The following is a 72089-nucleotide window of genomic DNA, read 5'->3' on the forward strand; positions in this document are numbered from 1 at the left end:
TTATATATAGGCATAAGACCAGAGGTGAGGAGGAAGCTCCTTAAAAGTAACACCAGAATGAAGTGGATTCACATCCTTCTTCACAGTCTGCTGCTGTGAATTGCCAGTTTAGTCCTACCAGTCCAGTGATCAGAGATAAATCTGCTGTTGGGATTAGGAGATGGAAATCGACAGAGGTTATTGGGGTGAAATATCCCTTGTACTGACACATATAACATAGTGGATAAGTTCCCCAAATATAATTTCCTTTGCATTCTCCTGTGTGAATTAGAGATGCACAGTGGTAGCAGAAGGAGGTAAGACATAGCAGGACGAAAAGGAAAAACAACATCCTCCTTGCACATACACACACAGAGGAGGAAGTTGAAGAGGAAAGTGGGCTGAGTGTAATGTGTTCATTGGGAAGCAACTTTCTCGAACAAAGAGAAAATAGGAGGACAAAACCAGAGATGAATGAAAACCAGTCAAATATGAAGTATTTTGGGAAGAGATAAAGGTGTCCCTCTTGCTGAGGCAGTTCCATTTTGCTCTGGGAGGGAGAGAGGGAAAACCAAACTTTTGGGTACCAGAGACCCCTGCTCCCCTTGCAGCCATCGCTCTGCCCATCTTGTTACCTGTCATGGATTTGTTTACAGCCTTTTCCCCAGCAGATGCCTGCGAGTGGGGAACATGGTTATAAATCCAGCAAATGCTTCAATGTTTTTTACTCAACATTCAGTGGAGCAGGAGATGAAACCAAGATCTCTCTTCATTTCCTTAAATGAAAATGTTCCTTAAACACTAGCATGCGGAGTCCTTTGTGCATGCCCTTCCTTTTCCTTCTTGCCATCTTCTTTTCAAGCAAAATGAGAGTAATGGTTTCACTCTCCCAAACCCTTAATGGATTTCTCATGTCCCGTTTAAGAACTATGATACAGAAAAAAAAAAAAAAAAAAAAAAAAAAAAAAAAAAAAAAAGATAGAAAGCTTAGTTTTCTAGTTTTGTTTTTGATCAGGCTTGCAGGCAAGGTAGAAAGGAAAGCTTGTTAGTGAATTGGGGTCGAGTTCTGCTGGATAATAAACTCAGTGCCGAACTCCTCAGCTCTAGCAAGAGCTTCCTGCTTGTGCCCTGAAAACTTATGAACACTTTAATAACATTTTTTACCATGGTTGAATTTTCCTTCTTTCTTATAATTTCTGTTTTCTTCCCTTGTAATTGCTAAAATTTTCCAAAGAAATTTTGCAAAACTATAATCAACTCGTGGGCTACAGTTCTAATTCTGGCACATGTCCATGAAACTGAGGAGCAGGTACTGAAAACTTTAAAAATACATCTGCCCAAGGAAGTATTCAGTGAGATATGTTATGGTTAGCACTTCTTCTCCAGGAAAAAGAAAATAATTAAAACAGTTCTTAAATTACTATCCTTTGTAATTTTATGTTTCTTTACTATTTGGACAATGTCACTTTTTATTTATTTTTTATTTTTATTCTTTCCCAGTTAGCATTGAAAAGCAGCTTCAGACAGAGGCAGGGCATAAGCAGAAAGAACCAGCACTTCTAGAGATATTTATTATAAGACTTGGATGCTCAGCTGGCATTTGATACTCCCACTAACAGAGGTAGCAATATGGCACCGGAATTGTGGAATTAATGCAGAACCAGAAAAAAAGTACAGTTTTGAGTCAAAACTTCCAAATCTTTCATAAATAAGGAACAAGATTAAATATGGTGGGAATTCAGGCATGAAAAGTAATGAATTGAGACAATGTGACTTGTATGATTCTGATTACTGATGATGGGTCTTCACAGCTTGAAGCTTAGGTCTGCAACATGCACCACAGCATTTATCTAACTGCCCCTGCAAACACAGCCACAATCCAAAGCATCACAGATAGCAAAATTATTTCCATATGTCTTGAGGTGATCTTCTAAAGGAAGGATATATTCTGTAGAAGCAGAAAATGTGATTGAAATATGTATAATTTTTAATCTACTTTAACATTAGAGTTATGCAAATTTGATTAAAACAGAGATTTCCACAAAAACTGATCTGCACACTGAGCAACGGCTGTGTATAGTCGGCAGGTGGCTTTCTGCAGGAACACGTTCTTCCACGCTCCTTTTGCTCCCTCTGCTGGCTAGTTCATCCCCCCATTTTTCATAATTGTTACGAGCTTTTACTCATTTTTTTAAAACCTCTGTTTAGATGAGAAAAAATGATGCAGATTAAAATTGCACCTAAAGCAATGAAATGATTGCTGAATTGATAAACAGAATGCAAAAAGTTTCTTATAATTACTGTCCCTCATTTTCTTGGGGAATGACAAGAAGCCCATCAGATTCTTCTGATTGCTTTCCGGCAACTCGGTGTAACTGTAATCTATCTGCTGCTTAAACTGACATATCCCGGTTATGCAATTTTATATCATACTGATCATTTATTTAAATAATTATGCCTTCATATAGCTAAGTGTACTCTTTATTACCAGTGTCTCTTTCAGGCATTTCTGGAATACTTTCTTCCCCAGATTTTTATGGTGTTCATCTATCAAAAATGCTAAAGAAAATAAGCTGCAGTTTGTATTCTTGTATTCCCGTCTTTATTGCTGTTTTTTCATTTCTAGACAGACTTGACAGAGCTTGTGCCAGATAGCTTATACCAGATTTACAGATAACTGTAAATATTCAACCAGCGTGTTGGACAAAAAGCAATATAAATACAAAACACTCAAACACACACACACATTCAGTGAAGTAGACCTTTGCTTAATAAGGTATAATGAAGGGAAGGCATGATCTGGCAGAATATACGTTAGAAGTATTATGAAAAACTCAGTATCATACTGACTAAAATGGGGATCTGAAAAACAGTAAAGGTTAGGGGAATATTAACATACAAGATTATGCTGTTCCAAGGCATCTCTGATCTGCAGGGGATTTTAGAAAACCCAGAAGGTCTAGCTCGATTATATCAAAGATGGGAAGCTTAGAATTCAATGTGCAATTTTCTCCATAGGTATGTAGGGCATTATACCCTTTTTTTTTTCTGTTTGGATATTCAGCTGTGTGATTATGTCAGTCACTGATGGAATTACCTTGAGAAAATAAGATTATTAAATCTCCATGTGAAATTCTGCAAAACTATTGAAAATACAGGTTTGGGGAATCTTGGGCAAGACTTTACTTTCTCCAGGACAACTAGGATGACTTTCTGAGGGATATGCATTAATGCTTAGGCCTAGAAGCAATGCTACCTGTGGGTGTGTATTATGCTACGCCTGGGAATAGGTGTAATCCACACATAATTCACCACAAACAGAACAACTCAGGCAACTCAGGCTCGATCAAATCTCCCAGGCACTGTTTGGTGTGTTGCTTTGTCCTTTGTGAGGGCAGTGCTTACATATAAATTTTTCCACAGTGTTTTATTGCTGTTCAGGAAATGGTGGCAAATCACTGGCCCTGCTTAGGGGGCAGGGGAAGTGGCTGACTTTGCCATCATTTTCTTCATGCTGCTTGTTCTTGAGTGACAGATGAGGAGAGGGCCCACTAGGCTCGAGACTAATTACATGACTGAATCCTTTTTAGTAAGGAATTACATAATTACGTTCAGATCCAAAGGTCTTGTGCCCCACAACAGCCAGATCTAGCAGTTATGTATGCCTGAAAAAGTTTCATACTCTGACAATAGCCACAGCAGTGAAAGAGAAAACATGCCAATGAGTTTCAGCCCTGCAACAAGAAGGAACATCATTTAACAAGGAATTCTCTGGCTGTTCTGTGATTACCGACTGCAGTTCCTTCTAGGTCTGCCTTTCCCACTACCGTGCTCTTCCAGTGGTTACTCCTTGCCCAGGAAGCCTAACTCTTAGCTAAAACCCCAGCGTGCAGGGTAGCTCTTACTGCAGAGGCATAATTACCTGCTTCAGGGCCAATACCAGAGCTCATTTATGAGGGACAAACTCACCCAGCCTTGCCAGTCACAGCTCAGTTCAGCACTGGTTATATCACACAGGCATCTCGATTTAGAGCAGCGATAGCAGCCAGGAAACATAAAGCTGTGCACTGGTGAATGAACAGCATGAAATAGCGTCCAGCTGCTCGTCTGCTTAAATCAAGGCAAGCAACAACTCTATTATGTGCATTTAATTAGGTCCTTATATATTATATCACACTGCTTATCCTACTGTTTATGGTTGCCTCTCAAGCACTTCTGCTCTGCTCCCACACTAAGCATGCATGCAGATGCCAGCCATTAGCAGCACTGTTTGTTCTGCTCCTGCTACATATTGTTGTATCTGAACATCTTCCCCAGTTTAGTGTCATGGGTGCCTGGTGAAGACTCTAGCTGGTCTTTTAGTAGATTATAGGCAGTCTTGTTCCTGGTCCAGCATCTATCTATATCCCTTTCCACACTCCGTTCAGCATCTCATTCTCTCAGTAGAACAGCTACTGTAACTACAATACCTCTTTTTTAAAGCCTTTTAAGCCTTTTTAAGCCTTCAGCCTCCATACTGTAGATTAAAGAAATAAAGTCATCCCTATCAAATAAATCGAGGAAAAAATTCTTTCTGATCCCAGATTTGGTGACTACTTTAACCTTGACCATGTGAGTAAAATATGCTCAAGTGGCAATACAAGGATTTAAGATCTCGAACTCATCAGCTTGTCCTAACTCACATTCTTGTTAATATGAGTAATGAGTATTACTGCAGCCTCCCTGGTGCTGCAGGGGAGGACAATGAAGAACAGGAAACCAAAATTATATATTTTGCAGTGTTGAGAGTAAAAAAAGGTCAAAGGGTAGTTGTTTCCTTTACAAATTTTGCCAATGACAAACAGAAGTACTAAAATATAGGATTGGTGCATCAGAAATAAGATACAAATAAATGTGAAAACACAACAATCCAGTTTTACTTCAGCCTTTTTTGAATATTCAAGGACTTAGTGTTTCTCATTCTGGGCTCAACCGTTTCCCTAAATTTTCCATCCTTAGTATAAATAATGCATGTTCCTTGTCCTTTATCCTATTGAGAAACCTTTAATCTCCAGCTTCTAATTTCCTAATTAAATTTACACTGTCCATTTCATAACAATTTGACCTTCTACCATGACTTAAATTCCCTGCCCCAGTACATTTACGGAGTCATCACTTCCACTCTCATACAGTTTTTCTTGCTTTCTTTCCAGATCTTTTTGGGAGAGAAAACAAAATGCACGGGGCCAAGGAAATCATGAGTAGAGCCACAAAATTGTGACTCCCTGGTGGAGACATTCTCCTGGGAGTGGGTGAGTGAGAAACTGGGTTGTGGGACCAGGTCTCCCAGGGCTGCTTTTACATCTTACATTAAACAGAAAACAAACAAAATGTCTGTATGTGTGCAGTTATTCTTTCAAGCAATGAAGGCTGAGCTCTGGGCTCAAGTTGCAAATTTGCATGGTGACCTTAATGTTGTCTGAGCACATCTGGAAAGCAGGTGGCATTCTACCACTATTTCCATATAGTTTTATCTCAACAAGCAGTGGGACAAAGAGTTGCTTTTCTTTTGCTTTGTTTTGTTTTGCCTGACTGAATTCAGTGTGAACAAAATATGATTGGCAAATTCTTGTGCTCAGGGCCCAAGTTCCAGGTACTTTATCTATCACTATACATGGAGAGGTAAATTAAACATGCCTTGAATGATTTTCTGACAGTTAAGGCAATTCACATTGATATTTTACAACTTTTTAAATCTTCAGGGGGCACGCACACAAACTATCTATCAAAAATGTTCCCCAATCTGTGTTGTCTCTTTAACCATGTCTGGGACTTATATGCAGAAGTGACTGCATTGCCTGTCATCAAAGGAATGCCTTAGTCTCCAAGACCATGGGTTAATTTCACACACTGAATGCCAGTCTAATCTCTACATCTTGGCTGGATTTCAGATCCATCCCTTTCTGGTATATTTTGTAGGCTAATGTAGACCCCTCTTTCATGTACAGTTGATAGAACCATAGAATCATAGAATGGTTTGGGTTGGAAGGCACCTTAAGGAGCACCCAGTTCCAAACCCCCTGCCATAGGCAGGGATGCCACCCACTAGATCAGGTTGCCCAAAGCCCCGTCCAGCCTGGCCTTCAACACCTCCAGGGATGGGGCATCCACTGCTTCTCTGGGCAGCCTGTTCCAGTGCCTCACCACCTTCTGAGCAAAGAATATCCTCCTAACATCTAATCTAAATATCTCCTCTTTTATTTTACAACTGTTCCCCCTTGTTCTATCACTATCTGCTGTGTGAAACATTTCTCACCATTTTTTATAAACCCCATTTAAGTACCGAAAAGATGCAGAGTCAAACCCTAGAGTCTTTGCTCTAGGCTGAACATCCCCAGCTCCCTCAATCTTTCTTCACAGGAGAGGTCCTTCAGCCTCTGACCATCTTTGTGGCCCTCCTCCAGACCCACTCTAACAGGTCCAATTGGTACGGAATATCCCTTTGGTTGGTTTAGCTCAGCTGCCCTAGCGATGTCCCCTCCCTGCCTCTTGCCCACCCCAAGCCTGCTGGCTCTTGGCAGGGGGTTTGAAAGAGTCTTGATACTGTGCCAGCACAGCTCAGCAACACAAAACACTGGTGTGATAGCAGTGCTGTTCTAGCTACAGGTGCAGAGCACAGCACTGTATGGGCTGCTGCAGGGAAAGTTAACTTCATCCCAGGCAGACCCAGCACACAAGGAGAGATTGAGAGCCAGGACTGTTCAGTCTGGAGAAGAGAAAGTTCAGGCAGACTTTATCAACATGCATAAATATCTGATGGGGCAGGGGTGGAAGCAAAGACTGAGCCAGAGTCTTCTCACAGGTGCCTAAGGAAAGGACAAGAGGAAATGGGCACAAATACCAGAAATTCCATCTATTTCCATATACATAATTCCATATGTATCTGCATGTGTGATCAAATGCTGAACCAGATACTGAGAGGTTGTAGAATCTTCAATCTTGCAGACACTCAAACTCAACTAGACTTGCTCCTGCAAAACCTGCTCTAGTTGACCCTATTCTGTGCAATGGGGTTGAAAGAAACAGTCTCCAGAGGTCCCTTCCAACCTCAGCAAATTCTGCACAGAACTGATACAACCAGTAACAAAAAGTCCTCTCAGACCTTGAGATCCCATTAAGTTTGTTTGGCAATCAGTACGAAACAATAAAAATCAGAGGACTATTTGCTCCTTTGTGGATCTAGGTTTGCCATTTGAGTCTTAATCCAGTAACTGTTACAGTTATAGCTGCAAACCCTTTGACTGTGGAGCCACAGGTCCATTATGTCAGTGAACTGTACCTGTGGTAGAATCATACCTTCAACTTCAAGAAAGAGGAAAATGTGGCTTTCTTGTATCCAAGACAATCATTATAATACTTTGTATTTGGGAATAACAGTTTCTCTAAGATTTATTATGGAGTTGGCAACTTTTCCCTTCCCTCAGAGGAAGAGATGAACTTCCAGTCTTTTTCCTATACCGTCAAGCAGGTAAGTTCCATACACTATTCATGCAAAACTCAGTCTGGTGGATAGACTCTGACAATGCTTATCCAGCCTGTAGGTTTGATCCTGTAAGCAGGAGAATTGTTGGTCAAGTTTCTAATAAGCAAAAGGGCTTTATGTACCTGTACAGTTAACATTAGATGAGGTGGAATTCAGAAGTGCTCAAAAACTGACTTCAGAGACAAATGGGGCAGTTCACTACATTTGGGAATTAGCCCCGGTTGTTAAATACAGGTCCAGGAGCTTTTTAAATGGACTGAAGAAGATAATCAAATTTATGACTATGTATCAAAGATGGTGGAAATTTAAAGATTTTATGAAAAGATTTGTTCAATAACAACAAAAATTTTAGAAACCAATTCCTACTCAAACCAAACAGAATTAAATGTGCATTGAAATGTGCAGATCATTATCTATTACATCATTTGGTGTACTAAACGAGCTTGTTGGAATAACAGGTAAAGAAATACAGTTTTTAGTCAAGTTCATTTACTTCATTTACCTTGATGTAAATTGGCTCCTTGAAAAAGTTTACAAAATTAATTGATGCACTTGAAAGAATTGCCCCTTTCCACCAGCATTGCAAGTGTAGATTGCAACTCCATATACTATAGAACAACCAGCTATTAACATAGTTTTTCACATTTTTTTCCTTTACAAATTAGCATTGTAGCGATCTCTGTTCAGAAAGTCTTTATAAGCACGTTTTGCATCTGTTTTATTGTGCGGGATTCTTCCAAATGGTTCCAGATCATTGAAGCAGGCATCAAACACTTCATCCACAGCTTTTTCCGCAGTCTCTCTGCTAACTTTTCGAACAGCCAGAATGGAACGAATTGCTCTGTCTCGTACACAAGTCTAAAGTGGGAATTAGAAAAAGAAAATGTAATTATTTAAAAAAAAAAAAAAAAAAAAAAAAGAATAAACCCATTTTTTTCCCTTTTTACAAAAAGATTTTGTCAAGTATCAACTCCTACTATATGTGCAATAATTTGGTGTCACAGAAGAGTAAAATAACGTCTGCAATAAGCATTAAAAGACATTTCTGTTCAAATTTGTTTTAAGTATGTGTTTTAGTTTTCCATACCATTTCCATAAACTTCCAGATAAGAAAAGGATATTCCTCTCAACAGGAAAAAAAATAAAACTTGAGATTTGTTGTGGGTACCAAATATTTGTACAACTCAACTTGCACACAAGAGAAAATATGTCAAAAAGAAACATACATAAATCCCAGTTAGTACTTCTAACCCCCTTTATGTTGTAAAACATAAAGGAATGACTCCTCTAATAGTCTTTATTTTGATACCTCTCTTTATGACTACTTTTGCTTACACAGTTTGTCTACTAAAAGATAAAAACAATGTAAGCATCTCCAGCTATAAGCTGACCACTGCTCTAGAATAAACAAAAACAATTATTTGGGATTCAACCTGTACTCTTCTCTACAAGTAGAAAGAAGCAGCTCCTCCAAGACATGCATGGTGTGACTGGTACCCTCTGTTCCTGACACATGGTAATATGGTTAGTATAACCAACGGTAAGGCACGCGTGCACAATATGCAACTGGGCTGGTCACAGATCACTCTTCCCTCCCTTTCTCCCTACCTCTCTGGTGCCAAGGTATGGGGGCACCCACTCACAGGGTTATTAAGGCCATTAGCATTATTAAGGCTCAGGTGCTGGGTCGTCAGGATGTGGTTACACCCATCACATAACTGTACAAGCACATGGAGCTTGGAACTGGGACACACAGAACTGGAAACTGTCTACAAGATCATGCAACAGCAAGCACTGAAAGCTAGACCAGCACTGCTGCTGGACAGCAAAACCCGTGAATCCTCTGGTGCCTCCACTGTCATCTTCCTGGAGGACTGAGTGAGTGGCTCATGTTCTTTTAGGTAAAGTCTGAGTCTGGCTTATGATTAATACACTGCTGACTAATCAGAATTTGACCTGATCTGCTGAGGGTCCAGGTGACTGAAAAGTCCGTGGAACTAAGAATTCTAGAAATTCTATGTAACTGTCAGCTACACTAAGTGGCAGAAATTGTAGATAACAACCTATGCTGATTGCTAACATATTATGCAACAATAAAGTGTAAAAATAATATATAATTATAACAAAAACCCCATGTCATTCTTTCAAGGATCTCTAAAACAACCTGCCTGTCCCTGTAGTGCTGGGTGACAAATGGTTATTTAGACCCCTTGTAATCCAGTTTTCAAACACTTAAGAGTTTTATGGCCTTAGAGTATTGCTGCTACATTTCCTGCAAACCCCATTTTTGTTGGGTTCTTATTGACCATCCATTGTCAGTGGTAATGCTATAGGACATAACTAAGTACTCTGGCATTTCACTTCAACAAAAATAATAAAGGTCTTCAGAAAAAATAATAAAAAATCCACCATGAACCGTTAAAGGTTAATTAAGCAAAGGTTGATTGAGTAGCAGGTCCACAGCTTATTCACAAGCACTGGTCCTGTCACACTACTGCTCTGCAAAAACGAAATTGCTGGGGAACACGGAAGAGATGAACAGTAACAAACTGACACTAATATCAAAACCTATGAAGAAGGAATGCTATTACAGACACACTTTGCAGATATAACTGATTATGCAAATTATGAAATTAAATTACAGACTAAAGTTACAGGAGGGTCCTGTACCCTGAATCTGTAAAACAGCAGAAGGAGCTAACAGTGTAAAGGAAACAGTAGGAGTAAGGAGGAGGAATAGGAAAAAATAATGCAGAAAACTGAATATTAGGAGGGTTCTACTTTTCATTGAAGTATTCAGTCAGCTGCTACAACTGCAAGACACAACAGGAAACAATACAGTTTCCTGGCCAGACCAGACAAGATCAGGCTCCCTATGCATACCCCCTCTTTCTGTCCCCCCACCGCCTGTTAAGAATATACTCCTGTCAGAGCAATGTGAGGAAGATGCAGATTACTCTGCAGCAATCAATGTTTCATGCAGCTGCAGTTCTGTTCTCGTTAGTAGAGAGATTTAAGAAAGAATCCAGCAATGGGAAATACATACAGAAAAACTGAGTGACAGGAGCCAAGAATGAGGCAGTAGGGAAAAAGGAAAAACAGCAAAGAAACAAAATGCGCAAACCGGACCTAGTACACGTCCAAAGGAAAACATGAGAAAGGAAAGGTGAGGGGCCTTGAGGAAGCTGAGACATAAAACAAACAAGAACTAAGTAGGGCTCAGTAACATGAGAACAAAATAAAGTGGGAGAAATGCAGGGCAGATAAAAGCTGTACAACAGTATTATGGATTCTCAGACATCTACTTCTTTCTGCAATGGAAGTATCGCAGAAAGTGTAAAAGGCAGTGATTGACTATGTAAAGAAGGCTCATAACAAATCAGTAGACGTTAATATCCATGGTCTTTACCTGATGGTGTGCTTTTAATCCGAATTTAAACCTGGCTATTTCATTCATCAGTGTACAGTCTCCACTGAGATTAGCAGCTCGAATCTAATGAGGAAAAAAATACAGTGAAATAGAAGATCAGAGAAAGACGTGGAAATACAAAGTTAAAAAAAAAAATAAAGATAACTTTTTTTCTCGATATCTTTCTGTTGGCTGCTGATAGAGAATATTCCCTTCCCACTTGTACTTATTAATACCTTTTTTAACCACCCACTCAACCCCAGTGAACGCAAAGTGTTACTGCTCAACATGTAGGCTTCTACAGGGCCAAAAGCTCGCATATTCTCAATGCTTAAATGATTGAGCAGAAAAGATGATACTTACATATACGGACTACTAAAAGAATATAGAAATTAAGATTCTCCTAAAACCATCTAGATTAAAAACTCATACAAGAGTCTGGAAGAAACACAGGAACTTTTCAAAGAGTACCACCTGCGATACCCAGAGGAGCAGGAATCCAGCAATTATACAGAATGGCTTTACTGATACCATAAGAATTTAAAAAGTGAGGTAATTTTTTATCTACAAAAAATATAAAGACAATACATGATGACGTGAATCTTTTCCAGAGCAAATATGAATAAAATTAATGTTTATGAAATCTGATCACATCAATTCACATCAATTCTCTTAAATCCTATTTATACATGAAACCAGGGCATATCTTAAGTCTGGAATCAAATATGTTCTCAAAAAAATACATACCAACTCTGTAAAATACTGTTGTATCATTTTATTTTTAAAAAGTATAGTTAAGCCATCTAATTCACTCAGTGACAGAAATGTCGTTTCATAATATTAATCATAAGGCAAAGCTTTTCAGTGGTCAAACAACAGGAATTACATCAGATATCAGATACAGGCACAATACGCAAGTTGTGTATATAAGAGAAATCCTTACTAGCCTGTGTTCACTGTTTAATTTCACCTACTAATGCATCAAATTTCTGAGGCCTTTCAAGCCCCACGTCCCCACGTCCGCTGAAATGGACATGGAGTCAAAACTAAAAGCATTATTAGCAACATCACAATCAAAAAAAGTGAGAAGGCGAGATTACTGTTAACCAGAAAATATAAACCAACAAAAAATATACCCAACAAACAGATTTGCAGGAGAGAAAAGGAACACTATAAATATTCAATTAAGATGTGAATGTGTGCTAATCTCCAACTATTCTTACTTAGTAATAACCACTTCTTGTTATGCTTGCACGCACAGGGACCACATTTTACTTAGTATGACACTGACATATTAATATTTGTGAAAACAAGATACTTGTTCTCTGATTGAAGCTGTTTAAGTTGATCAGACAGAAAGGACAAAACGTATTAAGAGAATCAATCAAATGAAGTTTGTATAACAGGATACCTAATTAAACATGAAGCATCCCTAATAACCAGCAGCAATGAATTCAATGGCAATGTTAGAAGCATTTTAACTTACCTCTGAACAGGCTAAGTGTTTGACGTTTTTAAACCAGTCAACATGTGCACGGCAGTGATCAAAAGCGTGTATCAATTCATGCGCAACCACACGGTTCATATGGGATTGCTGGCGAATGTTGTTCTGACACAGAACAATCTGTAGAAGGGATATAGGTAGTCTTTTCACCACGTTTCTTAGAGACCCATGCAGAACACCTACAGCAATTAGACTCTTTAGATTAATGTTTTTTTATCATCAGCAGGCCCACCATTCTTCAGTGTCCCAGCAGTGCCCAGTTCAATACAGCAGAACACCTTTCACATATCTATTTTCAGGACTTTAACTCAGGTATCAGCATGAATCAATCCAGTTTTCTTTTTTTCATCTGGGAACGGGACACTAAGAAAAACTGTAGCCTCCTGTAAGATGACAGTGTCTGATTCGGTGCCTACCTGAGATGTGGCAGAATCAAAACCTCCACTGACACAGCCATCACAGTTTTCGCAAGAAAAGTGCCGGTCATTGAAGACAGTGCTGAAAGGTCCAAATGAACAAAGTCTGGGACAAAGTCGAGGAACTCTGCTAAGTCTGCGTAATACGGACGGTACTACACAAAAGGGGACGAATTAGTTTACGTACCAACCAGATTGCTTCATAGCCGCAAGAAGCAGTTGAGCGTATGGATCTAGAAAAACATTGCTGCAATCAATTTCTCTAGAGAAAAGTTTTGGAAGTCGTCTATAATCAAAATACAGAGGCAGGGAAGGAAGGAAGCGCTGTGTACGCAAACTCATGCTTGCGAGCGTTCAACCTGAACGTGACACAAATGGCCCGGCCACCCCCCCACCACCCCGGTCACCCACTGAGCCGCGTCCCTAAGCACCGCGCCCACCCTTTCCTCGAACACCCCCGGGGACGGTGACCCCCCCGCCCCCCGGGCAGCCCGTCCCAGTGCCCGCTGCCCCCTCTGAGCAGAGATTTCTCCTCGCGGCCACCCCGCCCCTCCCCTGGCGCAACCTGCGGCCGCTCCCGGCCGAGCCAGGGGTGCGCTCAGGACCCTTACTCGTCTCCAGGCTCATCCGCAGCATCAGCTGGCAGCGGTTGTGGAAGGTGAAGAGGCTGCGCACCAGGAAGCCCTGCGGCTTCTTCTTGCGGTCGGGGAACAGCCGGTACCCGAGGTCATCCTCCTCCTCCTCCCCACCGCCCGCCGGCGGCGCGCCCCCCTCTGCCGCCATGGCCGCCCCCCCCCGCTCCCTTCCCGGCCACCCTCCCGGCCACCGTCCCCGGCGGCAGGGCGATGGCGCATGCGCCGCATTCCCCTCCTCTTCCTCCTCCCCTCCCGCCGCGGGAGGCTGCATCGTGGGAGGAGGCCGGGCCGCGCGGCGGCGACGGCGGCCGGCAGCGGCCGCAAGAGGCCGCAAGAGGCGGGGTGTGGCGCAGGTGGGACGCGGCCGGGGTTGGGGCCGGGGGGTGTCGGTGAGGGGCCCTGGGCGCCGGGTGGGGCGCAGGAGGCTCCCGCTGAGCCCCGGGCAGCCCCGCGGTGCCGGGCGGGGGCCGGAGCGTGGCGCAGGCTGCCCGGAGGGGCTGTGGGGTCTCCTCCTTGGGGAGCCTCCGGAGCCGCCTGGGCGCGGCCCTGGGCAGCCTGCTCTGGGTGTCCCTGCTGGGGCTGGGGCTCCTGGTGGGCTCCTGGGGGCCCTTCAGCCTCAGCCGCTCCGGCCTTGCATTATCTGTTACTCTGAGATGCTTCGGAGCCCCAGAAAATGGCAAGGTTTAACGTGCCGCTAGGTTTTTAGTTGTGGAGGAGTGTTATTTTAGTTATTGGTAATGAAGGAAAAGCATCTTCGCCTAGGTGCCGCTGCCCGCAGTGTGTGGCGTGCCCGTGCCAGGTCACGTAGGGTTCCCCAGAACTGCCTGAGAGCTGTGGAGACGGCTCAGGACACAGCAACAGCAGGTGGAAAAACTAAAACACCCGTTATACTTGCAAATATGTTCAAAAATGCAGATTTTTGGCTTCATCTGAAGTTTCTTTCCACGTAGTTTAAAATAGACCAAGTAGAAGAGATTAGGACAAGTGTATTGCTAAGGCTAAGAAGCGTGTTGCCATCTGTGCACGTATCAGTGAGCAGCACAGCTGATGCATCAGGGTATGTGCTCAACTGCTTGCTCCCGAGGGTGGAGAAACCTTTCTGTTTGGGTAGCATTAAATCATTGCTAACCATGCGGTATGTCTTATGCATCTTTTATGAGACTGCTACCTATAATTATGGGCAGTGCATTGTATTGCAGAAGTCATTACCTTGGGCCCATATATTTTTATATTTCCATGCTATTATGTTGTTATCTTGCACACACGCTCTATCTGTGTGTGAGTATATATGAATATATAAAAATAAATGAACAGAACTTAGTCCTTTTTCTGCCACAACAACTTTGCGTGCAGTATCTCCATAAATAGCTTCTACTTACACGTGAGGATTGCAAAGGGTCCTGAAGCTCTTTCAGTTGAGAAGTTACTATCAACTATTCATAGTGTTTTTGATAAAGTTTGTATTTAGTTTCATCTTGAGCTAATTAATCATAGTTGTTTTCAATGTATGTTTGCTTCATCCTTTCACTTTTTTTTTTTTTTTTTTTTGCTATGTATTGTTGCTTCATTTTTTTAATTGCAACCAAGGATGTTTTTAAGGCTGCTTATTACTTATGATTTGTCATACCTGTGATAATAAAATGTCTTTCACTTAAAAAGAAAATTTAGACAACAAAACTCATGAAGACGTATAAGCATTAAAAACTATTAAACAGTATTTTCAGGACTTGAAGGGCTGTGGGTGTGTAGAAAGAGCACATTCAAATAATATACTGAGTTGCCCTTCATCTATATAATGTATTGCCGCCTCATGCATTTACTCTTTCCTGTCCTAAAAATGCATGCATATCTAAACATACGCAGTTTCTAAGGGCAGAAAATGCTTTTGGGGTTGGTTTGTCAGAAGCCTTGTACGTCTTAATCTGTAGTTGAGACTTAACGTGGAGTATTCTTTATTCTGTCTTCTGGGAAATACTACAGAAATTGCTTTGAACTATCATAGTTTGTTATTATCCATTATCACCTTCAAGTCTTATAACTTACACTAAATTGGAGCATGACTTATATATATTTATATAATCTAAATTATATCAGAACAAATAATGTCTTCTCTTTGTTCCCTCCTCTCTCCCCCCCCCCCCCCCCCCCCCCAAGACATTTAAGTTGTGTTTCTTTATGGTTTCTTCCTATCTAATGTTTTTACTGGGTTATTTGGGAAGCCTGTCATGGGAAGCATGCAAGTCAGATTTCTTCATTTTGAAGGAGCTAGCTTCCTTCAATACTTACTTTGAAATTCTCTTTAGGAAGTTTTCTCCTTGAAATTTGGCAGGTTACAATGACTGCACCAAGTAAAGCACTGGAGCTACAGCTGCAGATAAAGCAAAATGCTGAAGAGCTGCAGGATTTTATGAGAGAACTGGAGAGTTGGGAAAAAGATATTAAAGAAGTAGATTCTGAATTAAGGAAACAAAGTGGTGTTCCAGAAGAGGTAAAAATCGATGGACTTACAATTTTTATTAACTCAACTATTCGTTACATGACAGTGTTTTTAGTAACTTCTTGTTCCGTTCTTTTTCTTCCCTCCCATGAAGAGTCAAGCTACAGAAAGATAATCCTTTTGCAGATTTTTTATTTCAGAGAATCCAGTTAACTTCGGCAAAATTACACATGTTGGCTTATAATATTTGAGTAGATGGTATGAGCTAACCCAGCTGACTTGTTCCTCGTCTGAAGTAGGTCGAGGATTCCTCTGCAAACTGTTCCACCAACAGAGCTGTGGGGTTGTAGCTTCTGGAGTTCATGAATGCTTTGTGACAATAAGTGTTTAATCAATTCCAGGTAGACCTAGGAGAATATTTCTATCTGTAGCATCACTGTTATTTATTTATTGTAGTCTCTTAATATATTAATGCTAGTTTTTCAGTGATACTCTGCAGAAAGTTGTTGTAAAACTTAACCTTGTATGACAAACCACAGAACTGTAGGGGTTGGAAGGGACCTCGAAAGATCATTGGGTCCAACCCCCCCTGCCAAAACAGGTTCCTCAGATCAGGCTGCCCAGGTAGGCGTCCAGACAGGCCTTGAATATCTCCAGAGAGGGAGACTCCACAACCTCCCTAGGCAGCCTGTTCCAATGCTCTGTCACCCTCACCATGAAGTTCTTTCGCATGTCACTGCAGAACTTCCTGTGCTCTAACTTGCAGCCATTGTTTGCATAAAATACTTGTTAATTACCGTATACTGAAAGATTTATGCTTGTCTTTAGTGGTTTTGCAGAAATTCCTGAGAACAGCTTGCTTAATGGATTTCTAAAGTCAAACTAGCCAGCAGATACAGATATTATAGAAGTAGAAATATCTCTATATATTTCTATTTCTATTTAGAAATAGAAGTCTATCTATTTCTAATAATATTTCTATAATATCTATACTGTAGACTATTCAGTACAAGTAAATAATAGTTATTCTGTTTCGTAATAAATTACTTATTTCAATCTAGAATTTACCACCAATTCGAAACAAGGCTTTTAAGAAAAAGAAGAAAAGCAAAAGTAAAGTCCCGTCAAAGACAACCACTGAGGAAAACAAGAAAAACAAAATCAAGTCTTATGATTATGAAGCATGGGGAAAACTTGATGTGGTGAGTCAGGATATTTTCTTGTTAATTTAGTTTTCTCCCTAGGCACTTCTGTTTTGAAATCAGATTTACTCACTGTGCTGAATACTGTATGAATGTAGAAAGTAGCTTTTTCCCCAAAAGGGGTTAACTTTAACATGCAGAATAATGAGAAATACTGCAGCTTCCTATTGATTCTGTTTTCATCCAGCAGATTTCTCTTCACTTAAAGTCAAATACAATCTTTTATCAATAGGCCTGTTAAAAGGTTATAATTCTTGTAGAATATAAGACTAAACATGGCTGTCAGTATTAGAAGATAAGTCTTGTGAAATGTAGAATGCAGAATGAAGAGGACTTAAGGAGTAGAGATTTTTAATCAGACATTTTCTTAGTCTTACTTGATTTATTTTGTATTGATAAGTTAAAATAATAATAAATTTTGTCCCTTTTCAGGATAAAATACTGGAAGAACTTGATAAAGATGACAGTACTCATGATTCTGTGTCTCCAGAATCAGACTCTGAAGAAGACGGAATTCGTATAGATGCAGAAAAGGCTCTTGCAGAGAAGGAAAAGGTAATAGTATTATAAATGTTTATTATCTACAAAATAGTAACTTGGACGTAGGTACATTTGTAATCTGTTTTAAAAGATTGTCTGCTGAGATGAGAGTTCTGCTGGAATGTGCCTGCTCTTCAGATTTTTTTTTTAATGTCTATGTTCCTGCCCATTATTCCAACATACAGGATTCTGACTACATTTCTGTTTCTCCTCATCACTGATTGCAGCAAAGGCTGTCACTCTACTTAATGTACGCTTATAGTGATCATTGTATTCGTGGATTTTTTTTTTCCATTAAAAAGTTGGACTGCTTTGTAGAATTGCTGTATAGACACACATGCTTACTGGAGCCTAAGGTATAAGTGCCCCAAGTGAAATCCCCAAGAATTTAAGATTGCTCCCTTTGTGAGGCCTCTGTGTCTCCGAATGATGGAGAAACTCATATGTCTCCACTGGCTTGGTAATGGCAAGTTGGTACCAGTTAAGTTTTTTACCCTGTTTTGCAAATAAAATACAATGAGACCTATCTTATGCTTCACCTTCTTAATGGGCATAGCAAGGATTTCTTTGGATAAAAAGTACAAAATCTTTGGTTGCTTTCAACAAGATGTTGATCAAACTTTGCCTTTGGGCAAGATAATAGGTATACAAAACAGCTCTTCTCATTGTGATCAAATCTGGGAGGAAGAAATAATAAATGCTAGTCGTCTGAACAACATTTAAGATGTGTGCCAAACAGTTTTCCACCTTGGGGCAAAAAATGCTTTTGCATTTGTGGAAGGAAAACCAAATAAATGCTGGTCTTTAGCTTTTCTCGGTATACAGGATCCTTATTAGGCATGTCATGCTCACCATCAGGGGCCTCTTGGATCTTGCTACAGACACATAGTAGATCTTGGACTCAGCAATGTTTCTTTGCAAGAAAAATGAACAAATTCTCTAAGGTTCTCACGTCATGATTTTGTCCTACATGACAGATTCAAGCACCAGAGACATGTAGTCAAGCCAGGATAGTAACTTTAGCCCTAATAATTTCCTCTTCAGAGTGAAAGTAGTAATTTATTGCATTCTGCCTTTTAGGTGCTTTCTTGTATATATCTCTTTATCTAAGACAGGAATACCCCCAAAATCAAACAGGAACACTTTTCAGCAGTACCAACAGTATCAACTGACCAAGTAGCACTCTTGGCATAGGAAAATAACAAAAAACATACTTTGCTTTTGTGTGACTAGTGAAAGCTTTACCTGTTTGTTCTGTGTTAATACTTCTTTGTTTTTTAGTGTTGTGAAGAGTTTCATTTGTATGAGAGTTCCTTCCTCCCAGTCTTGGGCTTGCTAGGAGCCCAATATAATATTAGAAGTTTCTGTTAATCGTGTTGCATGCTGAATGCTTAATATCTGTGACCTGATACCATTGTGAAAGTCTTTTCAGGACTTTCCCCAAATAGTAACTAGGAGAAATCTGAATGTTAATAATACTGGGTGGAATGAATAAAGAGCATTAGATAAAGAGCACCTGAACTACATCAACTTGTAAGGTGGCTAGTCTAAGATAGTTATGTAGAAATTTATGAGGTTCTGAGAAAGTGTATTTAAAAACAACCATCTGATACCATCTGCCAGTCCATACTCTTCAGTAGAATTTCTTAGTGGCTTTGTTTTGTTTTTAAATTGTCTGCATGCATGACATCTGCCTACTCTCCCTACTGCTGTGAAATTCCCAGATGTATAATCTGCATTCTACACAGAGGAGAAATTGAGATATCTGTGACTGTTATCATTTTGGCAGCAGATAAAAGCCATGTCCCAAAAGAGATGTAAATTAGAATATTTACCTAGGAAAGGGAGGATGCCAAATCTAATCTCTAAAACCTGAAAAAAAAACCCCACAAAACAACAACAACAAAAAACAAACAAACAAACTTCAGTAAACTTATATGGCAGTTCAAACAGCTTTGTACGTACTGCTTCTACATTTGTAGAAATGACCTACAGATACTGAAAGTTAGCATAATAAGAACAATTTACTGTATAAACAATGGTAAATATTTGGGATAGAATATTTAGTATTTTAGTTACAAGAAGTGTTTCACAGTAAAGCAGTAATTTGTGAGAGATGTTAAAAAAAACATTTGAGCATACTAAAATACAAGCTTTGATTACTGATTTTTGGTTTAAAAAAAAAAAAGAACAAAAATGTATCTACACAGTAATTTCTTAAAATTACTATTTTCTTCTTATTTACAGGGTAACAACTACTTTAAACAAGGAAACTTTGATGAAGCTATAAAATGCTACACTAAAGGGATGCATTACGATCCGTACAATCCAGTATTGCCCACAAACAGAGCATCTGCTTTTTATAGAATGAAAAAGTAAGACCTGTATTGTTAAATCCTTAATACTTTTTTCTATGACATCCTACCTTCAATTTTCTTAATGTGTGTGTGTTTTTAACTTTTGATTATATTACTTATCATACTGTAATATGTAGGCCTATGTAAGGCTGGTTTCAAATTTGCTTTGCAGTTTCGAAGTGTAATAGGAATTGCTGTGACAAGGAATCTGGTAGTTTCTGTCATCTTGTTTTCCTTCTGTCTTTTCGTGCTTGAAGTTCGCCACCTTCTGTGTTATAGCACAAGACTTCAAAAAAAGGAAAAACAGAAGTTTAGCATCCAACTTGCCTTTCTGGTTCTATGATCTCTATTTTTAAGGTTTTAATTTCTTTTGGGGGGAATTAAGGGTATAGGCGAGTTGGTTATTCTTTTTATTGCAGTAGAGATTGCTGACATCCGTTTTCCTTCGCTTTTCCCATATGTTCTGAATCAAGAGGTGTTTAAACGCTTATTCTATACCCCTTGTGAAGCCTGAAAATTTATCACTTTAGGAAGGAGTAACTTGCTGAGGTTTTATTTTTTGTTTCCTAGATGTGTTCACTAATTCACTTTTTTTTTTTTTTAATAGGTTTTCTGTTGCAGAATCTGATTGTAATTTAGCACTTGCTTTAGATAAAAATTACATAAAGGCTTATGCCAGAAGAGGGGCTGCTCGCTTTGCTTTGAAAAATCTTCAAGGTGCTAAAGAAGGTGGGTCATCTTTAATCATTTCTTAAAAAACATGCACATTGTTTATCTGTGGGCTTGCCTAAAGCTTGTATGATTGGTGTATCTGACATAGGAATTCAATTTTCATATTCTGTAAACAAAAATAATGAAATACCATATTGCATATTCTTCTGTGAGGGTGAAATTCAACCAGCAAGTCTAAATAATTACCATAGGTGTCCATAATTAAAGAATAATCCAGTATTAAGTATCTTAGTGTTGTTTGTAATATCATGATTTTTAGGTAACTACAGAAAAGGGTTGTCTCCAGAAGAATGCTCTTATTTTATGCTGTGGTTACAGGCCTATAATTCATACTTGAAACATTGTTTTCTGATCTTCTCAGATTATGAAAAAGTTCTAGAGCTGGATGCAAACAACTTTGAAGCAAAAAATGAACTGAAGAAAATTAATCAGGTAATAAGGTTGATAGGCCCCAACATAAATTAATACATCCTGTTTAGTTTGTATCAATTTATAACAAGAACTGAATTCAACACAATCTGATAGGCTTTTGCTGGCACTTCAAGTTCTCTGAAGTCAAAATCTGTAATTTAATGTCTTCTAGTTTTGGAGGTATGCATACATCAGTGTAATGGTGGGTTGGCAGATTATGACTGGATGTGTACATGAGCTTCTCTGGCTTTTTTAATCTTCTTCCATCAGGTGTTTTTTCAAGTTCTTGTCTTAATGATTTTTTTTAAAGTCACGTTTAGTGTTTTGGTACAAGGTAGCAGTACAGGTGTCAGAAAAATTATATATTCTCTTGGTAGCAGAGTAAAGCTAAACTGCTAGGCTGCTTGTAGTTCCACTGCTTGCTGTGCTATGCCAGACCAGAAAGTCAGTTTAAGCCTAGCAGAACAGAAACTCTTCTGCAAGTCTAACCTCTTTCGTGACAGGGAAAGAATGCTTATTATTATGATCTTACTAAAATATAAGAGTATCTAGCATTACCTCTTCAACAGTAGTTTTTAAAGTTCTTTACTTTAGATCTTTACTTCTTAAAAGTTTAGAATTTATTGTAACTCCTGTTCTGAAAATGTGTGAGGGAAATACCTACTGAGAAACAACATTTTTGCAGGCTCTATCATCAAAAGAAAGCTCGGGACAGAAGGAGTGTGAAGATCCAGTTAAACCAGAATTAACAGACAAAGAGAAGAGGCGCATTGAAGACGAGCAGCTCAAGCAGAAGGCTGTTACAGAAAAAGATCTCGTAAGTTGTAACTTTTAATGGAAGAAGAGAACTAGCAAACTAGAGCATAGTCTTGTGCTGTTAGCTTGTTAGCTCAAATTAAATTTGATTCTGTCCTGAACGTCATACATACAGTGTGCTTGATACACAGCTTAATTGCTGTTTCAGGCTCTGGTGGTGGTGGGAGGAAGGGGAGTCAGGTTCAGTTCTGTTTGGAATCTTCTGGGGGAATAATTGCAAGTTCGCTTTTAGAGCATCATTTGTACATGATAAATTTCAGATATATAGTAAGATAAAACCAGAACTATGTTTTACAAATAGCCCATTTGTCCAGTATTATGTGCATCTTGACTCTTGTCCAGCAAGGGTTGTAGACTATCTTTTGTTTTCAAACCACTGATGACATGGTGAAATGTAGTTATAAGAAGAACTTAAAGGAGTACAGGCAACAATGACAATGTTATTTCTGATAACGTTATTTCTGGGTATATTACCTTGACTCATAGTTGGCTTGTTGATTTCTCTCCCTCCCCACCACTGCAATTAAGAAATAACTTTACCTACTAAACTATAATTTTCTTACTATTCTTTTATCTACTTAACTTCTGACTTTTTATAAGTTTTCATTTTTCTTTTACTGGTTGTAAGAGGTTAGTAGGATTAAGAGTAGGGAAATAATGAAAGGATACATTAGGTAGGTAAACGGAACAAAAAGGGGCCACAGTAACAAAATGCTATTAGCTTTGGCTACAGAACCATTAACTTTGGGTGCCGCCTGGCTTATAGTGCACATCAAGAGTAAAGAAATATTACACGTGCATCATCTTCTCTGCTACTACTTTGCTCACTGGCAAAAAAAAAAAAAAAAAAGCAGAGGCTGCAATTTGTACTTAACAGGATCAGTGTTGCCAGGAACAGCCCTACAGTCATTCAACTGTGCTGTCAACAACATACTGTACTAGACTAAAATTTCTTTACTGTGGCACCTCTCCTTTTGCCTACTTAATGTACCATTTCTTTCTTTTCCAACTAATCACCTTAAACTGTAGAGATAGCATTACTTTTAATCCGTGAAGTACTGGAAAAAAATAAGAAATTTTTGTGGTCTACCTCCAAAGGGTTTAGATATGAAAAAATGTCATAAATACCTGTATTGAAATTTGTGTTCTTTGTGATTCATCTTCCTGATATTGTGTCCTTGTCTACTAAAACGAAAAAAATAGCTAATTGCACTAGATCTTTCTCAACGTTAACCTTTTCTCCGAACTTAACTATAACAGGGTAATGGTTATTTCAAAGAAGGGAAGTATGAGGCTGCAATAGAATGTTATACACGTGGTATAGCAGCAGATGGCACCAATGCACTTCTGCCAGCTAACAGAGCTATGGCCTATCTGAAGATTCAAAAGTAAGTAGGATTGCATGTACTGTATTGTTTCTTTATTTCTAATATAAGAAATTCTGTATGTAGTTCTGAACTAGAAGGAAGCCTGATCCAGTGGGTTTTCACCCAAGTTTCATTAGTCACTTGTTGCAATTCTTTCTAGAATTCAGTATGGAATAAATCATACTGAAAACAACAAGCGATTTAAAAACAACCGAATATGTGGGATCTCATAATGTATTTCATAGGAAAGAAGTTCTGAGAAAATAAAATAACATCAGTTTGAAATTATAATGAAACCTAAGTGATTTTTTTTTTTAAAGTTTGACTTCTCATTCTTTCACACATGTAAAATTCTACATATTTACCTTTATCAAAGGACCGGCACCTTTGTCTTTTTTGGCTATAAAAACAGTCAGCTACTGAGTGTTGCCCTGTATGAAAAAGTGGATTGCAATTGCTAACTTGAAAAGGAATGGGTAGGAGCTTTTTCTGAGAATAAAGTAATCTTTAAAAATACTTCTCTAACTCTAATAGTTTGTACGTGTAATTTCTCTAATTAAACTTTTCTCACGTAATCCAGTAACAGTAGGAAATGCATACTTTCTACCAAATGAGCAAAATTCCAAATGACCGTTTTTGAAGTCTTTGAATGTTGCTTCTTTTTTTTTTTTTTTTTTTTTTTGCTTTGACTCCCTGTTGGTATAGGAGTTTAAACCTTTTAAATTGATGATAGCATGAGAAGCAGAGAGCTGAATGTTTTATCAGTCATCTCTTCTAATGTGTTGTGGCTGACCATGTACAGACAATGCACTGATCTCAAAGTATGCAATTATTAAGTAGACTGCATGGGTACTATTTCCGTTTAAGCCGTAGAGGAGACCATAATGCAGGTAATGTCAGAGAATCAGAGGAAGTGATACTCTACTTGAATGGCCAAGAAGAAAACTGATAGTGTGAGATAAATCGGTATATTGTTTACACTTCAAAGAGGACTCAAACATGAAATGCAACAAAAGCTCATTGGTATTCTCATCAGCTCTGTAGGTTTTTGAGAGCTGAAAAAAATGTACTGTTTCTGTAAATTTAATGATAAATGGAGAGAAAAGGAATGAACAAAAATACTTTAATATTCACACATTGGAGTCATGATCAAACATAATTGGAATGACTTGATCTTAGAATGAAAGAAAATGACCTTAATACAAGAATATGCTGACTTATAATTTCTGATATTGTTAAAAATATGCTCTTTTATTTTATTTTTTGTTCTATGTTTTGGATCAGTGGTATATAGGTAATTAAGGTCTTTGTATTTTAACTTCTGTGTAGCTCTGTCTTTTAAGTTGAAATTGCTTAATTTGAAACTAATCATTAATTTTGTATTATTCTTTTGCTGAGATATGAAGAGGCAGAAAATGATTGTACGCAAGCTTTGCTGTTAGATGCCTCCTATTCTAAAGCTTTTGCCAGAAGAGGGGCTGCAAGAGTTGCTCTTGGAAAGTTAAAAGAAGCTATGCAAGGTATGACTCTGAATTAGGATGTGTGATGGGTAGAAGGACATAAGTAGAAATAGTAGAAGTAGATAAGTAAAAGGAGGTCCTGATTTTTGTTTTTAATCTTAAAATAACAATTAAATAACGTGCTGACTAGCTGAGGTTTCGGTGCAAAAGTTAGGATGAATGGGCTTAGTTGTTTTTCAATGAATATGTATAACTTTTATATTGGTATTCATATGATAGGAGGATGGGCTTGTGTGAAATTACAACAATTGCTACTTAATAGTAATAGTTTGAAAAATTAATGTAAAACTAGATTAAGATAGATATTAGGATGAGTTACCTGTCTCTAAGTATTTTATAGCTATGAGAACAAATGGGAGGTATAAAAATTTGCCATTAGAAAAATTAAATTCACAAATTTCAATTCGTAACTTGAAATGTGTACATTTTTCATATGTTGTCTTTCACTTCAGATTTTGAAGCTGTTCTGAAGCTGGAACCTGGAAATAAACAAGCAATAAATGAACTCACTAAAATAAGAAATGTATGTACACCAATGATTTTTTTTTTAATGTAAACCTACAGTAATAGTTTTTTCATTCTTTATTATGTAAATTTTAACAAATAATTATTTCTGAAACTTGCAGTTTTTCTGGCAAAATTACATTTTTAATTTTTTTTTTCCAGGAATTAGCTGAGAAAGAACAGTTAGCTCAAGAATATAAAGAATATCCTGCAGTATTGATAAAAGAAGCAGAAATAAAGAATATAGTGAAACTCATTGATGATCCATCACTCCTGAAATCAACAGTGAGTTGTTTTTTTTAAAAAAAAAAACAAACAAACAAACAAAAAAACCTTTGTGAATTGCTATGTATAATGATGGGAAAAAGTAGAGTTTAAGTTACAATCAGCTTCTTGCATCTTCTGATAGATATATACTGCATGTGGAAATCTCAAAAGTTCAGAGATCTACTTTTGTGATATTTTTTCAAGAATGTAACTTCTGCATTTGTGTGTGTTCAACAGTATCCATAGTGTTGTACAGTATCCATAGTGCTATACAGGAAACATGGTGTGTATATATATCAACAGTATGAAATAGGGAGGCAACTCCACAACCCTCTCCTGAGTCCTAACATTATAGTTGATAGTAAATGGGTGGCTAATGGGTAAATGGGTTCAGTCTCTCATGTTTGACTGCAGACTTGAGAAAGCTCTGGGTAAATGTCCCCTCTCTTTCATCAGCTGTTTCCAGTTCCTATAGCAACTGCTGTAGTAACAAGGCATGTTGCATACCCATCTCATACGTTGGTAACACTCAGGGCTACTGCGATAGCTTCGAGCCTGCAGTTTCATCCATGTATGCTGTGAAATAGCTGAATTATTTTTTTTCAAGAAGCAACATTTTTAAAGTCTGAATTATCATTCTGACTATAACCACTGATGGGTTACATATGAAAAAATATGATGATACGGAGTATGCATTCTTGTGTAAATACAAAGTGTGTTCAAAATGTGTGGCTAGTTTTCGTAGGAAATATGTGATTATTTTGATACCTTTCCTTTAAAGTATTATATGCTCTACAACTAGATGGTAAAAGTATATGTATTTAATACACTATCTTTAGAAACCTACATTAATTTATTGTGAAGTAGCTGAAATATGACACCTGATTATAGACAGTTTTCAGTTTGGCTGCTAAGTTGAGATACTAGGCGGCATTTTTTCTGTGTAACCCTGTAAATTTTTTCTGTGTAATCTGTAACAAGTACAGATTAAGTATCTGTGTTCTTTGTACTGCCCAAGAACTGTAACTGTCTCATATCGAGTAGGCACTCTTAGCACAATGATGAGGTGTCATATTGTTAAAGCAAACCATATATTGTCTGTTCGTACCAACCATACAGGGCTTTTTCGGCATAATTTAAAGCAGTTTGCAAATTGTTGTGAAGACTTGCAGAGGGTTTATGTTAGAGCTGGGCAGAGAAATCTGCCATCTCTAAAAGTATAAATTGTTGAATATGTTTAGTTTAACCATGTATATTTACATCAATATTCGTAGAGCAATTTAGATTCTATTCAAAGAATTCCAAAGTTACACTAACTGGTGCTTCATAAGACCTAGGAACGTGGTGGTAGGTGATCAGAAATAATGGTGGTCATGCAGAGATGAAACGAACAAGCTGAAGCATTTTAATTACTCAGCATGTTCTCCAGTGGTAGGATTATTACCTTGTTTTGTATGCAACTTGGTCAGCCAGGAGGCCTGAGTTACAAATATTTATCTCAAAATATGAAGTTGAGAGATAAGTCATATGTTTATGGGTACTTCTTTGTTTAGCTAAATTACAAAGCTTGATCAGGTCATTGGTCAAAACTTTTTTTTTTTTTTTTTTTTTTGGGGGGGAACCCCCAAAACTTTTTTTTTTCTTTTTTACTGGAAAAACAGAATACAGATTCTGAGATACTGTAGGGGTATGCTGGTTTATAACAAATTGAGCAAATGATAATATTAGACTTCCTGTAGAAAGTCATGAAGCTTCCTTTTTTTGTCATTTATCTTCACTAAGTGTCTCCTGTGTGTTTCAACATACATGAAACTGGTTATGATGAAATTGTTTAATTATAAACAGGAGTTTCTCTGGTGCCAATACAGTGTATATTTATGTTGACATAAAGGCTTACATGCATGACATCAGGTGTGTGTTCTGTTTAGAAGCCTTTGCGAACAATACCCATTGAAGAAGTTGATGACGATATGCCAAATAGTGATTTCCCCAGCACTACTTCTTTAGTTAATAACTGTACAAATTTGACAAGTATTGAAGCAACAGAGAATCTGGATCAGGATGATCACTTAACTACAATGGACATTCCAAAAGCAAAGCAATTAAAAATAGAAGAAATCACTGATACATCACCATTACAGTAAGTATAAAAATTCTGACCCTCTTTTAGTAAGGTAGATGTAGTTGAAATATAATCTTAATTCTTAAACTTCTACACGTGATGAGATATATAACATAATTTGGAGAATTTGAATTAAAAAAAATATGCAGAGAAACTTGCAGTTCTTACATATCTGTCTCTTTGATCAAGTAGTGGTAGAAACACATATAGTCTGTTAGTGTCGTATGGAAAGTTAGTAGTTGCTCTTACATTTCAAAGAGGAAGAAACTGGAAATATTTTCCCATATTCCATATTCACTTCCTCGTGCACTGTATCTTTCCTTAGTACCTTTTATGGAATCCTGATTGAAGACTTTGTGAGGACTGCTTCCCCTTGCCTTTTTCAGCTCAGTCAGATGGATTTACCAGGTGTTGAAGAAAAAAGTAAATTCCTTAGTCATTTTATAATTTCTGAAAAAATAAATGGACTTAACTGAAAAATTATAGGACAAAAAATAGTGCCACTGTAACCAGTATTGAAATTGAAACAGGTTGCTCACTTGCCATGGTACTGTGGTTTAACCTCAGATGAACCTTCAGGTCAGTCAGATAATGACAGGAAAAGTGGGAATGGTTTTAAAGTGAAAGGGGAGATTTAGATTAGAGGTTTGGAGGAAATTCGTCATTCGGAGAGTGGTGAGGCAAAGGAACAGGTTGCCCAGAGAAGCTGTGAATGCCCCATCCCTGGAGGTGTTCAAGTATTTTAGATTTTTTAGGATTTGAAAGGTCTCCTGTTAGGTCTCAGTGCAAAATTTCCTTTAACATTTTCTAGATTACATACTTTGAAATCTCTCTTCAGGCTTCCTGCTAGTGTGAAAGGAATTTCACCAGTGTTGCATCCATCTTTCACTACAAACAAGCAGGCAGAAAAAGAAATGAAAGCATCATATAGATCTGCTTCTGCAGTCCCTGCCATTCCTGCAAATTCTTTCCAGCTTGAATCTGATTTCAGGAAGCTGAAAGACTGCCCAGAAAAACTGTATTTGTATCTCAAGGTATGAAACGTATTATTGTTTGACAGTACTTTGATAGCATCAACTTAGGCGAAAAGGGTAGCTATGTTAGATTGTCTTAGCAGCGTGAAATAGTCCCTTTCTTTAATTGCCTGCACATAATTATAAGTAGCGTGAGCTGCATCCGAATAGTTCTCCTCTTGTGTCTGACTTTTCACTTACCTCATGTAGAGTACAGTCTCTGTATAATCTGTCATCTTTTAAGCGTAGGCCCTAAGTCTGTAAACATATGAATATGTCAGCAAAGTGAAATTGTTTTCTTCAGATGAATGCTTCTAGGGTAATCAGACATATAGCAAAATTCTTCTCCCTTTATATTGAAAAAATACTTGAAACACATCAAGAAACAAATCAATCTACATCTATCAGCTTCTGCTGATACGTGTGTGTGTGTGTATGTATATATATATATATATATATATATGTATATACACAAAAATTGCTTAGAATGCTTTTTTTTAAAGAATGTAGCAAAAATCTTCTCAAGAAAAAAATAAAGCCAGACAAAACACACAAACAGTAATTTGTTAGTTTTCATGCACTTCCAGCATTGCCCAAGACATCCTAAATATTCATTTATAATTCTTATGACTCAAATGTGTTTTTTTTTGCCTAAATAACATACCTTTCTTAATTTTCCCAAAGCAAATAGAGCCTTCGTTTTATCCAAAACTGTTCCAGAAGTCCTTAGATCCAGACTTGTTTAACCAGATACTGAAAATTCTACATGACTTCTACATTACGTAAGTTAAGCTTCTCTTTTGTTGTATATTGCTTGTTGCTTTTCCCATCCTGCCCCTCACTTTTGGGCTTACAAAATTATTTTGAATATGTAGCATTACATGAATCCGGGTACAATACTTGGAATGATTTAATTCTTCCTTACTAAGAAATTAGACGTATCTTGAAAAGTCAGAAAAGTAAGGAAATAAATAGGTTCTACCTAGACTAACCTGTTAGTAACATTTAGATAGAATGAAATAATTTTTGTTCATGTTACTATGTATGTCCCATTATCACATATGTTTGCATGATATTAATTTTTTCTATTCCTGAAGCTAAGAAATGTATGTGGTTTAATTCTTCTATGCCATGCCTATTGTGATACACTCTGAATTCTTAATTACCTGCTAGAATTTTACAGTAGCTTGTAGTAAATGTATAGGAGCTAGAAGTTCTAATGTGAAAGGAATGACAATTTGTTCTGAAATTTCTGTCTCTGCTACCATTTGATTCTTAAATATCATTTACCTGTTGGAAGCAGTTTGTTACTTACATGGATTATGCTGTGAGCATGCATTCAAAATGCTGATCAGTCCTTGTTTTATGGAGAAAAGTAAATGTAAATGAATATTAGGCTTTTTTTCAGTTTCTGTAAATGCCCATCATTTGTGTGATGAGGCATTGTCCTATATTTGTGGTATGACTTAAAAAGGCTAGTAAGCTTAAGTTGTCTGCAGTAAGGTAAAAGGCATTTGTTCTGTAGGGTGGCAGAACAAGTTACAGAAGAAAAACACTCTTAGTTGTTAGAATTTGTAGCAAAGATGGTGCTTGCTTACTACTGCCTGTTGTCCAGAAGAATATAAAATGAACAAAATCTAGGAATTGCCTATACATATAAAAATGTCAGTAGCTGTAATGAGGTGCTTGCTATGACAAGGTGAAAGCATTAAATCATTTAATAGCTATTCTGTACATTAACAGCAATCATTTTGCATCAGTCTTTTTTTTTTTTTTTTTTTGTACTTCTCTGCTCTTGGTCTGTATTAAAAGGATGCTTGGATAAATATTTCTGTTTTTGGCTCTCTTCTAAGTCAGTGGAAGAATGCACAGGAAAGATGAGAATGGGAAAGGAATTCCATTGGTCCTTTCATTTCCTGAAGTCTTTAATATCGCTTGCAGCTACTGAATCTTTCTAATCAACAGTAGTTATTTTTATGTTTCTAATAATCTTCTACAGGAAAGAGGAGCCATCACTCATCCTTGAAGTCCTCCAGAGGCTATCTGAATTAAAAAGATTTGATATGGCAGTAATGTTTATGTCAGGCTCAGAGAAAAAAAGTAAGTAGTTCAGTACCATCCTCTAAAACTTGGTTTGTTGATACTGTATTTTGCAAGAAACGTGCAAAAGAGTGCTACTATTGTTTATTCCATGAAATAATAACTTGTCTAATTCAATGCTTTTTGATTACTTTAGAAGCCAATATGAAAATATATCACTTTTCTTAAATATTTTGATCATTTATTAAGACTTGAAAAAATACAGCTAAATCCTTCTGGTTTTGTCAGTAATACCACCACACTTTATTCTGATAAAATAACTTCTCATTACCACTTCAGTTTGTAACTAGCAATGCTACAAATTTATGAATTTGTATGAAGTCTTATATCTCAGGTCAAGGTGTACCAATTACAGTTTTCACAGCTATGACCACTTCAGCAATTATGATTTTAGTGTTGTCAAAAAAATCATATTTTTTTTTTTAGCAAGCATATTTTTTTTAATTTTTTTTTTTTTTAGAAACAAAGCAAGTGTTTCTAAACCTCTGTCCTGTCCTTGAGGTGTCACTTAGATTAGGTTGCAATCCAGGCTGACACTGGCTTGAATTCCAGGTTTATAAAACTGTGGTTTTCATGTCAAACACTTCTTGTTTTACCATGCCAGACAGACTAAGTAACAGTGAGACACTCACAAGCTAAACTTTTCTTTAGGAACAAGTAATGTTAGATTTACTCTCTACAATTGAGTTTCACTAATAACCATTATAATTTGAAAATTTTGTTATGTGAATCTCCTTACAATAAAATTACTTGTTTGACTTACTGAAGTGCAAGTCAATTCCACTCAGGAATTGCCTTCACATCATAACCTGATGTAAGCTTTATTTGCCATCTGGCATTAACTTTTATCTTCTGCATTTAATGGTGTAGTGCCAAGATAGTAAACAAAATAAAATCTGTCTGTTTACGTTGTCAGTATTGTATATCCATTTAAGGAAATGTTGTTAGGCAATTCACGAGCATCAAAACAGAGGGTTTCTCTTTGCTGCCTTTCTTTATCCTCTGAGTAATCCTAAAAACTTACTCATATTTCAGCTATATAATGCTGAAAACCCTTTCTCACAGAAGAAAGAGTTGAACTAATTTACGTTCTGACTGTTAATTGCAAAAATAATGGTTTGTGTTGGGATTTTTTTTACAGTTACACAGGTATTGTTCGGTCATGTGAAACACATGGGGTTGAAAGATACCCAGGTTGAAGAATTGGAGAAGAAATACGGCATTTTCTCTTAGTTTAGTGAGTTCACTGACATTACGCATGTAAATTGCTGTTTCCACGTTTTTGTCATGTGGAAATCATCTGAAGAAGCCTGTAAAGACTGGAGTTCTGTTGCTTTTGTATAAGTAATGAGATTCTTGAACTTGATTCACCGGAATGGCAAGTAGCTGGAGAAAGTTCTGCTGTCACGTTTGCTGTCCAGCACCTGAAATAATACAGATCTACATTCTTCAGTGGAATCAATTTGCCTAAAAAACAATTGGATCAATTGGCATTCAGGATTATGACTACAAATGGAGATCTCTATTAGAAAGAAAACATATATTTATACGCATCTTTTTTGGTAAGAATCAAATGGTGTATATTACAAACTTGCCTGTTGTTTTGTTTGTGTGTTTTTTTTTTTTTGTTTTGTTTTTTTTTTTTTTTTTAGAAATTAAATGTTGAGTTGAAAATACCAAATATGTCTTTTTTTTTTTTCTTACTCCGGTGCCTAAATCACTCCTCTAAGGACAGACCATGCCATAACATCCATAACATATAATCTGCAAAGAGAACCTAAGTTACAATAAGCAAAAAATTGCAGAATTCCTTTACTTCAGCTTATCCAAAAGCATTAACAGCTGTAAACCTCAACTATAATTGCAGAATAGAAGAAAGTCAAATACTATGAAATTAAAAAGTATGGAGAAAACCACTTTTGTCTTTAGAGAGTACTTTTACAATAATCTTATCACATTTATCTTCCAGGTCTTTTTTTTTCCTATCCACATACAGTTCTTAAGAAGCGTCAGAAAGCTGAGCAGAATATCTTTCCAGTATAAAGAAGACAAAGGCATGAAATCACATCATTTTCTTAGATAAGAAATAGCATCAGGCAAATGCATAATAGACTGTTCACATGGCCAGAAAAAGGAAGTAACAGCACTTACAAATACAATTTAAGACATAATTGTAGTATTCAAGTAATGGCTGCCAAAAATTTGTCTGTATTGTAGACTTGACCAGTGTTTTTCATTTTGTTGATACGTTCTGTCAGTTTGTTTTCATTCAAACCTTGTGCATTCCTAATACGTCTCTGCCTGTGGAAGCCTTCTGACATTACTGCTTTTGTTTGGTATAGTTGTGGTCTTTTCCAGAGGAATAATTAAACATAGCATGAAAAAGAAAGTTCAAACTTCAGAGAGGGATAGATGGGAGAAGTTATTAATATTACATGCTGTGTAATTGGTGTTAGAAAACTACTTTTAAAACATTCACAGCTGTGTAATGTTTCAGATATGATCCAGGGAAGAAATATAACTGAACTACATTCTCAGGCTGTCTCTGAGTAGCTGACATGAATAGAGCATTAGATTCCTAATGTAGCTCTGAATTAGCCCTGGAACAAAATTAGCACTAGGACAACAGCCAGTGTTGTTAGGGAAATGAATGAGCCTTTATATAATGCTGTTTGCAGCTTACCTACAATGTGAACTGTTATTACTAGGTGTGTCCCAAGTTACTAGATAACTGGCTTTCCCCCACACACACACACACTCCCTGTCGTAAATCACTTCTGATAATGTATCAGATCCTTCTGTAGTTGATGTGTTTAAAAAAAAAAAAAAGGAACACAAGTAGTTACCAAAGTAATTTTAAAACACCTTTGTAGATACAAAATAGGCACTAATGGACTGTTATTTTTGTTGTGTAATCTGTTCAATGACCCAAGAACACAGATGTATACCTGACTAGGTTATACTCAGAGCATTTGGTATGTTCTCAGAAGCTGCTGCTTGAAGGCTGTTGGAGAAAAACAGGTGATTCAATTGCAGATCTTTGACAGTAAAAGCAAGATGATAACTGAAAGATATGAAAACTGTAGGTCAGGAGTCGCGTAACTCTACTTCATCCAGTCTGCTGTGTTTTTAATGAAAACAAACTGCATTTGATTTGTACGTGAGGAAGAGGAGGGCTGGTTGAAAGGAAGGTGTTCACACGTAGAATTTTTGTGGGTGTACCTGGTTCATGTTGCTGCTGAATTTAGGCCACCAAGATTTACCTTGCATGTTGCACTCTACCCTAGCTTTCAGCTTTTATCTCTAAATACATGTACAAGATCTGATGAAAGCATGCAAGATGAACGCGTTAAGAGAACTGCAAGCTTCACTTCATCCAGGAGATGGCAATATTTTTCCCTTCTAAGTTGCTATAGGTACTACTAAGTCTCTGAATTGAAGAGTTTAATTCAAAAATGGAGGAAATTCAAAAATCTGAAGTAAATCAAGTAAATAATTGTTTTCGGAGGGAGAAAGATTTTATTTATTAATTTATTAATTCTACACCCTCTTAGTGGCTGCATTTCTGTCATAGTGGGGGGAAAATGTCTAAGGTCAACATTTTAAAGAAAATTAATTACTTAGAAATTATTAATTTCTATAATTGTTATTATATTTTTATGGAAAATATAGAAATGTCCCAGTGCTATGCTTGAATGCTGTGGCATTTAAGGTGTCAAAAATTTCAGGTCATATTTATTGCCATGGCTTATTCAGACTTACCTTCTGAATCTCGTGAGGTGGGTCTATACAGATGATTATTCCTTTTTTTTTTCCTCAGTATTAAATGTTACAGTTTTCTAGACTACTTGCTATTACCATTTTTTCTTTGAATATTGTCATCCAGTAAACCTGAAAGATATCCAAATTCATTATTTTCTATTTATCACTTAGGTGACGAGCAAGAATGTCAGTGGAACTGATCCTAGGACACTTCTGCAAAACATTCTTACAACTCTGTTTTCACAGTAGACTTTTTTTATTCTTTCTGAAAATTCTAGCTACCTGCATTCATATGGTAGTATTTTCATCTCAGCCGTGTTTCTCTGTCTTGTTTATGAGGATGTCCTGTGATAATCAGACATCAAGATACTTCATCTACTTTTTGTCATTAGACGAATGTTGTGAAAAAGAGGGTTTTAACATAACTTATTCTTGTCCAACTTTCTTGGTCATCTTATATCAGTTTCTGTGGAAAGCATTAATTAATATAGTCTGGATATTTGTTCCAATTTTTTTTTTTTTTTAGAGATAAGAATTAACGGTCTTGACTCTGGTTTAAAAAAAAAAAGTCCTCACTGCTTCTCTTCTCCCTTGCCTTTCTGTTTAAAAACAGATGATGTCTGTGTGACAGTTCTCAAATATAGCTATTGCTATTGCTTTTCATTCTGCCTCAGCTAATTTTTAACATATCTTATAGTGAAATCTATTGGGGCCTAGACAATCTGCAAAAGTCTAACTTCAGGAAACTTACATTTGTTCTTCTCTTTCACTAGACAGATTTTTTTCTTTTTTCTTTTTATTTTTTGTCAATGATACAAATACAGTGTCTTGTAGTTGCTATCACTAGGGAAGACTGGAATGTCTTCCCAGCCATCAAACAGTTCATTCATTTTCATTCATCTTGCATAACTAACACTTCCCTTGGTGGTGGTTTTGTTTTTATTTTGATGCAAATGCACTTACAGAGCAATCTCGTCTGCTGCTTTTTCATTTCTTTTTTTTTTTTTTTTTTTTTTGTTCTGATACTGTGCCTGTGTTTTTGTTTGCTCTTAATTCTTAAATAATTTGTCCTCATTTCCATTTCTTGAACGCTTTTTTCTTCCGAGCCTGGTGAAGAGCTCTTTGTTGGTTAGGCTGGTCTTGCTATCATTTCTTTCCATTGACATAATCTAAGCTTGTTATCTTGATATTTAGTTGGGAACTGCTGGGTCTCCTGTGAGAGATTTTTTCCTCCTGTGAAAACTTACTGAGCTAGAAGAAGAGACAGACTAAGTGAATAAAGTTTTCAAAGTTGTGCTCGGGTGCTGTGATGTCTAGGCAGCTTGAGATCACTTTAGCATCAATATTAGAATTCAGAGTATTAAATATACATTCCCCTCTTGCTCTCCTGCTGTCCTATATGATGACAGCTATAACAAATGTTAGCAAAGAGGGGGACTATGTGAGTCTTCTGCCACTATATTTCTTTTGGTAAATGAGTGCTTTTCTAAGAATAGCAACAAGGGCCTTAATACAGCACTGCATATTTGTTGATTCTCACTTCTCCTCAGGTAAAACTCACCCTGCAGCTTTTCTTTCATAGCAGCTATCAATCACGCTATTTTTCCTGCTCTGAAATGGTGTTCTGAGCTGCACTTGAATAACTGCTGCCTTTGCATGATCTTCTGGGAACTTCCTTAACATGTAGTTCTTAGGGTTATGTTATTCAGAGTACAGAGTTACCTTGCAAAAGTGATTGATTACTCTTGATGATTATTCTTGAGAGCAGAAAACTAGCCCGACCCCTCAGGAACACATTCTGTGTTTGAACCTAGTCTTCATTTAACATTAGCAGATGCAAGTCTGCTAATGTAGTAGGTTTACGTGGCAAGGCTTTGGTAGTGGAGGGCTGCAGGGATGGCCTCTGTGAGAAGAATCCAGAAGCTGCCCCATGTTAGATAAGAGCCAGTTTCAGCTGGCTCCAGAGGGACCTACCGCTGGCCAGAGCCAAACCAATAAGCAATGTTGTTTGTCCCTCTGGGAGAGCAGGTTGGAGAAAAGGAGGAAAAATAAATAAATAAATACATAAATGATGCACAACAGCAGCTGGGAGAGAGGAGTAAGAAAATGTGAGAGAAGCAGCCCTGCAGATCACAGGGTCAGTGCAGCAGGAGGGCAGGAGGTGCTCCGGGCACGCAGCAGCAGTTCCCCTGCAGCCTGTGGAGAGACCCCTGGTGGAGCAGGCTGTCCCCCTGCAGCCCATGGGTCCCACACGGAGCAGATCTCCACGCTGCAGCCCCCCCATGGGTGGAGGAGCCCCCGGTGGAGCAGGTGGCTGTGGCCTGGAGGAGGCTGTGGCCCATGGAGAGCCCCCACAGGAGCAGGGCCTGGGCTGGAGCTGCAGCCCGTGGAGAGGAGCCCACACAGGAGCAGGCCCTGGGCTGGAGCTGCCCCCCACCTGTGGGGGACCCGTGCTGGAGCAGTTTGCTCCTGGGGGATGGACCCCGTGGTACGGAGCCATGTGGGAGCAGTTCCTGAAGAGCTGCTGCCTGTGGGCAGCCCCTGCAGGCTCAGTTCGGGAAGGACGGCATCCCGTGGGAGGGACCCCACGGGGAGCAGGGGCAGAGAGGGACCGTGAGGGAGCAGCAGAGATGAAGCCTTAGGGACTGACCGCAGCCCCCTTCCCTGTTCCCTTGTGCTGCTAGGGGGGAGGAGGTGGAAGAGGGTGGATGGGGTGAAGGTGTTTTTAGTTTCTTTGTTTTTCGCTTCTCTATCTTGATAGTAATAGACAGTAAATTTCTGTAATCTCCCTGAGATGGGTCTATTTTGCCCATGAAAATAGTTGTTGAGCAATCTCCTTGTCCTTCTCAACCCCTGAGACCTTTCACTTTGAGGAGGGGGTGTGAGAGAGCAGTTGTGGAGCTTAGCTGTCCACCTGAGTAAAACAACCACAGCTAAAGACCATGGACTTGCACTAGTGCTTAGTCTGGCCTTAACAGCTTTTCTGATTAGGAAAAGGGGAAATAGGAATTCTGGAATAAAAGGTGAAATTGTTTTTCGTTGTTGTAGCATCTTTTGAATATACTGTTCAGCCTGATTGCAGCACTGAAGATGCATGTGTTTTTATACGTCTATTCCCTTTTCGTCCTATTTCACATTAACCCTTTGTATGTGAGATCATTTTAGTTACATGCCACCTTGTGCCGAATCCCTCTCTACAAATTTCAGTCTGTTTTCACTGTGTCCTTCTTGTTTTCAATCAGGTTCAAACATTCTTCTCCACTGCCTTCTCTCTCCTGCAATTAGTTGCAAAGAGCCTAGCCTCTACAAGTATCATTTGGAGTCTCCTTTTAGTTTTCTAAAACTTTTGGCTCAAGGCTTGTTTCTGAAAGCTTTCAATACCTCTGCTTACAGACTCCATTTTGTAGGAATATCTCTCTAGTGTCTGGCTTTATAAAGCAAAGGAGGTACAGCACAGAAACTAAGGAAATTCCTTATTTTTTATTTTTTTTGTTTTTTTTTTGTTTGTTTTTATTTTTTATTTTTTATTTTTATTTTTATTTTTATTTTTATTTTTATTTTTATTTTTTATTTTTTATTTTTCAATTTTTATTTTTTAATTTTATTTTTCCTATTCAAGTGGTTGCTGAATTCAGTTATGGTTACCTACAAGGGAATAGTTTACTTTCTGCTGCTATTTAGAAAGCAACGTTTGCTTTTCAGACTTCTTTTTATCTTCAACCTATTGTTCTCTTCCAGCAGCTGTTAAATTTATAAAGTTTAAGGTGACAGGGGAATTAATAAATTTGATTTCTTGTCTATGTGTACCAAAAAAAAACCAAACACCTCTATCAGGGCTTCAAAAGAAGAAGTGAACCATTAGGCACAAATACTAATTATGATAACAAACAACAGAGTATAGAATAGTCTTTGTCCTGCATACCTGATGAGAATAGGACAAATTAATATTCTGTATATATATTGTCAAATTAAATTCCTGCTTTGTAGCTACATTCTTGGACAGGTCTGCCTCAAGGATCTGAGCAGTGAATCAATCTCTGTACGGAAAATAGCCAAAATGTATATATAATATATATTGCAAGAATGACTGTTTGTACTCCAGCTTGCACAGAAACAGCTTCCTCCCTAAAGAATCAATATTACTAAAGAGCAGGAAAGGAACAACTGGCAATGGCTGGCTTGCCCAACTGTGATTCTGATGGGAGAATTTGTATTTCTTAAGTCAAAATCCAATGTCTTTGTGACTGCACAGGGTTTAGGACTCAGTTTGATAAGTGATGCTTCAACTTGATTTGTAATGAATTGCTATTACAAAAATCACAGACACTTTCTCTTTAGAAAAGCACGCTGCAGAGTCTTGGTTGGGAGGTGGAAATGCTGTGAGTTTTTTTCTAAAAGAGTCTGAAATTCACATTGTTGAAATGAAAAGTAAGGAGATACTGCTGTACACGAAAGCTTGTGTGTTATACCATGTAGCACATGAGCCTTGAGGACTCCAATTCTGTCCCTGCAGTTAGATTTTCTTTGCATTTTGTGATTGGATTCTGCAAGCATTAATAAAGCTCAAGGAGAATGTTATCTGGGTGTGCAATATCACAAGTGAAAAACAGGCCCGTCAAGCCTTGCTTTGCTAACTGAAATACTCTTTTGTTGGTCACTTCACACTCCTCTTTTATGCTGCCTGTATTTTCTGCACCGGGAGCATTACACAATGCTCTCTTTCTCTGGGTCCCAGACTCTGTGTGCCTCATTCAGCTCAGTGGCACACCTGAGGCTGGAGCACAGGACACCTGAGCAGCAGAGTTGGTAAAGCTCCTCTGAAAGAAGGTAAATGGCACGCAGTGTGGCAGCAGCGCTGTGCCCTCAGAAGCACATTCGTTGCTGGCCTCATGTGCTCTCATTTCCTCCTGACTTGGATCCAGGCTGTATCAAATGATCTTATGTATCTGCAGCACTGGGATTCAGGTAGCTTTTGAAACCTGAATTATTTTTTTCAGCAGTGATGATGGTAGGCCACAATGAAGTTGTTTAAACTCTGAAGTTAAAAGCAGCAGCTCAAAGTAGATTGACCCCTTATGCTGTTTTGAAGCTGTTAAATTGGCTCCGTCCTCTGAGGCATCCCATGTCCCACCTCAGCTGCATTTGATATACTGCTGCAAGTGACTGGATACTGCCTGAAAATGGGTACAAATGACAGCAAGAGGGGATTTCCTTGGCTGGAGCCTTTTTGAGGAGCTGAGAGGCAAAACTGTTTTATTTCTGTCTTCAAATCCAATTTCTGGATTAAACAAATGCTTTGCAGCCTGATCAACTGTTTGCGTGCTGTGCTCAAACAAACTGTATCGCATGCTTTGAAATACAGAACCTGCTTTCATGTTGTTTTTCTGGCATTTACAGCCAGGTGAAGCTGATGCCTCTTCCCTGAAGTGGTCTGGGAAGGACTCAGCAGCTCAGCTAGGAGGGAGGAGAGGTGGTACATCTCTGAGCTGCCATGGAGGCAGGGCTGCCAGCTGGCACAGCATGTCACGTGGGGTGCAGGAGAGATGTGTTGTACACATCTTGCTGAGTGTCAGCTCCTTCCTGTGTAATGCAGGAATAGGAGACATGAATTTCCATTTCACAAGACTCAAAATCAGCATTTTTTAAACGCTTTTGATATTTCAGTCTCAATTTCAGTATTCAACACATCTATTTCAATAAAATCTAAACTTTCATGAGCATTTTTAACATGAAATCTGGAGAAGGTAGAAACCAAAAGAACCCCACTAGCACACTTTGAGCCCTCAGTCTGCCTTACTAACTTCAGCTTGCTTTCCTCTCTAAGAATTACATTTTGTCCTTGTCTTTGTCCTTTTGCGCTTTTGTCTGTTACATACGAGGTTTTTATGAAGCAAGCTGTACTAAAGACAGATTCCTGCGGTCTGTGTTCCCATTATCAGCTTTAGTCAGAACAAGTTTGCTGGTGCAGAAGTGAAGAAGAAATTTGGCTTTATCAGGATACCCACATGCTGCATGTAAAACACCCAGAGTAGTTTTCAGCAAACCTTCCTATAGGGTTTGCGCTATTAGAAACAGGAAACCACAGTACCATACAGCCGGAGATCCAGTCTCAAGGCATTTAATAAGGTTTCATTCTCATAATGCTGATGCAAAATGGTGTTGTAGGGATCATAGTTAAAGTCTGTTGTGTTCAGACTACGGGTTGTGTTTGTTTCTAGTCAGCTACTGAGGATAGCAATGTAGGGCTCTTCATCCCAAGACAGTCAAACCTTAGAACTTGAGAAAAAATGTTTATCATTTCCAGTTGCCTAATGCATGAAATAGAACTTGTTTTAATCCTCATTTCTTTTTCCCCTGCTGATTCCTTCTCAGCTGACACTTGCCATCCTTCAGCCTGCCTGTGCTTGCTCTCATTACCAATTCTTGCCTAGGTATAGCCCGTGTGTCTGTCAGAACAAGACCTGAAGGACATTTTGAATGGAGCAAATTAAATCTGAACAATAGACTAAAGCAGTGTTTTCAGGTGCCTCAATGTCTTCCACCTCCCTGTGTACAGAATGCCCTCAGGTATAGTACTGCACACTGACAAATTTCAAAAGTTAACAAGATGGCTATTCCAAACTGATGAGCATCTTCTGGGAGTTTGCCAAAGACACAAGTGGCAACTAGATGCCCAAATGCCTCTGAATCTCATGGAAAAAGAAAACATGAGCATGATGCAGTCTACTGGAGTAGTGCTAGGTCCAACTTCACTGCTGACCACAGGGATGCTTGGACTAATGAGTGCTCAGGAAAAGAAGGGAAAAGGAAACAAGACAACAAAGTGGGGGATGTGGCCAAGCTTCTCCATTGTTATTTTCGATGATTATAATGAATCAACCCATGTTGAGAATTGTCCTATGCAAAGAGATTTGCATTTGCAAGAGAAAGTAAAACTGTTTTTGGGGGGAAGGCAACTCTAGGTTTGCAGGGGAGTCAGGGCAAGCTCCATGATACAGAAGTGCACTGCACCTTTTGAGATGGCAGGAGGTACTTGAAAAACCTAAGTGAAAACTGCAAATTAGGAGGGAAAAAGAGCTTACAGCAACTTTAGGGCTCATGTGCTGAGTGCTACTCATTGAAGATTGTGTTTGATGAAATTTGCATGAAATATCCTTTTTCCCTTTATAATTACAGAGCTGGCATAATAATTCAAGAATATCCACAGACTATTCATAAAGTGAATTTTGTGAAGGGAAAGCTATGAACTGTATTTGATTTGTTTAATTTATTTGACAAGCTTTGAGTCTGACCCAGCTTGGAGGCAAAGATATGCTGGAAGGAAAAGAGAGCACAAGGCCTTTATCTTCACTGAATTATTTCTGCTGGCAAAGAAATCCTTTGGCTCTTCAATTATTTCAGTCCCAACCCAATGTTTGTTTCCTATTACCCAGACCTGGATCATCTGACCTGTCATGGTTGTTTTTCTCTCTTCAGCCTAATGCTAAAAATGAGAAGCTCAGTTCCCCTCCTTACCCGACAGCCTGCTGATGAGCCATGTTTTGACAGGAAGTTTTGGAGCTACACAGAATTGCCATAAAATCCAATTTCCGGGGGAAAATGATCACTGCTGACAGCTAGGGTACGAACTGGAAATAGGTCTTCCAGGCTAATGTGTTTTGGGACATTGCTGTTGCTATTAAAAATAAGAGTAGCATAAGACCACAGCACACAGAGAGGGTGTGAAAACCCAGCATAAACAGACAGATAGAAAGAGACAGTGGTGGCCAGCCCTTGGCTCACGGGCAGCCTCTCTCCCCTGAAATGACTCGCTGGCACTATTTGGAGTCAAAGGAAATAAAAAAGTTTGAGTCACGACCTTCTGCTCCAACAGAAATAACAAAGTTTGCTGCAACTCCTTACTTTTTCTGGGCTTATTTATCCTGGAAGAGTTGAGACGCCATGATAGCTGATGTAAATATTTCTTCTGCTCACTGATTCATTCTCTTAGAAAATGTAAAATGTGTGTATTGCCTAGTGGATAAATAGGATTCACCAGCTGTGCTAAGCCTACTGGACCACGTTTGAATACAATCACAGAAACAGCTGTCCATCTTAAAAGAGTTAGAGTAGAATCACACAGTCAAGCAACCAAAAGCCTTGGAACATTAATTATGCCCAAAGTGATACTTAACCTTTGTTCAGTCTATATGTGTATTTTCTATACCAGGTATAATCTTTTCTAAACAGGGTATAATCTTTAGTTACATGCTACACCAAATTACTTCTAACAGCAAGGCTCTCAATATATTTATTCTCCCTCAGTCCATGGATTTTTTGAGACTATAGCTTTTCTTTCCAGGAAGAATTTTGGTGCCTGTAGTTAGCTGTTGAGAGAGTAAAGTGCCACTTCTGCACAGAAGCACAGTTCATGCTTTTAAGCTTTTTATAATGCACTTGTGAAAAAATAAATAAATAAAAAATCTTAACAATGAGTTGCAGCCATAGCAAGGCAAGTAAAGTAAGCCTGGTAGCTCTGGTTCAGCTGGTTGTTAAAAAATTCATGATGGCATTGATGACAACCATGCTCATGGTTACTCTGTTCTCCTTGTTGAAGTAGTCTTCTGTTTCCTGGCTGTTTGGCACCACAGAGGTGCCTGTATGACTGAAATGCATGTGTGTGTGTGCTGGTTTGGCTGGACTACATGCCACGCAACATTTGATTTATGTTGGAGAAAGTGGAAATGAAAAATCATTATAAAACCTACAGCATCAATATACAGTTTATTAATATTTGGGGTGAGTTGCTCTTATGGATTTACATTACTTTTCTTCCAGTTCATTTTTGTTGTTCCTACTCCCCTAATTTTCCTTCTTACTTTTCTTTTATTCATAAGTACTAATTAAGTGTGCCTATGAGCTGTAACGCTTTCCTAATGAACAAGCCATGGGCTTTGTGAAAGCACCTCAAAAGACATGAGAAGAACTGCTGCCAGCTGAGCCAAACACAGCACATCTGGTGTCAGTCAGATGGGGAGAAGAGGAGCTCTGTTTAATAGCCTTTTTTAAGAATCGCCAGTGCTGGGGGTTAAAAGAAAGCCTGCAAGCAGCGAGAGCATCAGTGCTTGGCTGCAGCAGCAGCGTGGGGTGAGTCTCTTGCTGTGAGCTGCATAGGTGAAACCACTGAGGCTCTGCAGACTTTGGGTCTTGCCTGAAAATACACCACTTCCAAGAAAAGAGAGTAATGTCTGAGGGCAGAGCGAAAGGAAAACGTTGCAAGGAACAGCCAGCACAGCAGGAACACGTGGAGTTAGTGTAATTGGAGGTGTGTGTGAGTGCCTTCAGATGAAGGAGCATTTAAATGGAGAGGAAAGATTAGTCCTTTTCTAGGAAAAGGCACAACAGGAGAAATGGGTTGGCTCACCGCCTCCACAATGACAGCAAATAAGATGGCTCTGTATTTCCATCCCTTCTTTTATAAGCAGAGTCAAAAACAAAATTACATCATGCTCTTCAGAGTTTTCACATTCTGCAACATAATAGTTAGAAAATGGCACTGGTAAGAAATCATTTCGTTCACAGTTTCCTTATTTTTTACACATTTTAAATGAAAGACCCCATGTCAAACTGCCCTTACAATATTAACATAAATATAAGTAATGGGAAAGAGAGAATAGAAATCGACTTCCATCTGGAGAAATTAAAATCTTTTAATAGAATGCCAAATGAAATCGTTGTTATGAATAATTCTGTAACTGGGAGTAAAAGAAAGGCTGTTTGATTTACAGAACTTCTTGCTTATCATTAATGGCAAATGAAGCAAACACAGTTTTATTGCATGAAGGAACAATCTTCAACTGGCTTGAACTATTACGCACTCCACTTAGCCCAGAGGCTAAATCAGACATGCTGCAAGAATGAATGTTATGTCAAATAGGCACAGGTTGAGAGAAAGCTGCAAGAAGGAAGCTGCACGGGGGCTGAAAAATGCCTTTCATAAATTTCCCTATTCCACCTTGGCCAAAGAAGAGGGCCTGGAGGAAACCCAGCAGCGTTACTTCTCAGGTAGAGCCTTGTGCCTGGCGAGCAGCAGCTGTGGCAAGCTGCAGCAAAGAGGGAAGGGGATACTGGTGGGGTACAAGGGAGCACCAGGAGCCCACCATCCTCTCTGGCTGCCAGACTGGTGTCTGACTCGGTCCACCTCCACACTTGTTGAAATCACAGTAATTCTTCCTGTGGAAAGGCAAGTTTGCTAAACACAAAGAATGAATGAAAAACACTGCTTTGAAGCACAGAGCAGCATGTCACACCATCTGAGTGTATCCAATAGCATATGCAACACACGTTTCCCTTCTGTGGTTTCAGAATGGCTTTTCCTCAGTTAAATCCACCTTGTGAAAACATGACAAGTATGAATCTTTCATGATTCTTCCATGCTTCTTTGGACTTCACGCAACAGTCTTCTTGTTCAGGACATGAAGCAAAAGCAGTACTGCTATTCCTCAAAATGTTCTTTTATTTGTGAATATAAATGGACAAAAAGAAAAGCAATAAATTGCTTTTTAGAATAGCTTCCACCAAAGGGGTCTTCATGCCAAAGAAAAAAGGTTGATAGTTAAAAGATGAGGTTAATAGAATGTGTGTTCACACCAAAAAGTACATGGTGACTTTCTGCTTGATTTCTAGGCTGAGCTGCAAAAGCCAGCATTAAAACTGGTATAGAAAAGAAAACACGCAGTGAGGAATTTCTAGTCAGGAGAACCTGACTGCCAGCCTCATGATTACATTTGTAGCCTGTAGGGTTTTGTTTGTTTGTTTTGTTTTCTTTCTAACTTATCTTTAAGAATAAGAAATATACAAACACTTTTATAACAAATAGGGGAAAAAATGACCACAGGAATAAAAAACTAGCACCACAAAAATAGCAATAAAAATAATATAAGTAAATTAGGCTCAGCACAGTGAACTGTGCACAAAAGCCCAGGCTTTGAAAGTAAACTTAGTTAAAAACAAAACCTGTATCTTTACTTTTCAAACTGTTCTACCCTTGGCTTTCTTGACTTGAACAACTTGCACTCGTGAGACATGATGTACTCAACAGCTATTGCTGTTGTATGTTCTTATTTAAGAGGACTTGATATTCTAAGGTATAAAAATTCTAATATTCCTGCTGGAGTCTCAAATAATTTAATAATTTTGCAGTTTAATTATTGAAAATTTTTTTTGTATATTCAGTACATTCAGCAGTGTGTAGGTGATGTGAAGGTTGTGGTATGTGTATTCTCAGTGGTAGAGGAAGCATAAACAGTCATAAGACATGTTGGCTCCTCCACATATAGCAATTATGGGGAGAGAGGTTTTTTGGAAGTCTAAAAGCCCAAAGAGGGTTTTAGTTCCTTGCAGTGAGTATGTACACAGCTACCAAAACCTGGACAGTGTAGATCTGTGCAACCCAACTGAACTGAAACCAGTTGGGGATATTTGTCTCCCCCTTTGAATAGGGCCTGATTGTTTAGTCTAACCATACCTCAAGGGAAAAACCTAGTGCTTAGATTGTGATCTAAGATCCCAATGGACAAGAATCCAAATGGGAAGTCCTGACTCAAGTTCCTTTCTCCATCCCTATAGCTCAAGCCAGTGCCTTAGAACATCCTAGGACTGAGGCTCCTAAATCCCTCTGAAAAATCCTCTTTGTATAATCTAATTAAAGGTCTTTTTTTTTTTTTTTTTAAATAAAATTCTTTTTTTATATTAAGATAGGAACTGAGATGCCCCAAATTTCCTCTCTGCAGTAGGATAATAGGAATTTATTTCACTCATATTTTTGCATGCAAAGGGCAACACCTTCAACAAAGCATACTGTTAGAGCCACCCTTCTCATGCCACCTGAAGATTACTCTATAGTCTGTTGGGTACAGCAGGAGTAAACTTTGACAGGTGGAAAACTTGTATTCAGATTTATACTATCCCAAGTATGTTTGCCCTGACTGTTGTCTTATTTACCACATCTAAAGGAAATGTCTTACTCTAATAGCCTTCTTTTTAGAAAGAGAAACAATACCTATAATGGGTTTTTAAAGGCCCTGAGTTTTAGCAGGGAACTGATTGCAAATCCCAGGCAGAGACAAGAAGTTCAGCCAAGCAAAATGCTGGGTGGTGCTTTCTTCAAGGGCATGCCACTTACCATGTGCCTCATTCTATGCTTTTTATTTATCATTTTAGTTTTTCTCTTCATGCTTCCCAGACATGACACACACCAGTGCATACTCAACTAATAAACAGCACAGAAAACACTGTCTGCATGGGGAAATTGTGCACTACAATGAACACTTACAAGAAGATGGAAATACTAGTCACCTCAAGCACTTGCTGGCATAGGTGTTTGTTTACTATGAAAAGCTGTGGAAGAAAGCGACAGAATACAAAGATTCAAAACTTGATCTCTCACCACTTGCTGAGAGCAAGTTTCATGACTACTTCATAGTTAACTGCATAAATACTGGATAGATTGCTACAGCTGCAGACTCCAGCACATAGGCCAGGTATATGTGAAGTCCTGTACTAATACCAAGACTGCAAATGGAAAAAAAATCTGCAGTGTTATCTGCAGAACTTCGCTTTGCCCAATATTAAGTGTACCTGTAGCAGTCTGTCTTGGTGTACATGCTGCCTTCCTGGCTTGTGCTTGTATCACACCCTCTTCTCTTCCCATCTCAATTCTTATTCTTCCTGTGGAAAGGAAACTCAGGTCAGATTCACGGGCAAAAGGAACATACAATAGTTCCAGACAGTTCTCCAGTCTGGATGGTCAATCAAGTGTAGATTCCCCCATCTATCTCTGACAGCAGAGAAGGAAGAGCTGTGATGGAAAACAGACAGTGTGCTGGGAACAGGAATATGTGATGTCCAATCTGTTTTTAGGCAGTAGGAATCCATGCACAGACATAAATTATCAGAGAGAGAAAAAACCTCAGCATCAATGCCATGTTCAATGCGTGGGAGAGCCTCAATGCCAGCTCAAATATAGCACAGCAAGCAGATGTCTTTACTACACCAAACATACTTAGACTTCCCTGAATTTGCAACGACAGCCTAGAATTAGTCTTTTTCATTCAAAAATCATAACAAAAATCTATGTTGCCACTCACCTTTTATGTAAGCAAAGGAGGCTATAACACACCCACAATGAGAGATTTGCAGAAAAGACAAAAGAACAGGACAAATAAAGGAGGAAGGGGGAAATTTCCATTCCTCCTCTTGAAGCTGGGCTTCTTTATGTGAACAGATGCAAAATTCATTGTAGCCAAACCTAGAAGGTGTACACCAGAAGAGTAAGCTATAAGACACGTGACTAACTGCATAGACCTTCAGATTTCAAGGGTAATGGTCAATCATTTGAAGTCTGCCTGATAGTTAGCCATGACTAGTTAATACTGGGGCTAATACTGTTTAATGTCTTTGCCTGGACAATGTGGCAGAATCTACCATCAAAAAGACAGTGGACTACATGAAATGAGAATAGCAGTTGATATGCTTAAGGGCAGAGCTGCTATTCAAAGAGATTTCAACAAGCTGGAAGAATGGACTGGCAGGAACCTCTTGAACTTTAACAGCAACCTATCTAGAGTCCTGCCTCTGGAATGAGATAACCCTATGCAACAGCACAGACTATGCACCAGTTGGCTAGAAAGCACCTTTGCAGAAAAAGACCTCTGAGTTGTCTTGGTGGACAAGAGTGGACAGCATGTCCTCATGGTGAAGAAGGTCAGCCTCAAAAGGGCAGAAAGTGCAGCCAGTAGGTCAAGGGAATGACTTTTCCTCTCTGTTTACTAGCTGTAGGGTTCCGCCTGTCCTACTGGATTCAGTTTGGGGCTGCGAAGCACATGGAAGGCATTAACAAACAGGAACAAGTTCCCTAGAGGCCCCCAAGCTGTTTAGGCTGGAGCACTTGCCCCGTGAGGAGAGGCTGAATGACCTGGGCTGGTTCAGCACGGAGGAGAGGTATCATGGGGGGCACTAATTGCTGCCTTCAGCTGCCTCAAAGAAAAAGGTAGAGCCATACTCTTCACATGGGTACATATAAAAAGCGTCCTTGCCTAATAGGGTAAGAGACAATAGACACAAGTTGTAACAACAACAACAAAAAATAAATAAAAAAATAAATAATTGCATATATTGAAAAAAAATATTCACAGTGAAGACAGTTACACACCAGAGCTAGTTGCCCAGAGAGGCTGTAAAAGCTCCATCCTAAGAGATACTCAAAAGCGAACCAGAGGAGGCCCTGAGCAACTTGATCTAACTTCAAAGCTGGCCCTACTTTGAGACCTGCAGAGCTCCCTTACAACCTCATTTTTTTTTTTCTATGATTTTATGATTCAAAGGACCCAGGAGAGAAAGGAGGCAACATAAAACCTGAATCCTTAATGTAATGTTCAAAATTTTCCCCAGGAGAAGCAGTTTCTGGGAGGCAGACAGCCCCAGTGTCTATCTCCATGCCTGATGGCAGAAGGGTCCACACCTGTACCTCATGAGTTTAATACCAGCCCTACATATTCAGAGATAATTTCTGTTCCCAGCCTTCAAGTGCTAGTCTCCTGCCCATAAAAATCTCACAGTTGTAGATGTTGTTCCTACAAATAGTTATTAGGAAAAGCTTTGGGTCTGTATTAAGGTGACTGACTGTTATCCCCACGTTACCAGATATATAAGGATATCTTAAAACACGTGCTCAGTTTTACTGGAGAGATTTTCCCAGCCCATTTCACAATATTTGTATCTTTCAGCTACAAGCTATAAGCATCATGTCAAGTTTCTGGAAGATATTGCTCCGTACCTATCCTTCTGGCTAGGTATCCTTCTGGCTATCCTTCTGGCCCCAGAGTCACAGAAAATTGGTAGACAAAGAAATTAATATATGCATAGCAACAATTACTATGAATACAAAACAAGGCAGCAGGAGAAATAACTATCATATTTACTACCTCTTAGCCCTCTGCATCTAACAGACATTGCAAGAGAGGTTGTTTAAACTGATGGTTTGGCATCAAGTTCTGTTGAAAATACATTGAACCTCACTGGATATGGCTGCTGTAGACTTTTTTTTTTTCCACTTTGCCTCATTTCATTACAATACAGATGGACTGCCTGAATTGAAAACTTGATTTCATATAAAACCCTTTGGTGATTTAACGTGAGAAGCTACCACTGAAGAACTCTTAGGAGCAAGACACTAACATAAATTCTTTATCGGGATGTTGTCATTAAAAACAACTCTCCTTCCTATTTTAAAGATGTATTGCTGGAAAACAACATTGAGGTATGACATGTTCCTGTTTTACAATGATCCTGAAGGTATAGAATTAGATTTTTCTGACAGATTTACTGTTTTTAATTAGAATCAAAACTGCAGACTAAAGTCACAGTTATAACAAAATCTTGAATGTGTATTAATATTTTAATAGTCGTTTGAAGCAGTCTTTTTTGCCCAACAGAACAGGTCAACACTGAATATTTGATTTCAAAATACAAATAAAACTAAAAATATTGACTTAAATATAAAATATAATGTGTATCAGCCAGGCACAGAGAGATGGGGGACAGCAGCAATTCTTATCTTTTTATTAGACTGTTAGCAACAAATATAAAGAATGCTGAGTGCCTGATGTGAGGCCTCTCAGATAATTTCTTTTTGTAATGTAAAAGAAAATCAATGATTAAGGTAGCATTTCCTGAATGGATTCTAAAACTACTTCATCTTTTTGATTAATCTCTCTGGCATAGACTGCAGTTTGCATTAAAAGGAAAATCAGATCTGAATTTACTAAGCCAAGAATACAGCCCTCTCCTAGTTACAACATATGCTCTGTGTGCATCTACGGCCTGCATCACATGCTAGAGAGAGGAGAATAGTTCTGAGCTGCACTAGGAACAATAGCCTCCAGTTTCTTTCTCTTCTTGCCCACCATCACTTGACCCACCTCTTAAAGTGCACACACAGCTCTTGGTGAAATTATTTTTGCCTGTTCCATTACATAGCTTGTTATCACACCTGACTGGAGCTGGGTTGACACGGTTTCCTCCCAGGGTTGCACCTTACTCCAGAGACCTGAAGCCACCAAAGCCTCAGCCGTGTGGCTCAGGACCACTGTGTTTTCCATCACCTTACAAGATACCCTATACACAACAGCAAAGCAGACTTCTCTTTCCTGTCCCTGTATTGAGACCAATAATTGTGTTCAGGTGGAACAGATTGCAGGAAGGCATCTGCATGTGATCTGGAGTTGGCAGGAGACGAATCATCACTGTTTGATTGTGGTTCATAAATTCCATTGCATCACTGAAAGGGGCTGCACCTAAATTTTAGCTGGATTTGGGTTTAATTCAAAGTCAGTTCCAAAAAAAATAAAAAAGACATCATTTTTTGTTCTGGTAGGTTAGTGAGCCCTCCAATACCTAAGGTTTTCTTCCTCTCAAAATGTTCACTGGTAATGTTTAAAACTGTCCTGGCAAATTTGATAAACTTGACAGATCTCTATAATGTCTCCAAGCACAGCATCTTTTCCACCACAATTATCTTTTGATATTTAACATAGAGATTAATTTATCAGGGAACATAGATGAAAATTAAAGGTGTAAAGTTTAGAGCATCTAGAGCATCTTTTATGCATTCAGTTTTAAAAGCCTCAGGATAAGTGTTTATTTTGTCTTTTCAATACCTCCCTCTGCTCAGATGACATGCACATCAGTGTGAAGCTAGGGTTTATAGGTCCTGGGAACACTGTGCCCTTCATCTAAGCTTTCTGTTGAGCTTGTCTGCCAGATCATGAACCATCACAGTCTTTCGTAGCTGGGATTAGCTCCCAGCACCCCTGTTTGACTGAGGTGCAGCAGCACAGGGCAGCGAGTCTTGTGTTAGCAGAGTCCAGGCAAACACCAGAACTGCATAGTGCTGGCTTTGCATCCCAGCTCATCATCTGCTGGCAAGAATGACCAGCTGACATGGGCACAGCTTTCAGACTGAAAGCTGTCTGGCTGCACAGTGCCACATGGATGTGGATGTGTTGAGCTGGGCTCGTGATAGCTGGGGTGGTTTTGAATAGACACTCCTGAGTTTAGGAGATCATCCAAGAAGGAGCAGCTGTGCTCAGTCGGGAGCTCGGTTTGGGCCACTCTTGAAAAGTGGCAGTGTAAGTTGCTGTAAGTAATCCATTACCATCCTCGTTTGTCTTCTTCCCGTGTCTTCCTTGGGAGCACTGCAAAAGCCAAAGTTTACATAGCTCTGTTTCTCCTTGGCAATCTTCTTGTCCTTTTGGAAACTAATACTAAGTGAAGCACAAAAACTGCATGCTGCAGGCACATTTCTTTAACTTTAAACTTTAAACTTTAAACTTTAAACTTTAAATTTTAAACTTTAAACTTTAAACTTTAACTTTAACTTTGTCTGTTCATAAAATAAAGAATAGAGCAAATGGCAGTTTTACCTTCAGCCTCTCCCTCTGAAAATTGTACTACAAAGGCACACATATTTGTGTCAATTAAAGAACATACGGATGGTATGAAACAATCCAGAAAATGACAGCACTTTACTGGGGTCTGTGCTAGCGTCAGAAGAACTTGCAGCCTATTTCTAATGAGGACGTGTTGTGCAGTGCCTGTAAAAGGATAGATGGGACAGACAGGGTTGGTCAGGAGCCTCATGAAAAAAGAAAAAAGCCTTACAGAGAGGAGACCAAGAAGCTTTCAATTCTGAACCCCTCTCCTCCATCCAAGGGCTTGGGCTTCATCACCCTGAACCTCTTTCAGATCCAGATGCCTGTGACAGTTTTTGCACAAGACATGCCAAAGACAAATATGCAATCATTTAAAGGCTGGAGCAGCTTCACAAGTAGAGAAATTCAAGTATTTCCTTTGGCCTAAGAGACAGTAACTGAAAGTCATATCTTCTACTTCCTGGTCCAATGTCCTTACTGTTGTCTTTCTTCCTCTTGTTTAATTAAACTTTAATTAGTCTGTTGAGAACAGGATGCAGTTAACAAAAGAGATTACGAGCCTTTTTCTCTGCTCCCTTTGTAAGAGTGTCTCATAGTTTAGTGATCAGGTGGGATACGGAGATTCAATTTCCTCAGAGAAAGGAGGGGGTAGTCTAGAGATTTAATGTGCTGGGTAACTCATCGCATTACAGATCTACTGAATATAAAATAGATAAGGTGCTATTTTGTACTGTTCCCAATCTGTCTGGAGCATGACCTGAAGACAGATTGGGCAGAGTTTTGTAAATTTGAGCAGGGCTAAAAGCAGAGAGGTGTTGAAGTACTCAGGACTGTTAAGACTGAGGCATCTCTGAGAATGTCGAGAATCAATCAGCAGGCCCAAAGAAGTGAGAAATACAGGGCTGTTAAGCAGGAGCTGAATAAAAAGTTAGTTCTCACAGTTGTATGTCCCTTGGTTCCACCCAAGCCTGATTTTCAGTGCTCAGGTTTATGACTGGACATAATTCATAGTCATTAACCACAGCTCCTTGAAAAGAGTGAAATCTGAAGGCAATTTATGCCAGAGATGTGGCATACTGAAGAAAAGCGACTGAGCTGGAGTGATTTCTCCAGAGTCAGATGTTCTGTTATACCCTGGCCAGGTATGAACATTTGATAGGTTTGTTCAAGTCTACTGTGCAGGATCAGATTTCTCACTAAGACATCATATGGTAAGTGCTATAATATAGTAAAGACAAACAAAAATCTCAACAACGGAAAATCATGCTTAAAATATCTTTAAAAAAAAGCACTCTGCTGTCTGCATGTTATCCTCACTTATTTTAGGGGTGAGGTTTGTGAGGAAGGCTGAGGACCCTCTGCATTCTGGCAGAACAACTTTGTTTAATTAAAACAATATAATTCGGACCAACAGTCACAAATCAAAAAATAAATTGTATAAAAATAAACCAGATCACAAAACAAGAAGACAGGTTCATATTTTTCACCAAATCAGATTTTTATATCTTTATCTTCACCAGTGGCCTCTAATTTACCCATTTTATTTTATTTTTCTGCATTGCTGCTATGTGTGGTGACATCTAGATCACTTCATGAGCAATTTTCACATTGCACAGAGGAATAAACAGCTCCCAGAACATATCAGAGAGACACCTCCTCTGTATAATATTTTCATGGCAAAATTAATTCTTGCAAAAATAAATTGGGAAGGGAACCTCACAGAAAATATTGTGAAAACTGAACTGTTGTTATGTAATTTCTTAAACTATCTGCAAGGTTTTAAAATATAAGCGTGTTTTCTAGATGAAGAATCTGCCATATTGGCCTAAAACAACTGACCAATACTTTAGCCATTGCTTTGACTTTGTAGAAGTTATTTTCTTCTTTTATTGGAATTTCTTAATCAGTTATTGAAGGAATAAAAGCTATTCCTAAGTTACTCACCACATCTCAGGATTTTGGGTGGTCTTAGAGGGAATAAGTTTGTTCTCAAGTAATGTATAGCCATACCAACACAATATATTTGGATATCACTTCCATAAAGTGGGATAAATGGGATCAGAAAACTTTATAAGCAAAATCAAACACTTTCCAGTCTGATCACCAGACTTGTCAAACTCCTAAACAACTTTGGTTCAAAGAAATGCAGATAACATTTGTGATCCTTTTGTGACTACCAAGAATGATAGGGTGGAGATCATATTTCTAAGGCCCTTAGATAATTATGGAAGGCTTGAATCTGTCCAGAAGCTGTAAGACTAAGTTCTCTTAAAACAGAAGCATGTAATCATATATGAAGCAGCTCCCGAACCTCTTCAGCTTATAACATAGCATTCCCATAGATCCCAGGAGAAGCTTTGATTCAGCTGTGTAGGCTGAGACTAAAGAGCTACACACATGGTTCACTTATTGTCACAGAGTGGGTGGTGTGACCAAGAGAGGTGGTGGTAGGCAGGCAGGCACAGTAACCAACCACTTCAATTTCATCTGCCTTTGTGTGTGCAAATCTACACCCACAGCCACACAGTCAAGTGGAAAAGAAGACAATTTGCACTTTATAGTGCAATCCTTGCAGTTTCTTCCCATATGGTAGGATGTGCTTTAGCACCATGCAAGACCTGATGGCAACAGAGGAGGAGAAAGCCCTCCATCACTCCTGTGTAACTGGCTGGTTGCTCTTACAGTGAGTTAAATCAGCATGCAGGCTGGGTTGCATCTACTCTGGTACATCATGACATAAACTCACTAATTAAAAAAAAATCAAGGGGCATTATTTATGGAACTGATCTAATGGAAAACTTTTTTCCTAAAATTGTGGTTAATCACTCTTGTACTCCCACTATGTGTACCAGCTCTGCAAGATGAATTTTTGTTAAAAATCACATCCCTGTCCAGCCAGAGATACGTTCATCTCTTCTGCTGTGATTTATTTTTACTGTTTAGTGTCAGTATTAAAGAAGCTTCTTAACACTTCTGGAGCAAGTGAAGATGTGATAAAGAGAATGGCATCTTTTCCCTAATAAGCTGTCATTACGTAAATAACTGCAAATGTTGTGCAACTATTGCTTTCATACAATTTAAGATACTGCAATATAGACATTATTTCGGCGTGTGATTTTTAAATCTTCCTCCAGCTTTTATAATGGTATCTGTCAGATTAAAATTTATAAATTTTATTTACTGTGAAGAAAACCATTCATTACACTCAATTGAAATGTTTAAATAATGTAGCCACTTTTCTGAAACTTTTCTAATTTACAAGTTATTTGTCTTTATTCATGAAGCCTGTAGATATGCAGGTAATTTTAATTTTTAAACCTTCAAACTCCATGAAAATGAGTCATTCCATACTCCCTTTTCTGTTTCATCCAACAACTATTAGCTTCTTAAGAGAATCATCCTGATAAGAATGTCTGATTATAGCACACAGAATATATTTCCAACATTTGTTTATGCCAATGTAGGGGAATTAAATTTTTAACTTATTAATATATGTCTAGTCCAAACATGACTATGAAATGACACACATTTACACAGCCACAAGATATGTAAGGCATTTCCACTTTGACACAAGAAATATGCTCGAGAAAAGAATGCCATGAAAATACTAAATAAAAACTTGTGGATCCAGAAATTAGATGGTTATAGTCCTGTTGTGAAAGAGTGAGTTAGCCAGCGATGAAAACTTACCTTTGTGCTGACAGCTGCAAGTCAATACAAAACTAATATCCTTTTCTATTTTTTTGTTTTGGAACCAAAGAGGCAAGGTTAAAATCTATCTTTTGCTCTTTGGCCTTTAGAAATAACAGCTGTTACACGAGCTGGTTTCACCATAATCCTTGTGTTGTTAGAGCTCCTGTTAGGGGACTCTAGCACTCAAAGGGAAAGTAACCTACCTTCAGTCTACCTTCTGACATGTCCAGGGAGGGAAATCAAGTACAGCATTTCCAAAGACTTTTCCTTTACAGACTGCTTTGTCCTTTGAGAACTGAATACCTCTTCACATAAAAATAAAACAAAGTTAACTTTGTTTTGCCTGAGGGGTGGTGAAGTATATCAAAAATCTGTTTATTTTGAATAAAATCAGAAGTCTGAATGTCAGCCTACTGGTTTAAAACACTATGCACATGGCAGAGGTGAAAATAATGTAGGCTGGAGGCTGATCTCTGCGAGGCAGCCAGAGAATACTGGAACCTCACAGCTAAATTCCCTTCCCCTCCCAATAGCCTGGCTACACGCAGACCACCAGGAGTGAGTGCCATAGCTGACTATATTCACTGTTGTCTTGAGACAAAGTAAGATACCATATTTGCACCAAAAGTGCATCAGGTACAATGCTGGCTGCCTAACATTGCCTGCTCCTTGCTGTTATTTTACTAAAGCAGATTTTTAGAGGATCTACAGGATAAGCCCAAAACTCTTCTCACAGTGATGTAAACCCCATTGCCATTACTGGAGTATATTAAGGGGACATAACATATTTCCAGGAAATTTCCCAAGTGATAGTAGGGATAAATGTTAAATAATCAGAATAGTTGTCAGACCCTTTTTGTTGTTGTTTTTGTTTTGTTTTGTTTTTAATTTCTGTTTCAGCTAAAATTCTTGTTCTATGATAAAAATTCACTTATCCTGCTTAACATGCTTAAGAATCACTCAGCAAAAGAAGGAAGGGGTGTGTCTGGTAAAGTTATTTTGCCATTTCAGCATTTGAACCTTTAGGATTTGAAGAGGGTTGGCTGAGAGAGAAGGTTAGTTTTTTTCCTCTTTTCACCTCAGTCCATAATTACAGTTACTGCCAAAGACTGCATCAAAGACATTGCATCAAGAAGAGGAGATTGACTTTAAATTTCTATTTCCTCCAAGGTTTATAAACAAGATGCTTATAAGAAGGAACTTTATTTTCACTTGATTTTCTTAAAATACACAAATTGTTTTCCTTTCAAAGAATCCACAGCACTATTGATCATGAATGGTGTTTGTTTGTGTGAAGATTTACACAAACCCAAAGGTTATACTTTGGGGTGTCCAGATTACAACCATTGTTGGGAGTCTGCTGTAAGCAATTTGGGTAAGTGCAGAAGATGTTTCTACATGCTTGCTGGAGAGGTGAAGCTGTGTGGTGTTCTGGAGGGGTACTGATGGAAGTGAGAATCTGTTATGTGTTCTAGAAAAAGGTTGCAGATTATGAACTGGCAACATACAAACAAGACAGCTTACTACAATTCTGTTGACTTTAAGTCCGAATTTCTAGTAATACCTTGGATTTTTTAATTTATTTATTTTTTTAAATACTAAAATCATATATTATCTATTTTTGATGTTTTTGATGCTGCATTAGAAAATAACTAATTGAATCTAATTAAACAAAATGATGAAATATTTTAAAGAGATTTCAGTTATTCCCATACCCTGGACAATCTTTTTTTCAACCTCATCATTATTTTCCAGTGGGGAGGGAGAGGAGAAAAGCTGTTTACATAAGGAAAAACAAACAACAACAAACAACAACAACAACAGAGAGATAGAGGAAAGCTCTTCATGTTAAAGGGCTTTTCTATCTTGTGTTTGGCTAGTGATTAAAAAAAAATAATTTTCACAATACTAACACTGATAATGAGACTTGGGTGGCAATCCACAGTCTTGCTGTTTCCCAGATTAATGAGAGGGAGCAACATTTCGTCCTTAATCTAGACATACTTTGTATCATTCTTGTAAACCTGTGTTGAGTTTTGCCCTAATCTGTGATCTTCCCACTCCACCCCATCCCCATAAAAAAAAAAAAAAACACCTCCTTTCGGATATGTGTAAAATATATCTGGATATATACACTTATATATAAAGTAAGTGCAAACATACCTTTAATTTTTATTTATATAAGTATTTAGTATATCCATGTACTTGCTCATACAGTCATTATTACAGTCTCTTGATAATGAAAGAATTAGGATCTTCTAATCATGAATGGAAGTTGACAAATGAACCAAGAGGGTATCAGGAAATAAATTAGTATCTGGATAAACTTCGTGATTAAACGAATCTTACTAAAAGCACCAGATGTGAAAAAGACAAAAGGCTAATTGTCAGCACCAGTGATGCTAAGTAAATGTTTGACTTACTGATTATAATGAAACACTGCTGTTAGTGGGAGTTTTGTGAAAATTGTTTGTTCTTAAATTATTGTTCCACAGTAAAAATGCTGTTTAGGTGGCATATTTTATATGCAATTATTTTCTCTACTTATTGATATACAGATAATTTGGCCCTGGAAAATGTCTCTCATCACAAGCTGAGGTTTTTCACTATGCAAGTCGTTTTTCTATAAACAATATTGATTATACTAATAGTAGTTTTTAATTTTAAATATTAAAAAGCTCTACGCAATTTCTAATTTGTGTCCATTAGTCATCATCTTGGATGCATGAACTTTCTTTTAATTGCCACTGAGTGTAATTTCCAAGCTCAAAGGGTTTTATGAACAGTAGGTCTGAAAAACCAGCGGCTCTTCACCTAGTGAACCTCACGAAATGCTCAAGACATAGAAGATTCACCAAATGGTATGACTTAATGTTCATAACAATAACAACAACAAAACATCAACCACCACCAACAAAAATAAATAAATAAATAAACGAAACCCACAACACAAATCTATAAAAAGGCCCAGCTGAACTGTGTGAATACAGCCAACAAGAAGCATAAGGTCTTCTCCTGCTGCTGACAATATTAAGTTCAAAAGACCTTCCAAATATATATCTTTGACATGTCACACGTTTTAATTCACGTAATTGAATCAGAAGAAAAACTATAAAGGACTATAAAGAGTGGCATGGTCTTATTGGTCATGTCTATTGTTTTCTTAATGGTGTAAAATAAAAATTAAATTAACAGCCTTGATATTTTCAATATATAGAAAACAGCATGACTTTGGTTGCAGACTTTGACTTGTTAACCATGTTAATGCTGTGCAAATATGTGGAAGTACTGAAGAGAAAGTGAAGGGCAGACTGTTCTTTCAATGGTTCTGTGCTCCTGAAATCCACTTCATCACATCTTAGTATACAAGGGTTTTTGTTTTCCACCAACCTCATGCTGCCATGTGTCTCATGGGTAAGATCTGGCCTCATGACCAGCTGCATTTAGTGTACTCTGGAGGGTAAATTCTCTCCTGGCACTTTGTCCTGGGGTATTTTTAATCCTATACCACATTCATAAGAGATTCCAGTTCTCCTATCTAAATTACCTTCTGTTACTCTCTGTCATAGCTTAAGTCCTCCTTACGGAGCTCTGAGGAAAGGTTTGATCTCCATTAGCTCAGGCTCCATTAGCTGTGTGCACAGAAATTCTGCAAGATATACAAAAATTCACAGTGCAAAGCAATTGTTGGCTATCACGCCTGAATGCTATGAGGGTAGGCTCCTGTGTGCTCACTACTCTGAAGAGACCCACCAGAAGAGGTTTTCTGGTCTGAAGTGCCAGTCAGGAATGAGAGAGCTAACCTCTCCTCTTGGCTCAGAACCTTCATGCCGATGACCCTGTCTGACTCTGTCTTTCTTTCTTTAGGGTTTTATTCCTTTCTGCATTGCTGCTTTTCCCCTTGAATCATTCAGCTGCTAACAATCCCTAAATCACCTATCTCTCTCTGCAATTTTATCCTTATCTTATATGATTCCCCCTGTGCCATTCCTATGGCATTTCTTAGAGCTTAATTAATTGCTTTAGAAGTCTGGGACAGGTTTATACAATGGGGACATGTCAGAAATAGGCCCAGGCCATAGGAACACAGACAGCTGAACCCATGCTGGGGTTATATTTCTTTTTCAGTGTGTCAAGCTCATAGAGAATTCAGAAGCTATTCTTATACTGAACAAGATATTTTATTAGTAAGTGTCTTGCAAGAAGTGTCTTTCCAAAGCATCCTCCTGGAGAAACTGGCTGCTCATGGCTTGGACAGGTATACAGTTCTAAGGGTGAAGAACTGGCTGGATGTCTAGGCTCAAAGAGTCATAGTGAATCAGCAGTGTGCCCAGGTGGCTAAGAAGGTCAAGGGCATCCTGACCTGCATCAGAAATAGCATGGCCAGCAGGATAAGGGAAGAGATTGTCCCCTTGTACATGGCACTGGAGAAATTGCACCTTGAATATGTTCAGTTTTGGGGCCAGCTCTAGAAGAAGGATATTGAGTTGCATGAGTGTGTGCAAAGAGCAGAAAAGCTGGTGAAGGTACCAGAAGACAGGACTTATGAGGAGTGTTTGAGGGAACTGCGGTTGTTTGGAGAAGAAGCTTAGGGGAGACCTCACTGATGTCTACAACTACTTGAAAGAATGTTGCAGTGAGGAGGGTGTCAGTTTCTTTTATCAAGACAAGGAATAGTACATGAGGAAACAGTCAAATTGCACCAAGGAGGTTTAGATTAGATATTAAGATTTTCTTTATGGCGAGGGTGGTCAAGCACTTGAACAAGCTGCCCAGGGAAGTTGTGGAATTCCAATCCCTGGAAGTCTTTAAGAGACATGTGAACATGGCACTAAGGGACATGGTTTAGTGATGTGCCTTGGTAGCTCAGGTTGACAGACGGACTTGATAATCTTGGAGATCTTTTCAAATCTAGATGATACTATGATTCTGAGAAGATTACATGTATGTGCTGGTTTTCTTTCTGTGTGTAACTATCTATAAAATTTGTGATGCGGTTTGGCCTTGACTGTACAGCAGATATCTAAAAACATATGCTTCTGCCATCACCTTGACTCTAGGATTTGGGAAAACATCTCACAGTCATACTGTGCTGTTGGCTGATTCTCCATTTTCCATTTCCTGATATATTTCAAGACAGTGCCCCAATCTTTTTGTTCCAAACTGACACCATGATCCTCTTGTGTCATGACTTTTACAGAGGCTTCTCTGAAAAAAATTAAAACACACGTTGTTGAAATCTGTAGGGGAAAAAATGACCCCAGAGAAGTAATGGCTCTTTGGTTTACAACCATAGAAGTTCTTGGGGTGGCATATGCATTTTCTCATTCAAAGTCTAATCATAGCAATTTGTGTCAGTCACGGAAGACTGCTTGGGGTGGATTCAAAATGCCACCTGCCCACCTACTTGGCATTTAAGTTTGCTGTACACTGTGCATAAAAGTACAAAATAAATAGGTATTAAGTTAGCATTTTGATGACTCTGGGATCTTTAACAGGCACAGAAAACAACAGAATCCCTTGGTGCCTTTACACGTGGTGTCATGTATATGTTGAAGAGAAACACTCTGGAGGGTGTGTGAAGGGGCTTACTAAAATGTTCTTTCCTTTCTGTGCAACTGAATGAGATAAGGTAATTTTCTCAAATGTATATTTTAGGAGTTTTTCATTGTTAAGTAGAAATGTAAGAAGTCACAAAACTAGGGGAGAATGTTGATTTCATATCTACACTATTAATCACTCACAAAGGGTGATGAAGATTTTACTGGCCTGAACAGAAAGATTTCCATTGTCTGCAAAGTGTTATGCATCTATATTACTATGCTAATGACTACGTTGAGGCAATGGCTACCAGTGTTCAAGTATTTCTGAAGCTGACACTAGTTCTTGGCAGAAACCTATTATTTGTATATCAATTATGGTAAATAAAAAATACAGAGTTTAGCAAATAGAAATGTTGTTAGCCTGAAGTGTCCCACAGAACTAGAACATTTGATTCAAAGGAGTAACACACAACAAAGAAATTACCCTCTGTGAATCTATTGCTATGACGTGTACAGTTTCTACACTGCTAAGAAATGAAATGAAAAACATTCTTTCTTACAATGTGACACCTTCATCAATATTCAAGTAGAGACATTCTAGAAATAATTAGTTATTTCTACATGGGTCTGAATCAAAGTCTAACTCTGAATATTACTAAAGTTTGACTGAAGACATCGTGAATATTATCTTTTCTCCTCTGGGAACAATCAAGTCTGTCTTTGCATTTTGGAGCTGTCTTCTCTTTCTTTAAATTAGTTTAATTAACTCCTGCAAACTGAAGATAAAATGGGTTGCAGAGCTGTCTCATCAAGAAGCAACTTTGGTCAATTTAGGTCATTAAGATCTTATCAAACTCTCACACTACTGCTGTTCTCAGAGGAAAGGATTTTGTTAGGTTATTTTATTTTAACTCAGCAAAATCTTACAGAGAATAAACAGTCCAGATATTAGCAAGCAGGAGGAAGTGTTTTATGTTCAATTTAGATACAAAATGCAGGAATAAAGTTGGCCCTATCTCTAGCCAGACTGTTATTTCTCAGAGCCCAGACACAGAGAAATAAGAGACATGCAAATTGTCGTGGTTTAACCCGACCGGCAGCTAAACACCACGCAGCCGTTCGCTCACCCTCCCCCCTCCCTCTCTGGGACGGGGGAGAGAAATGGAAAGTGAAGCCCGTGAGTTGAGATAAAGACAGTTTAATAAGACAGGAAAAAAAAATAACAAAAATAATAATAACAATAATAATAATGATGATACAATGGTGACAATACGAAAGTAATAATAGTATGTACAAACAAGTGATGCACAATGCAATTGCTCACCACCCGCTGACCGATGCCCAGCCTAACCCCGAGCAGTCCGGCCCCCTCCCCCCGGCTAGCCACCCCTATATATTGTTTAGCATGACGTCAGATGGTATGGAATACCCCTTTGGTTAGTTTGGGTCACCTGTCCTGGGTCTGTCCCCTCCCAGCTCTTACTGCACCCCCCAGCCTGCCCGTTGGCAGGACAGAGCAAAGGCTGAGATGTCCTTGGCTTAGTATAAGCACTGCTCTGCAACAATTAAAGCATCGGGGTGTTATCAGCACTCTTCTCATTCTAAGCCAAAACACAGCATTCCACCAGCTACTAGGAAGAAAATTAATTCTGTGCTAACTGAAACCAGGACACAAATGTAGAGTAATTTAGATCTAGCAGAAGCGCATCTGTAGAACTTGATAGAGTTCTATAGGTGAGGAGTTAAACTGCATTACATAGCATGTGCCATGTTCCTTTGCATGACAAACTAGGATTAATAAATGTGAGTCTTAAGAAGTGTTAGACCAGATAGAAAATATTTAGATGGCTAAAGTTCAGGTAGGATTCTTCTCAACTTGGATATCAACTCCAATTGCAATCCCAGCTTAGATACTAAATTCAAAATTAAAGTCCTAAAATCTCAATGTCAGCACATACCTAAAGGCACTATCCACTTCCCCTTACATACAGAAGTTCCCTCAGCATCTCAGGGCTATGACTGCTCCCACAAAGCAAAAACAGACTGCTAGTTTCCATCCAGCTCTATACACCTGAAACTGATCCCCCTGAAAGGTTTGGGGTAGTTCACAGGAGTAAGTCCCAGGCACCATACCTCATATTACAGGGTGTCTGCTTCAGAAATACTCCAGTTCCACCAAAAATCACAACAAGCATCATGGTACTTTGAAAGAAAAACAGCTGTGTTATGGTTTCCCAGGCCTCTTACAGCTTTGTGAAAATGTTTTTTTATAGGAAATAAATGTCAGTTTTGCCCTTGCCAATAAAAGGTTGAAAGCACTTGTCAGTGACAGAATATATTCTATACTATTTTATATTCTCAGTATAATCAAAAAGTGGAAAGGGAAGTTAACTCAGAGAATGAGCTGCCTATGTGTTCATGGGAGAGAAGATGCTGGTAGGGCCTCTTTCTAGAAGTCATCTACCTGGTACTGCTAGTACATCAGTGAAGCATGAGAAGGCGTTAAAATCTGAAACTCCCATACTGGAAAATTCTTGGACTTTCCACCAGTGTTTCAGATCATGGCCTACATTCTGTTTCACAAGCAATTACATCTGCCACATCACTGCAGTTTACAGTCTGGCTTTGTCCACAGTCTGGCTGCATCCAGCTTGTGCTTCAAAGGGATTTAGCCATCAGCCAATTCCTTTGATCCTTGAAAGGGACGGATGAATGATCTTTGCACTGGTTTGGACTTGATTTCTGAGCACAGAAGATCCCTTGAACAGTTTGTGCCACTAAGTCAGCAAGTCAACATATATAAATCAACTGAAGGGGATTTGCTCTGAGCTCATCAAAGCATGGGATTAGCCTTGTATGTTGTGGGACTCCACTTTCTTTGAATTCTGGTTGTGTTTCATGTTCAGATGAAACATTTGAACAAAGGCATCTGAAAGGGCTGAGGCTCAGCTGCTTGTGTTGATCTCAGATTACTCCACTGGGATCACTTGTTTTTCCCTTGCAACAAAAAAGAGCCAAGTACCACTCAGTTACAACCCTTGTTCAGGTTAAGAGTTGTGGGCTTCAACAGATCTGTCATTAGACCTGTTCTGTATTTTGATTTATATTCTATCCAAAAGTATTTGGTTCTTTTGGCAGCCTTATCTTCTTAATGTTCTTTTCTTTCATCTTGGTGAAAAGTGTTTGTTCCTTCCCTCTCTCTCACTCCCCTCTCTCCCTGCGCCCCCCCCCCCTCCCAGTGCATGGGGTAATCCACTCATTCATCACTGCAGAGGCCTCCTCTGTGTCCCCTTGTCCTGGGGGCTATGCTGGAAGACAGCCCCTGGCCCCCCAGCCCCAGGTCTCCAGTCTTCCTCCTCAACCCACCACCCTTTTCTTCCCCCTGATCTGCTCCCCTGTGACCCCCTCCCCAAACTGACCATGTTGTCTAGAGGCCATTCATTTCAAAACTGGGCCCTGCAGTTACCTCTAAATGTTTGTGCTCCAGTTACTCCATTTCCTCACTCTCTTGTCCTACCAGGCACCAAAAGATATGGTATCTTGTCACACAGAGGAGCCTTTAATCACCTCATAGTGAGCCTTCACCTGTACTTCAACTCATAGGTGGCATATGCAGGAATATCCTTCATAGGTGAGCATGGGCACACCATGGGTATTTCCACCCTGACTTTTCTGTGGTAAAAGGGAGATTCTGACACACGGGTACCCCAAGTACTTCAGGTCACTGACTGTACCACTTCGAGGAGAGGTGGTACAATTCTGAGGAGAAGTCTCAGAATTGCTCTGCTCAGTGTCACACTACAGTTCCTCTGCCACACGTCTAAGCCACCAACCCTCATGCTCCTCCTTCATCGTCCACCATCACCAGCTATTTGTCCTCCTTATCTTTCATTTTCATTAATCCCTCTCCCCTTCCAAAGGATTGGCATTTTGGTTAGAAATGGTTAGTTCACCACCCTAAAAGGAGACTGACAAGAGGTCTCTCTCATCTTCCCATGCACAGGGAAAAGTATTGACTGAAGATGCTTTGTCCATCAATGTTCCTCATGTTCCAAAAGCCTCTTTACTTTTCCTGCTAGTACAAATGCCCCTTATTTTTGGTATTTCTGCTTTCCTTTCAAAAGAAAAAGCTATAACAATCCATTCAGGAAAAAATGTGAGAAACAATTTCATCCCACCATGAAATTCTGCAACTGCAAGTACTGCCTCCCCAAACCCTTCACAAACAATTATTTGGGAAAACCTTCCATCCATTCATGCTTTTGGTTTGACCAACAATATGTACCTCTGTATTTTGGATGAATATTTATTATGTTGCAACCATTTAGTTTCATAAAGAAATGTGACAGCTTTTAATGTAACACAACATTTACATAAATAATGTTAAATACTCTGAGTATATTAAGATTACTTTAATCCATAATTCTTTAATAAGTACAAAAAAGCTCTAAATTATTATTATTTGAAATGGAGGCTTCACACAGTTCAGATAAAAAATTATCATTCCCAGTTATCCTTTACTTTCTTCATTTTTCTTTTACTTTGATAGCCAAACATTTCAATTACTCAAAAGGCAGAATTAATAAAATTCATATTATGATTTAGGAATTTATTATAAAATAATCTAAAAACTAAATTAAATTAAATTAACAGATAACATGAAATAAAAAGAATTACAGCTATTTTTACTTTGTCTTTTAAAAAATGTTATCCCATATTTCATAACTAGTGTGTTCTTTAGTCTACAGTTCCTTATAAGCACCTCGAAGTTAAGAATAAGGTATTGCTTTGTGCTTTAATGATACCTTATGTCTGATAGCACTGGAACTTTTCTAAAGTGCTACAATTAAACAGCTGAGAAAGTAAGAAATTAAAACACAAGAATTTCTTTCCTTTTGCCTATTCATTTTTTGTTGTAGTTTTCATTTTAATGTACTATAATTGTATTTGAATTGTGTCTTGTTCTTCACGTAGAGCTTCTCTGTTCTGAATTCCCACATTCATATATATCTGCCACCTCCCATCACATTTTTGTACTTCCCATCATATTATTTTACACAACCAAACTGTGTCACAAATAGGAGCCACAGAAATTTGATTCAAAGCTTTAGTTTGAAGGTTGTTTTCTTTAAGGAATTTCGAAAGTAAAGTTGCAACAAGACAAGTGTGGCTCAAATTCTAACACTGACTTGATTTCTACTTTTCAATTTCATATTACATGTATTAAACACAAGTTGAGAATTTGACACAGAGGGTAGAGACTATTTTGGCATAGGCCTGGAAACTTGTAGTTTCTGTCCTACTTTAAAGCTCTCTTGTATTCCTGGAAGGCACTCCAATAAAAATGACAGTCCATGCAGATAAGAAGAAGGTGCCAAGAATAGACAGCAGATCCCTGTGGTAAAAAGAACATGAAATGAAGTATGAAAACACAAAATAATTGACTATGTGATGGAGTATCTAGACATGTGCATCTGAGAACAGAAGAGTTTGGAGAGAGCAGGGAGGAAAGTGGAAGTGCCATAACGAGGTAGGGTCATCCATGAGGCAGACCCAAGCAGATCTCTGGTAACGAGGACCACAGGTAGAACCACCACAGACAGAGGACAATTCTTGTCAGGAAAAAGTCAAAGCTGATCACAGGTTCAATTCTCACAGCAGCAGTGATGAGTGCAGATGCACTTTTTCACAGAGAGACTAAAACCCACAATCCCTTAGTGGATGAGCCAGACACTCTGGAAGGAGGGGAAAGCAGACCTCAGGCAGGAACAATTGCTAACATTTCCATTGTTTTATTATAAAAGGAAGTTCATGTGATGAAATTAAATTGACAAGAATAGTTTAACCACGGTTAGATTGCATTCCTACATCTTAACTTTCCTGTTCTGAAAACCTTTTACTAAAATCAAACATCAAGAAGGTAATTTTTATGTGATTCATGCAGATCTTTTCTTCTTTGCCTCTATTTTTTATTCTACCACACACAGACAGAATATTTCTCTTATTGATATAATTGGAAACACTGCCATTGATTTCAGTAGAAGGAGGATCCAGCATAGCATAGGTGGGTAACTGAGTTTCCATGGGATATCCATTGTCACGATTCATTTCCAGTATCATGCAGACCTATTACCAGAACACAAAGTACCATATGACAATTACAGTGTTAAAGATCAGTACATTGCAATCACATCCAAATTGTCAGCATTAGTGTAGAGCCGTGCTTAAAGAGAAAACTGCTCTGTTGCAGAAAAATGCATAAAGAATAGAAGTAGCTGGATGATTTTATTGTTCAATAATTTATGCAATGCCTGATTTTCTATAGGAGACCATCAGAAATTATCTAAACCGTCATATTCACTCTAGTTAGTGTTTCATGTAGTTCAAATTCATATAATTCTTTATTGAAGCTACCATGTGAGCTCCATAAACCCGCATGGCAACAATGCTAAGGTTTCAAAGCACTTTCATAAAACAGCTGTACAGAGTCCATTTCAAGCCTCGGAAATGAATAGCTATTTTGACAGCCAAGGCAGTGATGCTGAGATACTAAGAACAACTTTCCACATCATTAAACACAGCCTTTCCCCCTTGCTAAAGTAGCTGATAATAAAGGGCAGGCTACTTTTTGCCATGACAGCTTCTCAACAGTTCATTTTGTAGTTCTCAACAGCTCATTTTGTAGGGTATTAATCAAAAATGTCTTTTAACCTTTCAATAAAATGATTTTTGTTGTTGTTGTTTGTTTGCATAATGGGCCAGGTATAACGTTCACCAAATTGACACACCATGATAGACAACTGTATTACTGCAGTTTATTGAATTTGGGATTAGGTACATTGATCTTCCAAAAACTTCAACCAGTTCAAAACTCACCTCGAGTACTGTGTGCAGTTCTGGGCACCACAGTATAAAAAGGACATGAAACTGTTGGAAAGTGTCCAGAGGAGGGCTACGAAGATGGTGAAAGGCCTGGAGGGGAAGACGTACGAGGAACGGCTGAGGTCACTGGGCCTGTTCAGCCTGGAGAAGAGGAGGCTGAGGGGAGACCTCATCACAGTCTACAACTTCCTCGTAAGGGGGTGTCGAGAGGCAGGAGACCTTTTCTCCATTAACACTAGTGACAGGACCCGCGGGAACGGGGTTAAGCTGAGGCAGGGGAAATTTAGGCTGGACGTCAGGAGGGGGTTCTTCACAGAGAGGGTGGTTGCACACTGGAACAGGCTCCCCAGGGAAGTGGTCACTGCACCGAGCCTGTCTGAATTTAAGAAGAGATTGGACTGTGCACTTAGTCACATGGTCTGAACTTTTGGGTAGACCTGTGCGGTGTCAAGAGTTGGACTTGATGATCCTTAAGGGTCCCTTCCAACTCAGGATATTCTATGATTCTATGATTCTATGAAAACCTAACTACCTTCCCAAACGCAGCCTAAGTGTGTTTAATGACACAGCACAGTCAGTGTGGTATCCCCAGCATACCTCTTCTTTATAGGAAAACTTAGTTTAACATCCTTGTGTGTTCTTTACCTTCAGTGAGATCACTGAAATTATCATGAGATCTCATAAGTGCTTTCTGAACAGCTGAATCAAAACTGAAGAATGACAATCAATCTCTGAATCTTATGGACTGAAGAATGTAATTCCCTTCTTTGGCCCTGTACCAATAGGTGAATCTGAATGAGCTTTTTATTCAGACATGGTTTAAAACACTGCCTGCACTCACGAATAAGTCTTGTTCACCCCAAATGAGAAAGAGTCATGAGAATGGACTTCTGTGTTCCAGTGATTTTCCATCTGTATTGTTACTTGTTTGCTTGAATTGATTTTCAGCTCAAAAGAGGCATAAAAGTTTAGCAAAAACCCAGGTCAGGATAGCTGCACCAAGATAAATCTGTGCATGCTTTGCCACATTTGTACGTGACCTGATCAGAACAACCTGCTCCATGAACAAGTACTTGGACCTACACTAGGAACTCCAGAGCTAAGGCTGAATCTGCACCTTGTAGATATATGATAAGGATGGAGCATAAAGAGCTATTTGGACATCAGGCTTTGACCTACCATTCAAATTCTTTGAGTTCTTTTTCTCTGGAGAAAGGGGAATACTTGTCTATGGAGCTCAGCACTAGATAACAATAAAAACAGACAAGGAATAAAATAGGAAAAAAAGGCCATGTATGCAAGCAGCACAATATACACAGCAAAACAATTGTGTTATGAAAGAACAAGCATGAAACAAGTGACCTATTTTTTTTCTTTATTTATCAATTTAAGAACTTGCCAGAAAGAGACTGTGGGAGATGATAAATAGGTTGTCTCCTTATTTTTATTGAGCATTGTAAAGTCAGTACTGTAGGCTAAGAAGACAAAAGTAGGAGATCTGAATTCCAATAATTTCCTGGGTATTGTAATGGTGCAAACAAACTGAATTTTCTACAGCAGGGAACACACTTGACAGTGTTGAGTCCACTGGGATATGAGCATACTGATTAGGAAGATATTGCATACACTGTTTATCTACACCCAGGCTGAAAAATAAATGAATAGAAAAGAACATTTAGTACCTTTTGAAACATTAACTTTTAAGGGTCCCATAAAGTGCAGCTGTTCTTAAGGAGTGTAAAACAAAGACTTACCATTATAAGCATCCTGAGATTTATTTCAATGAAACATTTTCCATGTGCAGAAATTCACAGTTTTATCATGGGGATGATTTGTTTTCTTTCAGAAAAGATTTGGAAATTAATGAAATTTAAACATGCAATTACACAGTTCAGAATTTTTATTAAGGAACTTCTATTTACATTTACAAGACATAAAACTATAAGAGCATAACTATAAGTTAATTATGTTAAGATATTTTCAAGATATAGAAAAAAATACAAATTCCCAAAGTGCCTGAGAAGAAATATATTTTAACTTAAATTCTATGTCCCTGGGATTTTGAGTTATAAAAAATAAAATCAAAATTAATCTACATACGTTTTGGAGAGGTCAAAAGGGCACAAATGTATAGAATAGAAAATAATCTTCCACACAGATACACTCCTAATAGTATTTCCCAGCTTCTACACATCAGAGTTTAACTCCAACATTCATTTCTATTTAAAAACAAATTACTTATTTATAGTATTTATAATGAAGACAAGCAGAAGCTAGCAGAAAAAAAAATAAAATAAAATAAATTGAAGTGCAATATCAGTACTTGGATATCCAGGACAGAAACTCTTCCAGTCACATGCTGATCCTCTTTTTTTTTTTTTTTTTTTTTTTCTGAAGCAGAAGCTACTAATCTTCTGGTACAACTACTGTGGCCAAATCTGGGTTTAAAGCTTCATCACTCTACAAAAGCATTTGATGTTGACGAATGAAAAATGAATTTCATGTCAGTGCAACTGAAACAATTCAGTTCTGGCCAGGAAAATGTCCTTCATGTGAAGAATAGCAAAGCAGATATTTTGCAGGGTCGATAGGCTAACAGTGTACTTTCAACTTAATGTTTAAAAAGGGGAAAAAATAAAGGAACACTTCATCGACCTGTATCCATGTCTTATCTTCTTATTATGTATTTTTTTCTGCTTCAGTCCTCTTTTTGACATCTTAATACATCATTTGCAATCATCCAAGTTCTCCTAGGAAAACCTTGCACCTACATGTACTTCATTCCGTGTCACCATTCAGAGTTGCCTAATATCCAGCTTTTCTGCAATCAGTATTTTCCAGTAATATTTATAAAACTTGGTAGACAGCAGACACACAGCAGACACTAAAACAAATTACTTTCAGATTTTCCTTTATTTTCTTTAACTTGTAAGTTGCATATTCTTTACTAGAGATATTTCTAGTCCATCTCTTTTCTCTCCATATTTTGATTTTATTATTATGTCCAGAAAATATCAACTTCAATTCATCCTCTATATCTTTTAGGTTTATTTTCTTAAAAAAGTATACTGTATTTGGTTTGGAAATAGTGAACTATAAAAGATGATAGCAGGTTCCTCTTGAAGCATTCTCTAAAGTGATTATAAATCCTGCATAGAGAAAATGTTATTTCCACAAGGCCTTGTGTTTTAGAATCTCTCTCTCTCTCTCTCTCTCTCTAATATATATATTAATATAAATAATATATATATATATATTTAATAGAACTGTGTTTCATTTCCACAGAGGCTGAGAAGCCTTTTCTAGTGAATGCTACTGGGCTTGTCTACCTCTGGTGCTCTCTAAACTAGCAGTAATATTGACTGCATTCTTCATATGAAAAGCTTGACTATAGTTCCTTTATGGCAATTAGAAAAGCCACATGGCCAGAAAACATTGAATGGATGAGTTGTCTGTGTGAGTTTGAACAGAAGTTACAGGGGGAAGGAGAAAGATACGTGTTAAAACAACCCCAGTGCTGCCCACCAGAGACTCTCCTTCTCCAGACATCTCCCTGCCCTGAAGGATTCTAAAAACACAGGGCACCTTAGCTGGCCAGATGCACTCCTCCCAATTCCTACACTGACACCCATTCTCCTGGCTTATGCTCCTGCATGAGCAGCCCTGCTTTTGCTGGTGTCTAACACATCAACCTACCGTAAGCACCTGCCTCAAAAGTACTGTTTTGACTATTAATGGATTATGAGGTGCACAGTTCAGATGTAGACATAAAAAGGAATCCCACTTAAGTTGATAAATAGTAACCCAACACTTCCTAGGAATTACTGTATTTGATTTAAATAACACTAATTCTCTAGAAATATTTTTTATTTTTCAGTAATTTGC

At 38.4% G+C, this 72089-nt stretch overlaps 2 protein-coding genes across 4 annotated transcripts; one reads left to right on the forward strand and one right to left on the reverse strand.

The window, feature by feature from the left end:
- Positions 1 to 7801: 7801 nt before the first annotated feature.
- On the reverse strand, positions 7802 to 13625 carry ATP23 (ATP23 metallopeptidase and ATP synthase assembly factor homolog). Of its 2 annotated transcripts, XM_082752051.1 has the most exons (6): positions 13442 to 13625; positions 13018 to 13063; positions 12831 to 12912; positions 12397 to 12534; positions 10911 to 10994; positions 7802 to 8359 (listed from the first exon to the last, which is right to left on the reverse strand). In XM_082752051.1, exons 1-6 carry the CDS (start codon positions 13611 to 13613, stop codon positions 8156 to 8158), a joined length of 726 nt encoding a protein of 241 aa, XP_082608177.1. In that variant the 5' UTR covers positions 13614 to 13625; the 3' UTR covers positions 7802 to 8155. The 2 variants fall into 2 exon arrangements, with proteins under 2 accessions (XP_082608177.1, XP_082608176.1); XM_082752050.1 differs by lacking the exon at positions 13018 to 13063 and having other exon boundaries at positions 12831 to 12985.
- Positions 13626 to 13746: 121 nt separating this feature from the next.
- On the forward strand, positions 13747 to 32549 carry RPAP3 (RNA polymerase II associated protein 3). Of its 2 annotated transcripts, none has more exons than XM_082758094.1 (17): positions 13747 to 13818; positions 15795 to 15953; positions 16964 to 17104; positions 17537 to 17659; positions 19892 to 20019; positions 20609 to 20730; positions 21095 to 21165; positions 21830 to 21961; positions 23221 to 23348; positions 24726 to 24847; positions 25300 to 25370; positions 25514 to 25636; positions 27547 to 27758; positions 28552 to 28774; positions 29438 to 29535; positions 30753 to 30853; positions 31995 to 32549. In XM_082758094.1, the coding sequence occupies exons 2-17, from the start codon at positions 15801 to 15803 to the stop codon at positions 32084 to 32086; spliced, it is 2040 nt and encodes a 679-aa protein (XP_082614220.1). In that variant the 5' UTR covers positions 13747 to 13818; positions 15795 to 15800; the 3' UTR covers positions 32087 to 32549. The 2 variants fall into 2 exon arrangements, with proteins under 2 accessions (XP_082614220.1, XP_082614221.1); XM_082758095.1 differs by having other exon boundaries at positions 28579 to 28774; positions 31995 to 32544.
- Positions 32550 to 72089: the final 39540 nt, after the last annotated feature.

Source organism: Aythya marila (assembly GCF_965140915.1).
Source record: "Aythya marila genome assembly, chromosome: 1".
NCBI classification, from domain to species: Eukaryota; Metazoa; Chordata; class Aves; order Anseriformes; family Anatidae; genus Aythya; species Aythya marila.

Coding starts and splice junctions, on each gene's coding strand:
- RPAP3 (XM_082758094.1), top strand. CDS start 15,801: ATGACTGCACCAAGTAAAGCACTGGAGCTACAGCTGCAGATAAAGCAA. Junction 21,962..23,220: donor CTGTTACAGAAAAAGATCTC/GTAAGTTGTAAC, acceptor TAACTATAACAG/GGTAATGGTTATTTCAAAGA. Junction 25,637..27,546: donor CATCACTCCTGAAATCAACA/GTGAGTTGTTTT, acceptor TGTTCTGTTTAG/AAGCCTTTGCGAACAATACC.
- ATP23 (XM_082752050.1), bottom strand. CDS start 13,613: ATGGCGGCAGAGGGGGGCGCGCCGCCGGCGGGCGGTGGGGAGGAGGAG. Junction 12,986..13,441: donor GCGGATGAGCCTGGAGACGA/GTAAGGGTCCTG, acceptor CCTTTTGTGTAG/TACCGTCCGTATTACGCAGA. Junction 10,995..12,396: donor AACACTTAGCCTGTTCAGAG/GTAAGTTAAAAT, acceptor TTTCCTCATTAG/ATTCGAGCTGCTAATCTCAG.